Source organism: Xyrauchen texanus, chromosome 43 (assembly GCF_025860055.1).
Source record: "Xyrauchen texanus isolate HMW12.3.18 chromosome 43, RBS_HiC_50CHRs, whole genome shotgun sequence".
Taxonomy (NCBI): Eukaryota; Metazoa; Chordata; class Actinopteri; order Cypriniformes; family Catostomidae; genus Xyrauchen; species Xyrauchen texanus.
The window spans coordinates 5,338,101-5,390,865 of NC_068318.1; the positions used below are offsets into that span (position 1 = coordinate 5,338,101).

General features: G+C 38.7%; 2 protein-coding genes, 1 long non-coding RNA gene and 1 pseudogene across 3 annotated transcripts; 1 reads left to right on the plus strand and 3 right to left on the minus strand.

Annotated features, from left to right (window-relative positions):
- Positions 1-15,739: 15,739 nt before the first annotated feature.
- On the minus strand, positions 15,740-16,861 carry LOC127636155 (uncharacterized). Its single transcript, XR_007969556.1, has 4 exons — positions 16,722-16,861; positions 16,405-16,648; positions 16,122-16,250; positions 15,740-15,877 (listed from the first exon to the last, which is right to left on the minus strand). It is a non-coding gene; the product is annotated as an uncharacterized LOC127636155 (long non-coding RNA).
- Positions 16,862-21,679: 4,818 nt separating this feature from the next.
- Positions 21,680-23,026, minus strand: LOC127636150 (uncharacterized). The gene is made up of 2 exons (XM_052116569.1): positions 23,003-23,026; positions 21,680-22,562 (listed from the first exon to the last, which is right to left on the minus strand). The coding sequence occupies exon 2, from the start codon at positions 22,551-22,553 to the stop codon at positions 21,780-21,782; it is 774 nt and encodes a 257-aa protein (XP_051972529.1). The 5' UTR covers positions 22,554-22,562; positions 23,003-23,026; the 3' UTR covers positions 21,680-21,779.
- An 11,536-nt stretch (positions 23,027-34,562) lies between these two features.
- LOC127636149 (G-protein coupled receptor 4-like) lies at positions 34,563-38,285 on the plus strand. Its single transcript, XM_052116568.1, has 2 exons — positions 34,563-34,616; positions 36,843-38,285. The coding sequence occupies exon 2, from the start codon at positions 36,855-36,857 to the stop codon at positions 37,722-37,724; it is 870 nt and encodes a 289-aa protein (XP_051972528.1). The 5' UTR covers positions 34,563-34,616; positions 36,843-36,854; the 3' UTR covers positions 37,725-38,285.
- Positions 38,286-42,244: 3,959 nt separating this feature from the next.
- On the minus strand, positions 42,245-47,284 carry LOC127635499 (macrophage mannose receptor 1-like; annotated as a pseudogene).
- Positions 47,285-52,765: the final 5,481 nt, after the last annotated feature.

Genomic DNA, 52,765 nt, shown 5'->3' on the forward strand with positions numbered 1-52,765 from the left:
AATATATATATATATATATATATATATATATATATATATATATATTTTTATATATATATATATATATATATATATATATATTATATATATATATATATATATATATATATATATATATATATATTATTTTTTATATATATACTGTATATATTTTTATTTATTTTTTTTTTTTTGGGGGTTCTCCATGAGCGAAAAAGCTCTTCATGGAGGTTATCAAAGAAAGGGAAGGGACCCATGAGGCGTTCCCTTTCTTAGACTAGAAGATAAAATCTATCCCCTAATTTGGAGCGTTTGGGGTTCTCTTTTTCGCGTGGCCAGTCCAATCTGGCAACCGCACAAGTAACAACATCGAGCAATTCCTCCGTAGATTTTTTTATCGCGGACGGAAAGCTCGGAGGCGGGAAGAGAATCGCGATCCACCTCATGATCCGAAGAAGTGTCGGAACGCGCTTCGAGATCATGTGAAGGACCAGCTGAGTTTGGGGAGAGAGCGAGAGAAAGGGATCAACCCGTCTCTTGCTCCTCAGCCAAATCCATGCACGAGCCCCACGAACGATCTTTTCGTGAGTGCTGACTCCCGGAAGCAAGCGAGGCGAGCACGACGCACTCTGCCTGTTAAAGCAAATCGCAGTGCTCGCACCCGCCCTGCTGCAACGCGAGAGCAGCGTGCTCTTACCCCCAAACAAACAGCAAAAACTGATGTGTGCCGTCTTCAGCTATAGAGCGAGAAGAGGGGAACACGCACCGTTTGCTTTCAGTCATTCTCTCTTTTTTTAGAAATATATATATATATAATATTTTCCAAACAGAAGAGAAAAGAACAATGTTCACTGCACACTGTCTAACTGATTATATCTCCTAACAGAGGAAAGAAAGTTTTGACAGCGTGTGTGAAACACACAGAAACAGAATCGCTCTGAAAAAAAGAGTTTCTGACGACACCTGGTGACGTATCCATTTATAGCCTGGCCTCAGGTGCATCTAATCATTACATCAGCCGAGGCTATAAATTCCGGTCAATGTTCATTGACGTGTTTCACACATTATTTCAGCTTGGCTCACAGCAAGAGCTGTTCCCCTAGCGCTTAGCAGCGCAACATCAAAGTGAAGCCTTTTGTAAAGGGAACAACACGGAACAACCTCAACAATTGACAAAAATTACAACCGATAATATACAGACCAGAACTGACAAACACTTGGGGAATTAAATTCACCTGTGAAACTATTGTACCACTGGACTTTAACTTTCCAGTTGTGGGGGGTGAGGATGACTCGAGCACACATTCCTATCCTGGATCTGTGTTTGAAGTGTGGCCAAAGCCGCCTCGATGTGTCTCTGTGGAGCGATGAGGCACTGTTTGACCTCTACACGAGACAAAGTGGTTCTGGCCCACCTTCACCCCTGCATTTTGCGTAATGGGAAAGGCAAATTTCTCTCATCCAACTACACAACTCTGAAGGTACATGATGCACAACACATGAGCTACTTCTCTAGAGAAATCTGATGCACTAAACACTTATTCCCAAAAACGAATATGAAAACACACTTTGCCAGTATGATTTCACTAAATAAATGCCACATGCATTAAATGACAGATGCATTAAATGACACATGCAATAAACGCCACATGCATTAAATGCCACATGCAATAAATGACACATGCATTAAATGACACATGCATTAAATGAAACATGCATTAAATGCCACGTGCATTAAATGACAAATGCAATAAATGACACATGCATTAAATGACACATGCAATAAATGCCACATGCATTAAATGCCACATGCAATAAATGAAACATGCATTAAATGCCAAATGCAATAAATGACACATGCAATAAATGCCACATGCATTAAATGCCACATGCAATAAATGAAACATGCATTAAATGCCAAATGCAATAAATGACACATGCAATAAATGCCACATGCAATAAATGCCACATGCAATAAATGCCACATGCAATAAATGACACATGCATTAAATGCCACATGCAATAAATGACACATGCATTAAAAGCCACATGCAATAAATGACACATGCAATAAATGACACATGCATTAAATGCCAAATGCAATACATGAAACATGCATTAAATGACACATGCAATAAATGACACATGCATTAAAGGACACGTGCAATAAATGACACATGCATTAAATGCCAAATGCAATAAATGAAACATGCATTAAATGACACATGCATTAAATGAAACATGCATTAAATGACACATGCAATAAATGCCACATGCATTAAATGCCACATGCATTAAATGCCACATGCAATAAATGCCACGTGCAATAAATGACACGTGCAATAAATGACACATGCAATAAATGACACATGCATTAAATGACAGATGCAATAAATGACACATGCAATAAATGACACATGCATTAAATGACACATGCATTAAATGCCAAATGCAATAAATGGCACATGCATTAAATGCCACATGCAATAAATTACACATGCATTAAATGACACATGCAATAAATGACACATGCAATAAATGAAACATGCATTAAATGACACATGCAATAAATGACACATGCAATAAATGAAACATGCATTAAATGCCAAATGCAATAAATGCCACATGCAATAAATGCTACATGCAATAAACGAAACATGCATTAAATGCCAAATGCAATAAATGAAACATGCATTAAATGCCAAATGCATTAAATGACACATGCAATAAATGGCACATGCATTAAATGACAGATGCAATAAATGACACATGCATTAAATGCCAAATGCAATAAATGACACATGCATTAAATTACACATGCAATAAATGACACATGCAATAAATGAAACATGCATTAAATGACAGATGCAATAAATGACACATGCATTAAATGACACATGCAATAAATGACACATGCAATAAATGACACATGCAATAAATGACACATGCAATAAATGACACATGCATTAAATGACAGATGCAATAAATGACACATGCATTAAATGACACATGCAATAAATGAAACATGCATTAAATGACACATGCAATAAATGACACATGCATTAAATGACAGATGCAATAAATGACACATGCATTAAATGACACATGCAATAAATGACACATGCAATAAATGAAACATGCATTAAATGACAGATGCAATAAATGACACATGCAATAAATGACACATGCAATAAATGACACATGCATTAAATGCCAAATGCAATAAATGACACATGCATTAAATGACACATGCAATAAATGACACATGCAATAAATGAAATATGCATTAAATGCCACATGTAATAAATGCTACATGCAATAAACGAAACATGCATTAAATGCCAAATGCAATAAATGACACATGCAATAAATGACACAATCTTCTCCGCAGTGATTTGGATGTATACGCTGTACCAGAACACATCTACTGTGGTAGTGTTGATGGCCTGATACACAATCTGCTGTTGAAAAAATAAAGTTTGATTTGAATTCGTTTGACATCATATTTATTTGTGTATTTGTGTTAACTTATTTCTGTTTTTGTTCAAATGAAATTATATCATGAATTTGGTGTATGTTTAAAGCTTTAATGCTTTATGCAGTCAATATTTCTAAAGTGTAAAACTCATGAATGAAAATGTCCACGTTGTGATTTCAGATCGGATGTGCACGTCTGGAGCTTATCAGCGATTACAGAAATGATCTGTTTAAGACATTATTCAGAGAAAATTTTTAAATGCTCCATAAATGTTTAAATGTTTAATAGAGTATTCATCTATAGGGATTATTCCAGTTTATGTAAAACTAATAAACTAAAACATGATCCATCTTTAATTCGTTTTAAACTGTGCTACTTATAGTAAGACACTATATAAATATAACATTATTATTACTATCCGTCTGTCTGTCTATCTGTCTATCTATCTGTCTATCTATCATTTTGATAGACTGAATGGTCTTATAAACTTTAAACATTTAAAACTACTATTTAAATTTATAACAACTTCAATCTTAAAACCTTCAAGCTTTTACAACTACTTCAAACTTTCAGGCTTTCTCAAGCCAATATAAAGTTTGTCCTGCGGTTCCGTATTCAACCACTATTAAAATGAATGTTTGTGAAAGTTGCGACTGTCCTCTATTGAATGATGTTTGTTTCGTGTCTCTTTATCCTTCAACAAAAAAGCCATTACAAAAAGAAGGTTTCTACTGGACATGCAGTTCCCAGCAAACACATAACGTTTCTCTAACGTTCCCTGCTGGTTCCCGTTTGGTTATTTTTTGTTCTAGGAACGTTCCCTGTAGGTTACTTTTTTGTAACCAAAAAATAACCTTCCCAGAATGTTGCAGGGAGGTTTTTTTGAGACAACCTAAAGAGAACCTATATGGAACGTTCTCTCTTGGTTTTTTTAGGTTATATCTTTATAACCAAAAAACAACATTCCCAGAACATTGCAGGGAGGTTTTTTCTGAGAACATTTACAGAACATTCTTTTTTAAATACCATTAAGCAGGTCCTTTTACAGAAAGTCAGCATGAACAGTAAAATGTATGAGGTGGAAATGCATATGATGATGCGAAAATATGATTATATTCAGACAGTAGAGGACGCTTGCAATGTTTCCTTACCATCTTCCTGGAAGGCCTCCAACACTGTCTGCCTTATCTTGAAAACCCCTTTCTGAATTTGAAGCAAAAAGTCAACTGATGAGTTCAATCAGGTCTGATAGGGAATGTGTTGTGTTGAAACCACTTTCAATCTGAAAATAAATCTGGCAAAAGTTATGCACGGCCTCCACTTCCAACGAAACCCAAAGTTTTAGCCGTTTTTACGGAACCAATCTTATTTTTGTATGTGTGGCCTTTCTCGGTTAAAAAGAGTGTGCTTGAAATCTGACAAAAGCATTATATATATATATAATTTTTTTACAGATGAACTAACTTCGATCACTCGGGGCAAATCCAGGGGCAGCCGTGTGGGCAAGGTTGCATCAAATAAAGTTTTGAGTGTCTACAGTTTGCAGGGAAAAAAACAAACTTGAACATTTGCCACATAATTACAGGTAAGTTTTGTCCCAACTGGATATCTGTCATCTTAGTGTTATTATAAAGCAACAGTTTTGTATTTTACACTGTGGAATTGAAACTTTATTGTTCTGGATCCAAAATATAGTGATTTAAATAAAACATACTCAAATCTAACTCTTCATTTTCACATGAAATACTATATTATTTTATGTTTTTAACATACAGAGATTACTTTTATTTTATCAGAGATTATTTTATTCTGTTTCTAGGAGCAGCACAAAATACTTTGAAGGCACTAAAGGAAACTGATGTCAAAGACTTTATTTCACTGGTTTTTAAATTTGCTCCACACGGGCATGTAAAATGGAAACCACAATGTCAATTTAGTTCTGAGATTATCAGTACGATCAATGGACGCAAATCATGAAGTTTCTTGTGTTTTTTGTGAGAGGGGCCACAACAGATTTAATAAAGATTTGTCACATCTAGTGATGAGATGTTAAAGAGTTGATGTAAAACTCATTGCATTGTGATTTGTAGAATGATCGTTTTATTTAATAAGCTCAATGTGACTTTATATATTTTAAAACTAAACCTTTAACTCAGTACATATTAGTACTACCTGACAATGTTTCCTTTTCCATTAAAACATTTTTAAAACAAAATAGATTCATGTGAGAAGTCAAATAGTTTTCCATTTTTCCACTTTATGATAAAATACAGTTCAAGTCTTAATATCTTCTGCATTTGTGCTACTCAAGATATTTTAAGTATGTTTGAATATTCCTTCCAAAAACACTAAAAGAATAATATAGATTAAGAATAGTATTTTTGCAGTGCATTTAACATCTATATAAATAAGTCATTTTTATTTGTATATGGACTTTCACAACACACATCGTTTCAAATCAGCTTTACAGAAGATCTGCATTAACAGAAGATAAAACTGTAATGTCTATAATGTCCATGAATCATCATCGTGTAATTAGATCAAATACGATTGTGAGAAACCAGACTCACTGTGGGGGCCAGTTCCCCTCTGACTAACATCATGAATATAATGTAAATGAGTCATTCCACGAAACCGGTACGATTTGGACTTACACATTTTTAGATTTTTTACCAATATGTATTACTTTTCTGAACACCCCACAACATTAATGACATATTTAACTTCCAGAAAAATATATTTTCCCACCTCAGGCATCAAATCCCTATTATTATTGGTTATTATTTTAAGATATGGGCACTATTAGTCTTCAACCCCGTTATGGACAATATATGAGCTCTTTGAATATGATCATAAAATGTATTGTGGCCTGCTGGTGTGAAGCCCCAAAGTGGACTGCTTGGATCTGGGAGCTGTATTTGCAGCTGTAATTTTCTGAAAAGTCTATATGTATCAAGGCCTCTTCCCCTGACATGTTCCTCTTCAGTTCGCGGGAGAAGGCATACTGCTGCTTGATATTGAAGTGATGCTGTTTGAACCGCTGTATGTAGGTGTGGAACAGTTCAGTGAGGTTCTCCTGTGTCCCCTCCACAGATTTCTTGATGGTGACCTTGACAGTTGACCTCTCTTCTTCCTCTTTCTTTTTATCCATCTCTTTATCTTCTGTTACCCACTGGGTGAAAGACACTTTGTTCATACTGTTATATGTACTGGAAATTGGGACACTCTTGTCTTTGCAGTCCCCGTACATACAGCTCTTGTTGGAAGAGTTGCAGCACACCTTCTCTACCAAGTTTTCAAGATTGTTAGTCTCTATGGGCCGGTTTCCCGTACGGGGATTAAGCCTAGTCGTAGACTAAATGTCATTTTAAACCTTGATTTATTGAAGTAGCTTTCTCACACATGGATTACAATAGTCTCAGACTTGCACTAGTCTAGACTTAAACAATCAGATTTCTAGAAGTAGTATTAGACCTAATTCAGATCTAAATGAAGTCTTAAATTAAACCTGGTCAGAAGCAGGTTTAACCTCAGATTAAAAACTTCTTGCCTCAAGGCTCACGTTCACAGTAGCAGAAAATGGATTACCTCGACTATTTCAATGACAATCAGAGACCACCACCAAGACCAGAAAGAAGGTTGCTGAAAGACAGGAGCAACCCACTAAATGATTTTGATGACTGACATACAGAAACGGTCAAGAAAATGTCAAAGGAAAATGCAACAGAAATAATTGGTTTGCTGCAGCCCAAGCTTTCAGGTGACTTAGTCAGGGGCACCCCTATTTCTCCTTCCTTACAAATATTAATTACCTTTAGGTTTTTGGCATGTGGAACCTTCCATCGTGAAACTGGGGATTTGTGTGGTGTAGGTGAATCAACAGTGTGCAAAATAGTACACAAAGTCTGCAGTGCTATATGTGAACTGAAAAAGGATTTCATCAAATTCCCAAATGCTGCTGAACAGGCCACCTACAAGGTAGATTTCTATGAATATGGGAACTTCCCTGGAGTTAAGTGTCTTACTCAAGGGCACAATGGTGGTGGCTGTGGGGTTTGAACCAACGACCTTCCGATTAACAGCCCTGTGCTTTAGCCACTACGCCACCACCAGTCCATGCAATGGTGAGTTGGATGCATGGTACGGGAGATCCTCAGATGTCATCCTAATACAGGATATAAGATGATGCTGGGCCATCTGAATGCTCAAGGAATACAAATCCAAAGTAAGAAGGCTAGTATGTGTTGGTTATGACATTAATTAACACTGTAGGCATTATGTAATATCGATGTGTTTGTCACTGACTCAGCTTACAGCTGCTTGGTCATCATGACCACATTACAAATGATTGTTTATCACAAGTGCAGTACAGTATGTACAATATTTTTTTAAAGCACCAATAATCATCTTCACAATGTAGTCTCTTTTAATGAGTTGTTCTAACAAACATATTGTGATATTTGATGTGGCCCATTGCTTAACCCAGCATTTCCATTTGTGTACTATGGACAATCAAAGTAACAAATATGTAATCTGTAATCTCTATTTACCTGTTGTTCAAGGAAGTCGAGTGCAAGAATCAATGAGGCGTGTTGATCAGGAGGGGGTTTCTATGCGCACTGTCCATCTCCACACAACAAGACGCAGAAGATATTCTGTTCCAGCCCCTAACAGTTTGTGGCATATTGATGGCAACCATAAACTTATAAGGTCAGAATGAGCTATTGTAAATAATACATCATAAAACAATTCAAAATAATGCAATATTGGTTTCATGTACATTTTACCATCTGATTTTCTTTGAAGGCAGGCTCACCTGTTTCCACAATGCAATTAAAACTAGTTATTGCAATCCACATTAAATTTATTTAATATCATCACTCATGCTGTCACTTTCTCACTGTGAGATTGGATTTCACATTAATTTCCTTTTCCATTAATGGTGTTTCCTGAAGGTTACTATGAATTACTTTGCATTGTTCTTGAAATTACAATACACTTTGCCATTTTTTTTATATTGCAGATGGCGATTTGTGGTTCATGGAGGCATTGACGGCTTCAGCCATCTTATTGTGTACTTAAAAGCCGCCACCAATAACCGTGCATCAACGGTCTGCAACTGCTTTCTTGAAGCAGTCGGTGTATATGGAGTGCCATCACGTGTTCGCTCTGATAAAGGAGGAGAGAATGTCCAAGTGGCCCACTTCATGGTGTCCACCAGAGGCCCAAATAGGAATTCTCATCTAACAGGAAGAAGCACACACAACCAGAGGTGATTTCCTTTTGTAAAACTGTAGCAAGTTCCACTTTTATTATTTGTGGAATTACTTTTCATTATTGGCCTTTTTAAAACTTCTGCTTTGGGTTATCTTATTTTTTTCAGTTGTAGTTCTGTTACATTACTTTAGTAACATCGTTATTTACAATTATTGGTAGTAAGGGTTCTATACAGTAATTTATTAATTTTGTGGACATTAAATGGTGTATAAAAAGTGTTTGTCCTAAACTTTATTCTTCTATGTCCATTTTGCTGTAACCCGAACACACACACACACCAGATGAGACAGTCACAATGTCGGATGAAACTGCTTTTATTTATTAGCAGTGCAGGCAAAAGTACAAACAGGGTAAATCCAGTGAAGAATGGTCAGGGTGAGGGTGGGGTCAAAAGCCGGGGAATCAAGATAGAGCAAGGGGAAAATCCAAAGAGAGTGGTCGAGGGGAGCGAGGGTCAAAGCCGGGGTAAACAGAATCGAGATGCGGGTAAACTAACAATGGGAGTAGACAGGGGTACTAGGGGAACAAAGGAGCTGGCAAGCTAAGGGGTAATCAAGAGGAGTTCAAAACTAGACGAGACTAGCGGGAGGCAAAGACACGGGAAACTAAACACAATAACCAACAGGAGTGAGACGAAAGGGCAGTGATATATATAGGGGCGAGTGCAGGCGCAAACAATGACGTGGTGATTGAGACGAGTGCAGGTGGTCATAATGTTCTGGCGATGGGTGCGGGCATGTGAGCCCGAGGGGGGAGATAGTGTACGAGCATGTGAGCTCGTAGTAGCAAAACGAGCGTGCAAGCTCGAGCGAGCAAAACGAGCGTAGAAGCTCGAGGGGGCGGAGCGAGGGAGCGGGAAGCGAGCGAGTACGCTCGCGGAGTGCGTGTGTGTGCTCGGTGAAGCCGAGCGTGCGCGTGAGCTGGACGATGGGGAGCGCGTGTGCGTGCTCGAGGAAGCGGGGATGGGGCAGAGGAGCGGGGTTCGTGACATTTGCTCATCATGCGAGGATATTTATGTCATACATTTAATAATTATACATCCAAGTCATTCATGACTTTATTTCTTGTTTTTGTATTTTTTCTGTTTGTCCAGGATAGAGAGATTGTGGAGAGATGTCTTTGGAGGAGTTTTGGATCTGTTCTACACAACATTCTGCAACCTAGAGGCAGAAGGCCTACTCAACCCGGACAATGAGATCCAGCTGTATGCACTGCACTGGGCCTTTCTTCCACAACTTGACAGACATCTGCAGTTGTTCAAAGATGGCTGGAACCACCATCGGCTGCGCACGGAGAGGAATCAGTCACCACACCTGCTATGGTCTCAAAACCAGCGTGAGGGTGAAGATCCCTACCAGGTTTGTAGTAGAAACAAATCTCAAGGTTTGTGTCACAAGACTCAAAGGGCCTAATTGAAATGACGGTCAAAGTGCATGAACAAAAAGCTATCAGGGGGCGTGTGGGAGCATTGAGCTGACCCACCAACATTTGCCTTTATCTTGGTTATGGTATTAAATGTGCTTTAGTTATACTTTAGACTTGGAACACCCATTAACTTAGGGCCCATAACTGTATTTACAACACGCATAGATCTGTGCCGGTATTTAGCAAGCTTCTCAAAGTGCCATTTTAGTCTTAAGTGCTGAGAATTTATGAAATGTACTCCTACTTTCAAACGTAAGTATAACGGCAAGCTAAGAATCACTCTTACTCTCCCTTTTATTTAAGACCGCTCCAGAGGTCACTCAGATGGTTAGGAGCTGCCAGTTTTGGCTTGTGATGGACTGTGGAGACAGAGACGTGCAAATATTTCAGGAGAGGAAGAATGTTTCTAAATGATTTGAAGTAGCGTACTTAATTAGACGGGGTCAGACATGTATAATCTTTGTCAGCAAGTTAGTGAGGGATGTCATCTCACCACTGACTTTATGAAGCAATGCGTTTTCAGCTACATTGAAGGGACATCAATAGTCCAAATTGTCATGGAAACAATTATGCCACTTACAGCTTCACACACTGTCATGCGTTTGATCGACTTCCCAACAACACCCCTGTAATCCGATGCAAATAGCCTGCTTCGCAGAAGCAGTAGGTGCGATTGATGGCACTAATATAAAGATCAACTTTTTATCTTTCATTTCCAATGTAGCCTATGTACATAATGTATTCTCTTAAATATTCTTATTGTCAAATGTCTGTTGAATGTTAACTCCTATTAGAGTTAATTAATCATTGCAGCACTATTACAAAGCACAATGATTAATGTTTAAGTTTGTTTAAACCATTGGTTAAAATTAGTCCTTAAATTTCACTAGACTTGCACATTTTTGTTCTTGCAATTAGAATTAAGGGTTTATCAGTGATTGTTTGAAAAAGATCTACCTGAACAGGGCAAGCGTTAAAGTATTTTCCCCCACTGTCTGTCTATCCTTCTTTATCGACAACATGACCCTCAATTGACAGTTACATACTTCTTAAATTGATTGCAAATCTCTTTTAGGTTGACATGGACTATGGCATTGACTGGGAAAGTCCACATGGTCACCACCCTGAAGGAGTGCCAGTGCCCGAAGTTCAGGTTTCACAGCCCTTGACTGAAGTGGAATTGCAAAGACTGCCAGATCCACAAGGACCTTTTTCCAGTGTTCTGAATGTTTACAGTGAAGCAATTACCACACAGACAGACATATTTGGAGAGGTTTAAAAATCTAATGTTTGACTTGTAGTATGTTCAGACATTTAAATTGAAGTTAATTGCGGATTGTTAACATTTGGTGCTAATGACCATAACTAATGGCACATTTGATTTTGTATGTGTTCCAAAACCATAGCTGAATAGAAGGGTCTTTAAAGTATAAGGCAGTTCTCATATTTGCTTAATTTATGTTACTCACATTTGAAATTGTCTCACCAATTTATTGATGACTAAGTGTGTTGAGCTTCAAAAAAAGAACTTAAGTCAGTAATTCATTTGCCGAATGTTTTTATTAACAATTATGCCTTGTGAGCATGCATGCACAAGCAAGGTGCCTCAAACAGAGTGGTCTGGTATCCATCAAAACATTTAGTTAACAACGGCTGAATCAAAAACAATGCACATCAAATGTTGGGGGTTCTGGGATTAACAAGTTTCTGTCTTAACCTATGAATATTGTGACCCCATACAACTAAATGAAGAGAATGATTTGTCGCTGTCTCTATCAGTGCTTGTGAACAGATACAACTAAATGAGATCTGAACCTTTGTCTACATCGGTGCTCAAATCTGACAGACTGATGTGTCTGTATCAGTGCTCAAATCTGACCGAATCCAGAGTAGGAGGAGGATATGCTTGCCATCAGGTCATGAACAAAGTCTTCATAGTTTGTTGTATTCTTTGACAGCTTCAGAGTCAAAAAACAAGTTGATGACTGTGGTAGGGCACAATTGATGATTTCCACCTCCAAGTTTGAGGAAACAACACCCCAACCTGTCCAGAATGTGAGCAAAGTCTTCAGGACTTCCGGAGTACCTTACAAAAATACACACAGGGGAAAAAAATTCGATACACACACACACTGACACTCACACACTACATAGAGCGAGTCTTACTCCAGAACAAAGGCAACGTACCATCCTCTATAAATTTCCGGAGGAAGGTCATTACTCTGCAATGGTCCTCCAGGCTGACGATGTCCTCATCGATGTCCTCGTCCCTTGGCCAGTTGATATTGTCCAGAATCATCTACCAAACATTTAATAAATTAGTTACTTATATGAAATCAGGGCCGGATTCAGCCAGCCCCACTAGGGGGTGCAGGTAGAATATCAGGGGGGGCAAGTAATTTAACGGAACATTTAAATTTGACAAATATAGTGATTTGATTTATATTGTGATATATATCGATATGGCGTGAAATGAAAAAATCCTATATCGCCCAGCTCTAATCTATCAGCTCCTTTGATCCATTTGATTTGTCTTATAGGTTTTATGTTGGATGCCCTTCCTGACACTACCCTCTGCATTTACCCGGGCTTGGGACCGGCACAAATAGGACACTGGCTTGTGCCCTGTTGAGGCTGCATTTATCTTTTTTTTTTTCTTTTTTTTTTTTATCTGTCTGTCTGTCTGTCTGTTTGTCTTCCTGTCTGTCTGTCCTTTCGTTTTTTATTTCAATCTTTTTTATTTCTTTTTTGTTTTTTTTTTTGTTTTCATTTCTTTAGCTCTGTACACAGCATGGCTTATATCAGTCATTATAGCATCAGTCGTCTGCTTTTCTGTGCAAAAGTCCTAACAAATGCGTCCATATCTAGACCTGTTGTTATAGCCTTCTCGTGAGCCAGAATAACTAAATTTATTTTTCTCTCATGTAGCATAGTCCGGCGGAAGGGGGTAAGAACACGAGACAAAGTGGAGAAAGAGCTCTCGCATGATGCAGATGATATTCCAATCACAAGTGAGGTCACATACATGCGATGGAGCTGAGGAAAGGCATTCTTATACCTGTGTAGATATGTGCAAATGGTGGAGAGGTCTACAAACTCTACGTTCTCATCATCATTAGTCTTTTTGAATTCTTTTTCCAACATTATTTTTGCGACAAGAATCTCATTGGAAAGTTTGTCACTGTCACTTTTTGCCATTTTTTGCAGAGGACTTAACATGGCAACATCCAGAAAAGAGGGAGATTGTGGTTGAAGGCAATTAACTGCTTTCATGAGATCCAGATTGCTTTTGGAGAATCTTGTCTCCATCTCTACAATCGCGATGTCCAAAATGTTGAGAAGAGCTCTCTTCAGAGTCTGGCTAGGAGTCATGGAGTCTTCTGCATGGCCTACAGTGGACGTAACAACGCTACCTACGAGCAGTGAGCCCATTGTTCTTTTTCTTTTAGCAGCTGGTGCAGGCATGCTGGTTAATGTCTCACTCTCCTCATCTCTCATCTGCTTCAGAGCCTGCAGAGATGCACTGACTACTTCTGAAGCACAGCACAGGTCAACAGAATGAGCCTGCAGCATAGCATTTGCAGACTTCAAGGAACCCAGAACTTTGAGGATGAATTTTCCTATTTCAAAGAAATGATGCCTCCTTAACATCATCAACAGCCCTGATGCCTCTGTACAGATATCAACAGCAGTGGCTCTGTCCTCTGTAACCTCTGACAGGATACTCAGAATAGCATCCTGATTCTCCATAAGACACTTGGTCACATCATGGTGGCTTGTCCACCTGATCTCCAACAGTCATTTAAGGGAGGGAACATTATAGTTCTGTGACACATAATGACGGTGAAAAAAAGAGTGCAGTGATCCTGATAGATCAAAAAAGATTTTTGCACACGGCTCTCCTTGCATTGCATGGACCACGGCCAAGTGCAGCTGGTGGTTATAGCAGTGGATATAAGGAATATCCTTCCCTACCTTCTTTTGCAATAAGGCCTGAACCCCACCCCTGACCCCACTCATGACAGAAGCTCCATCATAGCACTGACTGATAATTTCAGCTGCACTATAGCCTGAGTCAGAAAGATGCTCAAGAATTTGTGTGGTAATAAATTCAGCATTTAACTGACTGAGGTCAAGCAGGCCAATCAGGTGTTCCTCTGGAATGCCTTTACAGACAAATCTAACCATGATTGACAGATTCTCCACATTACATCTGTCCCTCGTTCCGTCACTTTTGATGCAAAACCCAGCATAATCTGCTTTGTCATAATTACCTTTTATCTGATTTAATACCATTTTGGCCAGTGTTTCAATAATTTCATTTTGTATGTTGTGAGAGGTGTATTTTGCATTTGGTGGGATGTGTTTGTTAATTTCATTAAATTTGGGGTCCTTTGCCAGTGTGTAGTCAACCATTTTTAAGAACAGTCCTGCAGAGAAATCATCATCATTTGAACTTTCCACACTGCCACGAAGTGGAAGTTCATTTACTGCTAGGAACTGAACTACTTCTCCAATTGTTTTAATATAATACCTATTTTTTTCCATTTGTGTGGGCCCTATTAAATTACAAATGGTCTCCCCTGTGGCCTCTCTTTGGGACATTTCAGACCAGGCTTTTGCATTTTTTATGTGGCATTGACTTGATGCGTGCTTTGAGAATCCCTTGTCCTCTTCCAATGCAGTTTTCCAATTAGTAAATCCTTGTTTTGTGAAAACCAAATCCCTATCATTGTTCCCCCCAAATTTCTGACACGGGAAACAAAAGCACGCATCAAGCTTTGCTGAATATTCGAGCCATGGTCTCCCACGATACCAACCTGGGCAGAATGAGCGGGAGCTCTTGCCAAAATTACATTTGGGGAAAACCAGAGCTATGGGTTGTGACGGTGCTTCAGTGTTTAAGCCTATGTTGTATTCATCCGCAACAGCCAGGGATGGGCTGGGAACGACGGGGGATTCGGTCTCTGCTGCAGCTAATGCCCTAGCAGCCTCGTTGCTGCTGCCAGTGCTAGCTTTAGCAACCAGAAATCGGCGATACTCGACTAGTCACTCGGTGCAAATTACAAGAGATAGCGATAGAGAGATATGGAGGAATGAGAACACGCTTACAGAAAGAGTAACCAAATAATTTCAGTGACTGACGCGAAGGAAACTCAAAACAGGGGCTGAGCTCAGCTGACGACAGTGTGTCTGCCTGCTCCGCTCTGCAGTGACTGACTGAGACGTGAAGCTCAGCAGGTTCACCACAAGCCGGTGAAGCGGCCATGCCCTCCCTATGCATCTACCAATCAGTAGCTACTTTGAATGAGGGATAGAGAGCAGAGAGCGCTCACTCTGACCATTTTTCTTGAAATATTTTTTAAATTTGGGATCTTTGCATGCCATCACGTTTGGGGGGGCAGTCACGGCATTTGGGGGGGCATTGCCCCTCCTTGCCCATGCCTATATCCGGCCCCGTATGAAATTATGTTTCTATACCCTGATAGATTTTGACAGATACCTTATAAACTAAGATGCAACATGCACATAAATGGAAAAAAAGTAATTAAATATAACAAATGTATTTGCATTACTTGTGGCGTGATCTCTGCATTGCAGGCCCTTGGGAATAGGACTTGCACAGCATCTGGCCTGGAGCTAAAAAAACTCCCAGACACCCGTGTCTTTCAGGCCTTGTCGGATTTGTTTAACCTGCTGGGTCGTCCGTCCAAGAACCTGTAAAATTAAACAAAATCAGTGGGGTCTACTAGAATACATTTACATGCTTTATATTCCAAAACTCATTCATCTCTATTCATCCATAGTCTGAAACAATGTTAGGGCTCCTTTTGAATCCCCTACTGACTAGCTCAGTGCTACTCCCTCTGGTTTGTACTTTGGGCTTTAACTGAAAAAAAGCATGCTATTGTCTCTTTAAGAACAGGCCAAATTACAAGGACCATAATCATAGATAGCTTACAGCATGGAGCAGTATTTTCTCCCTCATTCACCACTTGTTGTTCAGTGTGACACCATGCAGGTCCCAGGGCAGTGTCACAGAGAAAATCTGGGATTTGTCTTCTTCTGACAGGTCCTTGGTTCCTTTCAACTGATCAGTGACATCAGCACAGAAGAGCCAAATACAATATTTGTAATATAGGCAATCAAAAAAGTAGGTGCTTGGCAATACATTTTTACAACAATTTGATAATAGTGCGGTTAGGAAACACTACATTATATAAATAAAACATGTTAATCCAGACCAGTGCCAAGACATCCCGGACATCCTGATCCACACAGTCTGACAGGGATATGGTTGCCATCTCTGGACTGTCGCCAAAATTACATGGATGATTGCTGTGCTTAGGCCAGTGTGACATGGGCCCCCATTCAAGAATGAATGACCAACCATCCTTCCTGCAGTCACAAATAAATCACCCTCCAGGAGCTCCTGACTTGTTGAGGGAATAAGGTGGTCACTCTCTCCCTCGAAGAGAAGCACTCTCCCTTTAGAGGAGAAACTGTCAAATAACAGACACAGACATTCTTCTGTATGCAAGCCAAATATATTGTGACATACCTTTTTTTTCATCCAGAAGGAAACCACTCTGGACGGCTCCCATCACAGTGGACAGCACATGCCGTTTTACGCCTTCACCAATAGCAGAGTCACCTAAGTCAAAAATGTGCTTTTATCATAAGTTACACCACAGGTTTTTGGAAAAACTACACCATCTAAGTCACAGCTGCACAGACCTAACATAATAAATTCACATATCTATGTATTTGCAGGAATAGTAAAAAAATTTCACCAATCAATCTGCAAGTTAGGGGCCTTGCCCACTCTACCCTGGGCCTCTTGTATAATGAGATGATCGCTCTGTGTCTCTCTTCTTCAGAGTCCATGAGACTCAGGGTGAATGTGAGGGGCTCCATATGTTGTTTGTAACTAAAACAAGCAGGACCAATGATTTTAATGATTAGCTCTACCATGCCTTATAGCAATGTACTTACCATCAATGGTGGCCTCTGTAGGTGGGTTTCCAGTGGCACTTGCTGCTCCTGCTGAGTTGGAATGACAGAAATTAGCAGACCAACTACAGTGGTAGCATTCAAAATATTTCAAGAACAAAATAGTTTTTGCATTTTCGCATGAAATACTTCCAAAACAAATAAAGAACATAAAACTTCACTACTCTTTAAAAGTACAGAAACTCTACCCTCATCCACATCTAGCCCTGGGTCATGTGAGGCTGATGCTGAGGCCGAGGCACTGGCTGTCCCTGTCCCACTTTCCCTCTCCCTGTTTTGGGTCCTGTCACCCTGTAACTCACTTGAGGGGAATCATTATATCATCAGTTAGTCAGTAATGGTCATAACACACATGGCAATATAGCCATGCACAACTGCCATGCCTTTGGTTACCTAAAAAGCCATATATGCAATTACCATATCTGTTCTGGAATTTGGTCACAATTCTGTTTTACCAGCACTAGTATCTGGATAAAATACCACATCTCCGTTAGTATGGAGGATCAACTCTACCATATTTAAAAATAACTCTACCCCAAACTGGCATGTTGGTCCTGCATGTTTTAGTTACAAACAACATATGAAACCACTCACATTCACCCTGAGTCTTCATATCTTATCACAAAATATGCATTAACATTAGGATTTAATCAGGCTTTCATGTTTTTTCCGACTGTCCTGTAAATTCCACACACAGCAAAACAAACATTGACCTAATTTGTCTTCTTATCACGAAAATATTAATAAAAACTATCAAATAACAGGGTTGAACTCAGCATAACAGGGTTGAAAATGATAACAGGGTTGAAGTGATGATCATTATTTCAATATTGTATGGATTTCTTACCTGTAAAATGAATGATATCACATTCAATAACATTTTATTTTATTAAAGTTGGCAAAAACAAACAAACATTTGAGTAAGTATTTAACATTAAATCAAAAGCATTAAGCATTAATTAATCACAAACATCAATCGATCTTTCCATTTGGTCCAAAACATCCCTTATAAAAACAGCATAGGCTATGGAAAACTACCTTGCTGGGATCTCATTTTGATTAAAACTTGTTTTTAGTGCTTAACATTGAACTGTGAAAACAGGACTGTAAGATGTCCATTAATTCATTCTTTATTCAGAAAGCCTGGCCCAAACATCTTTTTGAATTTCCATGTGCCGTGATGTCACTGGCTTAGGAGGTGGGATGAGCTCAAGCACATCATCAAAAACATACCAAAGCACATCCAGGCCAAAAGAACCTGTTTGGCCCGACACGGTGCATGCATTTTACTTGCACATGCGTTTCATCCATCGCAAGTATGATTCCTGGGAACAAATCTTTATCATATGTGAGCACACACCACTGCCCTAGCACCTCTGGGTCTTCCCAATGGATTCGTGTCTGCCTCTGTGACACAGCATCTGGCACCTTCTTAACAAAGCTGAAATGATTTGTGTTCCAACACTCGCATTGTAACTGCTTCTGGGTCGAGCACATACAGCTGACATCACGAGACAGTATCTCTCCTGGAGCAAGAGTTACCACCTGATGTATCCTCAGGGTTGCTGGGACTGCTGGTAGGTTTGATGGCATCCTCTCAAGTGCCTGCTCAACAGTATCACAATTGACAAAGAACAACTTGATTGATGTGTTGGTCTTCTTTTCTTTAAATTTCCTCTCCTTTTTGAGTGCATGTTGGAGTTGTGCTATCTCTTTGTGCAGTTTGTATCTTGCTCTTCGGGATTGTTTCTTTCCCTCCAAATGTTGCCTGAAACAAAACAAAAATATTATTTATTATAATAAATAATTACCAAAACTGGAGCCAACATTTAAAATCTCACATGGACAAACCCCTATATACACTTACAGTATACTTACTCTCTCTAACACACACTAACTTACACTTCATCTAATCTAAATTAACTCCTTACAACTGACCTCGAGGACCCAAATCTAGGTTGCTCTGCATTTTGATTATCAGGACTTTGTGGAGGGGTGTCGATATTCCTCAAAGCTTCCCTCTTCTTCTGTCTTTTATTAGCATCCCTCCACATCTTTCGCTTATGTCGTTTAGCTCTGTCACCCAGATTGCTTATTTTTTTCTTTTTCCCTGCCTCTGTGTCCCTTTTCCACCTTTCACGCTCACTCCTGAGATATTTTTCCCTTCTCTCTGCGTCTGCATCCCTTCTTGCTCTGTACTGTCTTTGCCTGTCTGCTGCTGTTTTTGCCATTGGGATGTCTGAAAATATTGAACCTAAAATAGCAAAATTGATTATTTCTGATAGTTCACATCACAATACAACAAGTCTACAATTGAGTAATCTGCTAAGAAGTGTCAAACATTAAACCCTGTCACAACGATTCAACCCTGTTATAATAAAAAATGTGACGGGGTTGAAGTTTTTGGCTAACAGTAGCTGTAACTCCATACTCAGCTAAGACAGTAGCACCACATGGCATTTAGGACATCATAAAATTTTTATGTTTTGCAAAACTATTATTTAATTCTTCTTAAACCGTTGTTTACTATCATTTAGTCATACAACAGAGTTGAAATGTTGAGCCTGACAATCTTAATCTGACAGTGAAAAACATGAAATATAGGTAAGAAATGATACTGACACTTGCCTTTCTTTGCAGCATGTTCTTCAAGAGACTTGTGTGATGTCACTTCCTGGATGGGATGCCACAGGGATTGATCCATTATTTTTATAGGGGGGTAAATAGTTTGGCGTGACGGGGTTGAAAACAAACTGGAGGACTCGTATAAATATTGCAATTTCATATATAATGAATGCATTTTTATATATATATGTATATTTTAGTTAAAGTAGATCAACATATTATTATATTAGCAGCAACATTTTGGTATTAATTGCACTTTTTATTTGTTTGATATTCAATGAAAATGTAATGATGGTCAGTGAGGACATGCAAACATGCTTGTTGTCTACTAATTAGGAAACCCATTATCTTTAAATTAAATTTTTTAAAAAGCAATTGTATTGCATTATAATGCAAAGGCACCTGGTTCTATTAATTGACAGTGTTAAAATGCATTTTGTGATTTCCTTCAATTGAAAATCTTTGAAGAAAGTTTGGGGGGCTTGAAGGGCACCCAATTCAGAGAATCACCCGAAAACACACGACGAGGCAACGATTAGTTCAAATCCACAGTGAACATCAGCTGCTGGAAAAACCGCCTGTGAATCAGATGTGATCTTCATGTATAAATGTTGATAACAGATTGTGTAATGAACACACACTTTGACAATGACTGTAATGAAATGAGCATCACTGAGGGACTTGTGGACTGTTTCTTACAGGAGTTGTTTTGGGCAGCATGAAGCACAAGCTCCAATCGGAGGATCCGTGTCTGTCTGTGTGTGATCATCTGCTAAAATTATTACTAAAACAAAAACAAGAACATAATAATTGTATGCTATAGTTGTACCTCTGGTGCCTGGATAAAACATTGAGTTACAATTAAAATAAATGTTTTTATATTTGTGGTCAAAATTGTGACTATTTCGCAGACAAACAATGATGCTGTTAAACACTTTTATCAAATCAATCATTTTGCATTAATAATTTTACACCCCTAATGTTTATAAATGGAAGGATGGTGAATAATTGTTAGGATTGTTAAATTTGTTGATGTTTCTAATGAACTCATTGTAGATTAATGTGAGTCAAATTACTGATGACAACATTTTTAATTCTCCTTATACAATAACTTCTTTAAACACCAAAAATAGTCACTGACATAATGTTTTTTTGTGTGTTTGGTTGGTTTCTCCTGATTTTGAAGGCTCATGGTGAGACGCTAGATGTGGCCATGAAGGGAATGCGAGTCAGCATCCTGACACTAGAGGACGCCCTTCCAGAGGAGGTTTTCAATGTGGCAGTTGTGATGGAGGAGACCTCAATGATGTACCAGGCCTTATGGGCAGCATCTATTGTGTAAACCTTGAGTACCCAGCAGCTATGAAGTACTCTTGAGTTTTTACAGAGAGTGGTGATGAAGATCAAAGCAGACCAAGATTCTGCACGGGTACAGATTTTAAGAGACAAACTCTTGACGTACAACTTCTAGAACAAGCATGTACTGGAGAAGTCAATATGTCTTGATATTGGGAATATACTGTGTTTCGAGCTTTAACCCTTTAAGGTACGCACCATGAAAAAAAGCAAAGGAAAAATTATTTCGTTGCATTTTTTATTCAATTATGATAACAATAACAACAATCAATATTTTTTTTTAAATTAGACCCTTCAGTATTTTAGATACAGTCCCCTACCAAACGGTTGAGACGTCTGTTCATAATAAAAGAACAACATTCAGAACAAGTAATATTAAGTGCAATTTCTTGCAGTAAGGTCTTTTTTGTCGAGTTTTAAAGACTATTTAAACAAATACAACAAATATTTTTGGTAGTCATGCAACAGCACAAATTGGTTTTGGTAGTCATGCAACAGCACAAATTGGTTTTGGTGGTCGTGCAACAGCACAAATGGGTTTTGACCTGTTGTGCAACTGCACTAATGGTTTTGGTCAGGGGTGCAACAGCAGCGGTGCAACAGCACTTATTTTGCCTTTGGCCATTCATTTCTGATGGTATGCTGCAAAGCATTCCTGCTTTGCATTCATACACAGGAAAACATGACATTTCTGGCATTTCCATCTCGACACTCCCTTTGGACAGAGGTTGCATCGCCCCCGCTTGTTAGAGTGTAGTGGCAAATGTCCGAAGTTGTCATATTGTACATCTGGTTGTGGGTGGGAGGGTCTTGGGGTATTGGACTTTTTGTTTGATGACATCTGTGGCGGAGAGGATGATGAAGGTCGGCCAACTTTGGATGCTGGCTTGTTGACTTTAGCCAAAGTGTGTGCGACTGCCAGACGGAACTTTTTGAGAGGCAGCAGTGCTTCATTCAGGAGGCTGCAGTCCCGCTTGTAGACAAGCCAGGCATTTGAGATGCAGAGGTCTAGGACTAGGAGGTTAAAACTTGAGTCTGGAACCTGGAATGTCTCAATGTCTTCATGCCTCCACAATCTTCTTCTGCCTTCCTTTCCATCTGGGGGTGATGGTTCAGGTGTGTCCTGTAGCTCTGCCAAAGAAACAGTTTTCAGGGAGTTTTTCCCCATTCTCATCTTCTTTTTGGACGGTGGTTTAGAGGATGAACTTGTTGAGGCAACCTCCTCCTCATCCAATGAATCAAAAGAAGTGTCCCCACTCTCTTCTGCTGGTGTGGGCAGATAATCTGGATCATCTACGGGGTCATCATCACTCAGATCCGCATCTGAGTCCTCAGGATTTTCTGGCACAAGGGCCAGAAAAGTGCGTGGTCTTGAACCGTAAAATGATTTAACGTCCATCTATTATGTCTAAAACATAAAGAAAACAATTTTTATTACAAACCATGTACTCTTACAATGCTAGTCATATAGTAATACACAAACAGAGTCAATTTTAAATAATGAAATTAATAGTAACACCACAATTGGTATTAATTCTTCAAATTTATTCTTGATATTTACCATATACAGTACAGAAATGGTGAAAAAATTATATTGATCAAATATTTTTCAACAAATATGTAATTGAATAATATTAAATTAATCATTTTAACAACACTAACCCTTTTGTTCATTGTAAATAGCTCATTTTACCAACATTAGCTAGCTTCTCTACCATAAAATGACAACTCAACCGTTTGGTTGAGCATGTTTTGAAAAAATTATTTGACCCTTACAAGACTTATTTTTGTTTAATTAAGTTACATAATTCTGTTTAACAACTCTCCGAAACGATAATATAGTCTTACCTTTAAAAGTCCCGCCGATATGCGTCATCAAAGGATGAGTAAATTTTCGCCGCGTCATGTGCTGTTTGAAGGAACACTGAAAAGGCATGCTGCTCATAGACACAGTATCATCTAGTGGATTTTTTTTAGCATTGCACAACTACACCAAACGGTAGAGATGGCTCATTCAGGTTGAGTTAAGCTTGATGCATTTTTCAATAAAATATCGTGACTTAAAGTGTGGTCTACCAAATGGTTGAGTAGTACCTTTTAATTTTCAAATGTTATCAGACTTATGTTGACCTAAATTTGTATTGTCAAACACTCACATACACACTAACTAACTTATTATTGTTGTTGTTGTTCTTATTAATATTATTCAGTTTCCCATCTTGGAATATTTCCTGCTGTGTAAAAGGTTTTTAGATTTTCTCTATGCACTCAACACATGTATGTAAAACACACTTATTGCATTTACTCAAACACATACACTCACAATACGTACATACACAACATATGCCTGTTTGTTATGAAAGTTGCTACTGTTGTGCTCTTGTTATCAACAATTTATAAGCAAATACAGATATAATTGTAACGTTTGAGCAACGAGGCAGACGAGGAGGTGCGGATCCAAACGCAGTTTAAACTTTATTTGATAAAGTACAAAGGAAAAACACAAAGTAACAGCCCACGATGGGGAAATGAAACATAAACTCGAGAAAGCTGATCAGGGTTGACACGGAACTCGGGAGGGAAAGATACACCGGGTTAACATCAAACAACGATTGACAAAGACTGAACAAAGACACGGGGTATAAATACACAGACAGGGAAAAAGGGACCAATGAAAGAACAGAACTCAAACAAGATAACAATGTGATTAACAGAAACCAAAGGCAAATTAACAAGGGCAGGTGAAAACAATGAACAGAGGAAAACACGAACGCTAACAAAGAGACTATGGAATTACATAAGGGACTAAAGTGAAAACTGAGAAATGCAAAAGTGACAACAAATGGTAAACAAAAGGGCAACAGAGAAACAAGACAGGGTAATCGTTACAATAATAATACACTCACATGCACATATACTCACTTAAAGGAAAATAAAATCTAGACGTTTCATCAAAAAGTTGTTATTGATTTTCTAACTATGATCTTTACTTTAAAACACAAAAAATGTGTTATAACTAGAAAAGTAATGTTAAGACTTACTTTTAACTGAAATAGATAAGTTGAAACCACTTATCAGGACAAGTTAACAGAATGCACATTAGAAATGTATCTATTTTTGCTAAGTTGAAACAGCTAACACTGTTTAGTCATTTCCACTTACAATGAGATATTAAAATAAACTTAAAATAATGAGTTGAAATGACTTGAACAAATCATTTGATTTGACTTAAATTTGTAAGCTGAAGTAGGTGACATTGTTTTACAGTGAGGGGTTCACAACTTTTTTTCTTGATGCCTCCCAATTTAAATATAAGAAAATCTGAGGAGAAAAGAAACGTCATGGTTACTGTTGTAATGTTTCGGGTTACTTAACTGTGACTCCTGTTCCCAGATAAAGTGGAACGAGTTGCTGCACTGATTTAGCGCTTTGGGAACATCTTTTAGGCGTGACCAGCTGTGAATATGTGTGCAATTGCCTCTGCTGGTGACATCGATCACAGGTGCATTGTCAGGAATTTTTGTCTGAAGAGCAGTCCTGGGGCATCCTCAATGCTGCAATGAAGTGCAGCATCTTGTTCTGCTTTTTCAGGGAACAGTGGTTACAGTTAAGTAACCTGAAACGTTCCCTTATGAAAACCTACACTTTGATGATGCGCTGATTTAACGCTTTGGGAACGAGAATACCCACGCTACTGCACAGCGGATGTCTGGACCCCTCACGGTTGTATAGTTGTGCTCACAAGAATGCGAGAGGTCTCAGACATGAGCTTGTGATGTTGACTCAAGGACGTAAGAGTGACATGAACATCCAAACTGTAGAATGTATGCGGAGAGGATCAGCCTTGTAATGGTGGCGGTCCCAAATAAATTCCCAAAAAAAAAGAAAAAAATGAATAACTGCCTTGAGTCAAAGTGTTCGGGCGCCAGACAAGTTTTTACTTGTCAAAGAATAAATCAGTACATATATATATATATAATATAATCCACCGATACACAAAATGAATGCTGTCCAATACCCACAATAGCGCATAGAATATGGATTTCACGTACACTCATATGTTGAAGGTTTTAAGGGAACAAACAAACAAAAAAAAACTACAGATAAAGCATGTTATTTAAGAAAATATAGAAGAAAAAAAAAACAGTAACTCAATGTTCACTTTTCAAACAGCATGTTTTTTTCTCTCTTTTTTCTCACAATGACAAAACAAATGAATACAGAAACAGAAACAAGCAGATTGTGGCTCAAATTCAGTTCTGACTTTACAATTTGTCACAGTGCATCAGTGCATGCATACGTGCGTAGTGAGCGTATGTGTGTGTGTGTTGACTGCAGGCAGCAGGCTACGTAGCGGACTCACCACTAAATATTCAGAGCCTGGAAAAAAGCTTTGAGTCTTAGCGCGGGGTTAAAAGATGATGGACAATGCTAATACCTGTGGCAGGTGAGACAGGCTGGAGTTATGTTGCACCAGGCAGGTGAAAGGTGCAGAGCTCAATTTCTCCGTCACTTGGTGTCAGCACACACAGAATAATCCAGAAACAACTGGCAGCGCCCGGCCTTCAGGTAGCATGTTATCCTCTTAGTTAACCTATGAGTTTTAAGTTTATTTATTATTTTATTTTTTCACTTCCGCTTCTCTCTCTCTCTTTTATGGTTTCCGCCCATTTTGAAAAGTGAAAGAGACAGTATGGATTTTTTTTCCGTATCGCCACACTCTCCCCCCCTGGAGAAGACAACCCACGGTTGTAAAAGAGTGAATTAAAATTAAAATCCAATGAACTCCTCTTCATCAGAAGATTCATTGAATATTTGGTGGAGCTTTTTTCTCTCCTGGCATTCTAGCTCTGCGGCAGTGGGAAAGCACGGTTTCAGGTTGTACACATGCACTGTGCGAACATCCTCACCAGTGGACTCTAACGCTACTCGATAATTCAATGGACCCAATTATTTTACAACACGGTAAGGGCCTTTCCATTTTTGAGCCAGTTTTGCAGTAAAGTGGTGTTGTGCACTAGACTGGGGAAAGGTTCTCATCCACAAACGATCCTTTTCTTTGTATGTGACATCTCGTCTGTGTTTATTATAATTCCGCAACTGTCTCTTTTGAGCTTTTTTACAGCATTCCATGGCTTTGGTCTGGAGCTCAGTTAAATGGTAAACAATACTGTAAGATGTGCAGTCTGGAGTTAGATTCCATGCCATGTAACAATTTGTCCATGGGACTTTGCAGTTTCCTCCCCATATGAAGCTCTGCAGGGGACATCCCTATAGTTTTCTGGACAGCTGAATTAATAGCGAAACAAAGTCCCATTTTCGGTGATTGTTGTCCACATAAGCAGAAATCATGCACTTGAGCGTATCGATTAACCCTCTCAGTCATATTTGTTTGAGGATGGTATGATGTTGTCAGTTTAGGCTTGATATTCCACTTTTGACACAATTCTCTAAACAGTGATGACACAAATTGTGTACCTCTAAATGGTCTGCACTTATATAGCGCTTTTTTCTAACCTCAGGTTACCAAAGCGCTTTACACTGTGTCCCAATCACCCATTCACACACACATTCATACACCAATGGAGGCAGAGCTGCCATGCAAGGCGCTAGCCTACCATTGGGAGCAACTTGGGGTTCAGTGTCTTGCCCAAGGACACTTCGGCATGTGGAGTTGTGTGGGCCGGGAATCGAACCACCAACCCTGCGATTAGCAGCCGACCCGCTCTACCACCTGAGCCACAGCCACCCCAATCCCTTCTACCTCTATCCCTTCGAAGGAGTAGTTCTACAGCATCGCATATTTCCGTATCGCCACAGCTTGCCACATTACAAACATGTTGCAGAGGGACCCCTCTAGCCAAGGGTTTAGAGGAGGCGACCCCTCTGGTAGAGTGAGCCCTGATGCCTACTGGGGAAGATTGACCGCACGCTTCATAGGCCAGGGCAATAGCATCCTTCACGAAAAGTGACATTGTCTGCTTGGTGGCCTTGTTTCGGCCCCCATGGCAAATGGATAGTTGCCCTGACTAACGGCACTGGCTAGTGTGGTGGACATGAGTCTAAATGACACGTACTGGATACAGTTTGTGAAGTATTGCCTGCTCCGGCGTTGTAAAGCAGAAGACTTTCAAAGTGACCGGATGTACGGTCGAGAAGGAACCTTAGGCAGGTAGTCAGGATGAGGGTGCAATATTTCTTTGGCCATTGGGCAAAATCTAAGCAGGCTGGCAAAACAGACAGAGCCTGCAGATCCCCAATTCTTTAGAGAGTAATTGCCAAGAAAAACCATCTTGAGAGTCAGAAGTCTGTCAGACGCTGACTCTAGAGTTTCAAAGGTGGTCTCGACCAGACCCTCAAGGACTATTGCTAAGTCCCATGATGGGGTCCTGGTCCAAGCAGGAGGTCTCAATCGCATGGTTCCACAAATGAAGCGAGCGAGTAGGGGATGTCTCCCCAATGGCATCCCATCAGTCAAGGTGTGGCAAGCCGATAGGGCGGACACATAAACCCTAAGATTGGCGGGGCATGTGCCTGCTGAATGTTTTTCCTGCAGAAGGTCCAGCACTGAAGCAATCTGGCATTGGATCTGCATTATGTGCAATAAACTATCTTTCAAAGACACCTCATTTATTGGTATAACTTCTTATAGTTGAGGTAGCCCTAGCAATCAGAATGGTCTCGATGACTCCAGGTGAAAGCCCATTGTCCCTCAGTTGGTACCCTTCAGGGGCCAAACATGAAGGTTCCACAGGTCGGGCTGGGGATGAAGTATCGTCCCTCCTGTTCGAAATCACCCAAGGCGAGCCTTCGAGGAGAAACACTATCTCCGTGAACCACACCCTTTTCAGCCAGCACGGCACGCTATCAATAAGAGGCAGGACCCTTGCTGGCGAACTCTGGCCAGGACTCCTGGGAGCAGAGAATCCGGAGGAAAGCCATACAGGCGCATTCTGGGCCACATATGCGCCATCGTGTCCAAACTCAGTGGGGCTGGTTGAATCAGAGAGAAGTAGAGGTGGACATTGTGCTGTCTGTTGAGAGGCGAAGAGGTCCACTTCCGCTCTGTAAAATTTCAGCCAGATTTGTTCTACTACTTCGGGGTGGAGTTTCCACTCCCCCGTCAGTATTTTCTGTCTGGACAGCAAGTCTGCTCTCACGTTCAGTCATCAAGGGATGTAAACTGCTCTGATTGACAGGAGCTTGCCCTGGGCCCAAAGGAGAATCTGCAATGCCAGTCTGTTCAGCTGGCGTGACCGTAGACCTCCTAAATGGTTTATGTAAGAGACTACTGCTGTGTTGTCCACCTGCACCAAGACATGGCAGCCTCTCAGATACTGGAGAAAGTACTTCAGGGCCAGAAATACAGCCATCAACTCGAGGCAGTTGATGTGCCAATCAAGCTGACAACCCTCCCATTCCCCTTGAGATGGACGACCACTTAAGACCGTTACCCAGCCCGTCAGGGAGGTGTCTGTCATTAGCAATTTGCGATGGCAAGATGCCCCTAGAGTGGGACCCAAGGTGTACCGCGTAACCATTATTTGGCACAGGGGATTGGCCCTTGGATGAAATCCCTTGGCTTGGAGCCACAACTGAAATGGTCTCATGTGCAAAAGGCCCAAAGGGATCACCGAGGATGCAAATGCCATGAGACCTAGTATTCATTGAAACTGATGAACATTACAACCTTGGCCTAGCCTGACTTTGCTCAGGGTGTACTGAATGGACTCAACACGAGCGGGAGACAATTGTGCCCACATCATGATCGAATTCCATATGATCCCAGATACATAGTTCTCTGAGCATGAGAGAGAATGAGCTAGGACAATATCTCTGTGCTGAATAGCCAGTTCTTTTGACTGTGCTAGTATCAGCCAGTCGTCTATGTTATTCAGAATGCAGATACCCCAGAGTCACAGAGGAGCCAGTGCTGCATCCATGCATTTCGTGAATGTGCGGGGTGATAAGGCTAGGCCGAATGGAAGAACCCGATATTGGAAAGCTTCGCCCCCGAAAGCGAAATCCAGGAACTTCCTGTGTTGTGGCAGACTTTCTATATGAAAGTATGCATCCATGAGATCGATCGTGACCAACCAATCATGATGTTGGATTTGAGACACGACCGTCTTGACGGTTAGCATATTAAACTTGAACGCCCTCTGAGCAATTCAAGCCTAGAAGGTCTAAAGTCGGAAGCAGTAACATGACTCTATGGAAGCGGAACATGTTCTATGGCCCCTTTAACCAAGAGATTTGCAGTTCTTTCCACAGTAGAGATGCTTGCCCCAGTTTCATGGTAGTGGGAACCACGGCGTTGAAACATGGAGGATGGCGAACGAAACCCCCATGCCTCGGCACCCATGATAGTCGAATATGTCGACGTCGAGTGCACAAAGACGCGGGAAGTACAGGGTTTCCTCCATGAACGAGAACGATCGTCATGGATGTCATCAAAGCAGGGAAGGGACTGATTTAATGTTCCCTTCCCCTGGCCAACAGAGAGAAATCTATCCTCAAGCTTTGAGCGTTTGGGGGTCTCTTGTTCGCGTGGCCAGTCTAAATGTAGCCTGGCTACCGCACGAGTAACCACTTCGAGAAGTTCTTCAGCCACTTTATTTTCGTGCGAGAAACGTTCGTAGGTGGGTAACTCGAGGTCCGCAGACCCAAAAGATTCCGCGTCCCCTTCATGAACCGACGAAGTGCCGGAGCTCGCTTCGAGATCACGAGAGGGACCGGCTGGATCTGGGGAGAGAGCAAGCGATAGGGACGGACCCGTCTCTCACTCCTTAGCCAGATCCATACGAGAGCCCCACGATGGAAGAGTGGGTGCTGACTCTCGGAAGTAAGCGAGACGAGTGCAAAGCCTTTTGACTGAGAACAGTTCACAATGCTTGCACCAGCTGCGCCCCAACGCAAGAGCAGCGTGCTCTTCCCCCAAACATACAAAACAAAATTGGTGTGTGTCCGTTTCAGCCATGAGGCGTAAACACAGAGACACACACCGTTTGCTCTGCTTATTGCTCATGCTATTAAGAGAGGAAAGATGAAAACATTTTCTGTGCACTGCCTAACCAATTCTAACTCCTAACAGAGAAAACATTTACAATTACATTACATTTATGCATTTGGCAGACGCTTTTATCCAAAGCGACTTACAGTGCACTTATTACAGGGACAATTGCCCTGGAGCAACCTGGAGTTAAGTGCCTTGCTCAAGGACACAATGGTGGTGGCAGTGTGGATAGAACCAGCGATCTTCTGATTAACAGATATGTGCTTTAGCCCACTACAGTATCAGCCATATTGTCCTAGAAAAGAAAGTTTTCCCTACTTGGCACCTGCCCACGGTGCCAGAACGACAAGTAACTGGTTTGCTGACCATGATATTACTGTGCTTGATTGGCAAGCCAACTCGGCTGACCTGAACCCCATAGAGAATCTGTGGTATTGTCAAGAGGAAAATGAGAGACACCAGACCCAACAATACAGATGAGCTGAAGGCCGCCCTGAGCATTGATTTTGAGTTGGGCAGCATACTTTACTATTATTAACTACAGAAAAACAGCAAAAGTGAATTAACTACAAATGTATCTAGGACTACATTAAATTTGTTACATATTAATTTAATCCAAAACAATCAATTGTTTTCATTTTGCCAGACTCTTAATTATTTAAAGCTGCACTCAGTAATTTAATCCCATTTAAAAAAGTTTTACTCCTGAAAAAATGTATTATAATTTTGAAATAAATGTATAAAATCACGAGCACTCACATGAGACTGTACTCATATCAGTGACCTTATAAAAGTTGTTTTATTCTACATGGGGCAGGGGTGCCCTCATGGGGGCTGCCATTTTAGAATCACAAGGACATCTGATTAATACTCGCTTAATCTCAGTAACCATCTTGTTATTAGACACTTTCACTCCTGGATTAAATGAATCATGGTTGATTGTGAATAGTGAATTTCTGCAATGGCATCTGTAACTGAAAACTGCTGATTTTGAATGATTTTACATTTATGCATTTGACAGACGCTTTTATCCAAAGTGACTTACAGAGCCCTTATTACAGGGACAATCCCCCCGGAGCAACCTGGAGTTAAGTGCCTTGCGCAAGGACACAATGGTGGTGGCTGTGGGGATCGAACCAGCAATCTTCTGATTAACAGTTATGTACTTTAGCCCACCCTGCCACCATTTTGCATCCACACCACTAGATGTCACCGTCAGTTCAAGATGACATGAACAAAGAGTTACCTACCTTTAATTCACCGTTTTAATTAAAGTTCATTAGAACTAAACATGTTTACAAAGGATAAAAAGTCATAACTTCATTTAAAAGCTTTTTTTTTTGTTAAATTCTGTAAATTCTGCAGTTGTCTTTATAACAATTTACCTTTGTTCGTGCATAGTATCCAGAGAGTTTAATATGGTAATAGTAAGATCAGGTTAATCACAGGTCAAATAAAAAAATAAACGATCCATGGTTATATGTATTTATTGTATGTAATTTATTTGTAAAAAAAATTATATATATATATGTATATATATATATATATATAAATTTTTTTACAAATAAATTCTATAGATTATATATATATATATATATATATATATATATATATATATATATATATATATATATATATATATATATATATAATAATAATCTATAGAATTTGTAATGAAAAGCAACATCCTAAACACAGAAATAATAAAAACAACCTCCATTAAAGTGATTTTTATTGCCCTAATATACAATATTTTATATTTTTATAGGCTAATAATATTAACATTTATTACAAATATATACACTATTTCTGATAAAATAGCATAGTTACTACTACAGTTAATGTTACTTCAGTATATTTCTATAAAGGTGCTGATTTGTGATTACCGTTGTGAATGGAACAATGTTTTCCTGTTTACCTCGTAGTTTAACATGACGGATGTTTAATCTTGTTTCAACTAACTTTAAAGGGCACCTATTATGGAATTTTGAAAATTACATTTCATGTAGTGTGTAACATAGATTTAAGTGAACAAAAACATCCTGCAAAGTTTTATATATGAAAGTTCACCGTAAAAAAAGTTATTGTCTCTCAAAAGTAGGAGTCGACTCTGAGTCAATTTAATGAATCGTTTTTCCAATGAGTCATTTTCCTTTTCGTTGTGACGTCAAGACGAAAAATTATCAAATTGGCCGCTCCACTCATTGCACGCGCGAGACACCAGGGAAAACTTGAAAACATCATGTCAACAACAAGACGCTGTGTTCTGAAGTGCATATCAAAAGCTGACCTTTTTTCACGGCCCAGGGACGAGCATGTGAAGAATCAGTGGCTAGAGTTTATATTTACAACTATACCACACAAGTATAGCCCGAACCTTGTGCTGTGTTCAGCGTCATTTTAATGACGATTGCTTTATGAACATGAATGCTTTCAAGTGTGGATTCATGAGCGGTTGATACTGAAGGAAGGTTCAGTACCAAGTTTATTTGGATCAGCTTCCTCCTCCGAATCACAACCTGTAAGTATTATTAATAATTGTTGCTTTTATGTGTTTTTTAGCATGCTTAATAAGTATTTGTGTGTGTTGTGTAAGTTACACTCAGCGCAGCTTCTAGGTCTCCAATGTCATTTTTTTTTAAATATGTGAAATGTTTGTCGATGTTATTGGAGTTGTCATAAAGAATAGAGCAATAACTTGTAGTAATGCAGTGCTTTATCAATATGTTTATGTGTTGGGCTAACGCAAACAATAACTGATTGGGTGTTTACCACCGAACTTTGGGCTATGATCGCTAACATAAATCAACTCAAATTCCTTCTCTGATTTTGATTTTTTACTACAAAGCGGTGATGGGCGCTCCGCTTCCGACAATCTCTGCACAGAGTATACCAATCACAACTGACTGGGTCATCTGATCAATCACCGCAGATTAGCGTCACGCAAAGGAGGGGTTTGGAAAAATGAGTCGTTGAAAGAATCATTTGGGAGTCGGTGAGCAAGTCAGGTAAACATAAATGCATATTATAAGACAACAAAAGTATTTTTTGTCATTGCATGCATGTAAAACTGTTGTTGGGGACTCCCAAAACAATATTAGGAACATTTTAAATGCCATAATAGGTGCCCTTTAAAAATGTATTGCTAAAACACATTACAAAGACTGTGAACTGTGAAGTTCCGCTGTCACCAGAAGTCGTCATATCTGTTTCTGGTTTACTTGCGCGTGGCCCAAAATGTCTGTTTTTATTCGATGTCTCCAGGATCTTCCGAAAATACGCGTCAGCGATGTTCATCGCATTGTTGATGCCTGGTCCCCTGCTCCGACCAGCAAGAGGGACAAGGGCTTTAAACTCTACATATTGAGTTATCTGCACAACTACAAGGGTAAGTATTTGAATCTAATGTGGTGTGCCGGCAGATAGCGGCTAAGCTAGTTCGCCACGTGTTCATTTTTAATGTAACGTTAGTATAGAAGCTTGTTTTTTCTTAGTTTTAAAGCAGACTGTTTGTTAATTTTTGTGATAATTGTAATATCAATTATATTAACTTGCTCTCCTCTCAGTTTCTAATAAAGATCAGGGCACAGGTGAAGTCACTGTCAGGGCATTGTGCTACAGGTCCATGAGAAAAACAGAGAAACCTCACAGTTTGAGTGTATGGTGAAGCTAGAATTGATAAGACAGCAGTTATAGGCTTGTTACTTTAATAGCCCGGTGTTCCTGGGGATTTAGCAAAGGTAATTCATGTTTATAATAACTCTTAAATGAGTAGGTAATCAAGAGTGGCTAAAATTGGCAGGTGAGTTTACCTTGAATAAGTGAATGTACACATGAACAAAGTGCTCAAGATGTGACTGAAAATGCTTCTACCACACGAAGATGGACAAAATGTAAGAAAACATTCATTTATGTTAAGAAACCAAATCACCCAAATGATGCCCGTCTCGACTCTTCCATCAGACCTCATTCATGTAATAAATTACACTTTTTTCACACTGAGTTTCAGAAGAACACTAATTTATGGTTGCATCCGTTGTCTACTGCCAAATTTCCGTCAGGAGTCAATGCGAATTGCATCATTGCCAATCAATGTTAATGATGAGGACTTGCCACTACACATCCTCTAAACCACTCTCACCAGCTGAACTCAACTCACCATCCACCAACTAGTTCTTTGCAAATAAATATGTTAATATGTTATATGATCCATAAACTCAATGATATGCAAACAGTTGTTTGTGAGAGAGCTGTTCAACGGACATATTTCCATATTGGCCTTTAGTGAACAATGTTTTGCTTTCATTGGTTCCTGAAGCTCCCGGTGGTGTTGAATCATGATGCTGGAGGTGTTGTGTGTCTTCACTTTAAAATAAACTGTCAGTCCCACAACAAACTTCATATGAGCCTCTACTCCTGTCAAGACCATATTCAACACCATCACAGGTAAGAGATTTTTTTGTGTTCAGCTTTACTGAAGGCGCCCGGACTGGCTGTCATGGAGTCAAAAGTCCAATTTAATAAATGCTTGTTTTCACTTACAGAGGTTTTGCATGTTTTTGTACATTTTATACAACAAGATCAAAACTAAATAGGACATTTATACTGATTCTATCCTCAAAGGATAATTCCAATACCACCAGATTTTTTGAACACAATAAAACTACACTGGCATAAATACAAAACAATTATGACATAATGAAGGTAGATTGTAACTTTCTTCTTAGGATAACAGTATTTTGTCAAGTCAAGTCAAGTCAAGTGGTTTTTATTGTCGTTTCAACCATATACAGTTAGTACAGTACACAGCGAAACGACACAACGTTCCTCCAGGATCATGTGCTACATAAAACAACAAACACAGGACCACATGAGACTACACAACTAATTAAAATACCTATATAAAGTGCACGTGCAAACATGTGCAACAAGTACGTGACAGTATAATAATTTTTGACAATGAACAGGACAATAGGCACAGTGAGAGACAGTGCAGCACAGGTGTGTGTGTGTGTGTATGTGTGTGTGTCAGTCCAGTCTCTGAGTATTGAGGAGTCTGATGGCTTGGGGAAGAAGCTGTTACACAGTCTGGCCGTGAGGGCCCAAATGCTTCGGTACCTCTTGCCAGACAGCAGGAGGATAAAGAGTTTGTGTGAGGGGTGTGTGGGGTCGTCCACAATGCTGGTTGCTTTGCGGATACAGTGTTTTTTGTAAATGTCTTTGATGGAGGGAAGAGAGACCCCGATGATCTTCTCAGCTGTCCTCACTATCCTCTGCAGGGTTTTGTGGTCCGAAACGGTGCAAGTCCCAAACCAGGCAGTGATGCAGCTGCTCAGGATGCTCTCAATAGTCCCTCTATAGAATGTAGTGAGGATGGGGGTTGGGAGATGTGCTTTCCTCAGACTTCGAAGAAAGTAGAGACGCTGCTGGGCTTTCTTGGTGATAGAGCTGGTGTTGAGGGACCAGGTGAGGTTCTCCACCAGGTGAACACCAAGGAATTTGGTGCTCTTGATGATCTCCACAGAGGAGCCGTCGATGTACAGAGGAGAGCTGAACAAGTTGTCAAATTAGTTTTATATGTTGTAATTATGTATAATTAATTAATTAATTATAATATCTGTTAGCATAAACAATGGTTTCCATTCTGGCTGTTTTACAAATTGTTTTATGTTTCAGAATTTTTTTAGTGTTTAAAGCCTTTAAATGGCCTATAATGCACTTGAAATACAGACTTGCATTGTATGGCTTATTGTTCTTTAGATATGATTTTACATTTCAAACTAAACAGCTGGTTCCCACTGTGACAACTCACTGCTTATAGTGTGACAACATGCCCCACTATTGGGTTTGTTTTTTCCTGAGCAATAACACTGTAAATATCCAATGGTTATTTTTATTTTTTTCAACTTCTATTTGACTGGGGAAATAGACATGAGCTCATTCTGCATCAGACCAGGTTGCATGTCATTGCATGTATATTTTATTGAAACGTGTATGCACAGATTTGAGTTTAGTTAGGAACACTTCACAATAAGGTTGTATTTGTTAACATTAGTTAATGCATTAGTTATCAAACAATTAACAATATTTTTACAGCATTTTATTCTTTGTTAATGTTAATTACTAAAGATTCAATTGTTGATTGTTAGTTCATAGTGCATTAACTCATGTTTACAAATACAACTTTTGATTTTGAAAATGGATTAGAAGATGTTGAAATGAACATAAACTAAGATGAATAAATGCTAACTTAATGATAACCTTACAACCTTTTTGTAAACTTGGTTATGGTTTAGTTATGATGTTTGCATGTGTCACATTAAACATTTTACAATGTTTTTATCATAGCAGGTGACTGAAGATGCTTGACTCATTTGTCTGGTGATCTTAAAAACCTTTTATCTAAAGTCTTAAATGTCATTCATTAGTTTTGTAGACTAATATGAATTGTGCCTGCAAATGAATTTCTTTACGAAACGTTGAAAGATACGATGTTGAGGCAGACAGTGCAGGTGCAGCAGTGATGAAGAGTCCAGAACTCCTTCAATAGAGTTGAAATGCATCTCAGGATGAAGTTTCTTGAGAACTGGAGTGACTAAACATGTTCAAATATTACTGACTGTGATTCATTTGAAGATATTGCAATTAATCGTTGTTTGTATTTCTGGGTAGAAGAACAGCACGATGTCAATATTCCGCTTCATCAATTCTTCCCTCCTCATCATCAGTCACCGGCAGCTGAATGCCTCACTGGCGGAGGAGACCGTGTATGCCACCTGTGCCCACATGCCCGCTATCATACTCTTCTACCTGGTGCTGCAGTTCATCAACATGTTCCTCGGGATCCCGGCGAACATCATGGTTCTGTGGCTCATTCACAAGAATAAAGGCGACTCGTCCACGTCCGACATATTCATTGTGCAACTGGCCGTGCTGGACACGTTCTTCTGCCTCATTCCTCCTCTGGAACTCGCCAACATCATCTTTCTGACCACCGACAGCACCTGGTATGTGCTGCGCTTCTTCTACGGGGTCAAAGACTCGTCGCCGCTGTTCCTGTCATGCATCTGTCTGGACCGGTATGTGGCCGTCCTGCACCCGATCACATTCACGGAGCTCAAAGACAAACGGCATCGCTCAGTTTGCGCCAGTGTCGTGTGGCTGGTTACTTTGGGTTATGCCGCAGCGAAGTGTGCCGGAAACATCCCGAACTTTAAGGAAGTGTTCACCGGCATGATTCTGGCCACGTTTGCCTTCATGGTGTTCTGTAATATCTCCATTCTGTGGGCACTCCGGCAGTCCGCTCCAGGACATGATGAAAGACATCCTGTGATGAAAAAGGCCTTTAAAATGGTCATCATCACTCTGGCCATCATCGTCTTGAACTATTTCCCACCGGTGGCTCTCTTTCCGTTCCAGGACTATTTCTCTCCGGATGTGTTTCGCTGTTATATTCACTATATCGCCTTCGGCTTCATGGATGTGAGCAGCAGCATCCAGCCGGTTCTGTATCTGTCCCGGGAACAGCTGCCCAAACCGCCGGTGTGCTGCTGATGCAGAACATTCTACAAACACGTGATCAATTATAAATGATGTCATTATTCATGGCGTAGCTGATTAGATGAACTGAACTACTGAATCTATACGAAAATCTTGTTTTTTGTAGGCTAACATAAATAACATTTATATTTTTAAGAAGTGAGTGATATTTTACAAAAATGAATTAACCAAACTTAGATTTATTCAAGTTTTATTCATTTAATTTGGTTACAATTTCCGCAATTCAATTTAGATTGATTTTAGTTTTGAAACTGAATAGAGTAAATCTTAAAAATGGCCTAAAATATTGAGTGTTCACGGGTGTTAACTTGAGTGATCGTCTTCGCATCTTGTTAATTCTGAAGAAATCTCAAATGTCTGCAGCTGTTTTATACTTATTTGAGATGTTGCCTTTTAAATCTACAAATCAATGTGTAATTGTGTACCGCTCTCTCTTGTCAAAACATGTCATATTTCAATCCTAAATTAAGACTCTTTTTTTTTTTGCATTATGAAAATTAAAACTGTTTTAGGAGTTTTTGCATTCTGCCATTATTTTTGTGACAATTAAGCATGTTTCCCTCAGTTCTCATGATGTTTTACATTTTTTTATTATTCTTTATGGTGTTTTGAATTAGATTGGCTAAAGTACAACAAAAACTACATGATATTCTTTCAAAAGTATACCATTTGGATTACATTAATGAGAATGAGATATTTTTACTTTAAGGTAAATAGATGGGGTATATTGTTATACAGTAACAATATACTGTATAAAACCCCAATTCCAAAAAAGTTGGGACCGTATGGAAAATGCTTAACAAAAAGGTTTGATCTGTAAGTTTTATTCACCCTGTGCTATAAAAAAAAAAGCACTACAACAACTCATTATTTGATGTTGGTTCTTTGTGAATCAATAAAAAATGGTTCTTTTCCTCTTTGGCTGGAAAGCATGACATCTGTTCTTGTTTGAAATGTGGACTCAGAGCACAAAACACGATTCCATTGTTCAAGTCAATATCATTTCATTTCTATAGTTCTTTTAACATTACAAATAGTTTCAACTGAGCTTTACAGAAAAGTTTATTAAATTGCTTAAAATTCCAAAATTTTTCATTTAACATTTTTTTGAAAAGCATAATTGAAAATCATGCCTCAAGGAACTCAAAGCTCCATAAGATTTTAGTTAAGGCAGCTCTTCTGGACAGTGTTGATGTATGGCTTTTCCTTTGTATAGTAAAGCCTTAGCATACATTTGTGGACGTAGGGGCGAGTGGTGTTAAATGGCAAAGGTTCTTCGAGTATTCCCGAGCCCATGTTCATGATATCCATTACAGAAAAATGACAATTTTTAAAAGAGTGGCATCAGAGGGATTGGAGATCACACGCATTCAGAAGTGGTTTAGTCTTGCCGTTTACGCACCGAGATTTGACTAGACCACTTGAATCTTTTCTTATATTGTACAATGAAGAGTAGGGTCGCACAGTATACCAGGCTATGGTAGTATTGTAATGCTAAAGCTATAAAAAATGTCCATTACCACAGTATTTTTTAAACAGTAAAACCGGCAATATGGTAGAACTACAAGCAATGTTGTATGTGCGGTTGTAAATATAATTTTTGCTAAAACGTTCAATTGAATCAGACTTATGTCTGCAATAACATTTAAAAATAACATTTTTATCTTTTCAATTAGTGTCCCTTTCCCGCAGTGCCCTTTTAAGGGTGCTAAATGATGTTTAGAATTTGTCCCTTAAAGGGGACCTATTATGCAAAATACACTTTTACATGGTGTTTGAACATAAATGTGTGTTGGCAGTGTGTGTACACAACCACCCTATAATGATAAAAATCCACCCAGTAGGGTGGGGACTGTGAAGAGAAATTATCCCAGGATTTTACATAGCAACTGGCCCAAATGTTGAGTGGGGGGTGTTCGCTGTCCTTTTCTGCATAACGCGGCAGCTCATTTTAGCTTATCGCACACCATACGGCCCGTTTCGCGGCCTACCCATCAGCCGTTCGGTTCTCCCGATGGCCAATCTGCCCCATATCTGCCCCAAAGTGCGTCGGCCCACCGGGAAAATGCCCGGTATGCCAGATTACCAGTCCAGCCCTGCTCCTAAGCGATTGATTTGTTTTGTTGGATGTAAGAATGAACATAGCTGTCTTCATTTACTCCCAACATCTGAGCCGCTGAAGACGCAGTGGATTAGTTTTGTTTTTGAAGGGAATGCGCCCTCCAATCTACATAAATGTGTTTTATTTTTGCACAAATAATTTTACACCAGACTGCGTGTTAACAGTATTTGTGTGTGTTGCTTATCCATCGTCGCGAAACTGCTGAAAAACCACTACAACAAATAAATAAATGTATCAAATAACCATTTGGAAACTTCATGGTTCATTCTCAAAGTTGTTACTTCTGACAGAGTCGCTCCCTCATCAGTGTCAGACTCCGGTTCAAACATATAGGGCTGAATATCTCTATTTTAGCTGAATTCCACTATGTTTGAAATGTTTTGCTTATGTCTGCTGTAGTTATCCAAAGCAGAGATGTCAAAACTCCACCCTATTATGGAGATGTTGCAGAGAACACCAGCTCATTTGCATTTAAAGACAAACACACAAAAACAGCTAATTTTATTCCCACCCCAAAAATGGGCATTTTCAACATGGTATAATAAATTATCTGTACGGTATTTTGAGCAGAAACTTCACAGACACATTCTGGGGACACCAACTATTTAAATTACATCTTGTGAAAAGGGGCATAATAGGTGCCTGTGGCAGGGCGGAGGGTGGAGCCGGGTCAAGATTATACACACCCGGTCCCTTATCAGGCTAATTAAGCCTCCGAGAGGGATAAGGGCCGATTGCAGACGGTGGTGTGATGAGAGATTGTTTACGGACATGTCCGTCATGTGTGTGTTTGTATCTTTTGTTTAAGTTTCTCATTAAACTATTATTTATATCGTCAATCCGGTTCTCGCCTCCTCCTTTCCCTTAAATCATTTACACTGGTGCCGAAACCCGGGAAGGAGGAGGGATACGCTGTAGTAGAGTTCTCGCCACTACCGTCCACCTCAACGGAGCAGCCGCGGCCATCTGGAAGTGGAGGACCGCGTGGAGCAGTCAGGGCCGCTGCCAGGGGCAGAGGAGTCCCCTACCAGCCGCTGAAACGAGACCGCGAGCGGGGAGGGGCTCACTGCTGACCGCATGGAGCAGGAGAACCGCTGCCAGGGGCGGGGGAGACCCCTTCTGTTCACCGAGAATGCGGGCCGATTGTAGACAGTGGTGCGGCGAGAGAGGGATCGTTTACGAACATGTCTTTCATGTGTGTGTTTTGTCTTTTGTTTTAGTTTATCATTAAAATATTATTTATATCCTCCTTCTTGCCCATCTAAATCCTTTACAGTGCCCTTTAATTTAACTGTTTATTTTTAAATGTGTGGTTTTCCCACGCTTCAAAACCCATTTGAATCGGAGTTAATGAATAATACAGATTTAAACAAAACTTTGAAGAGTGAGAAGCTTTTCATGTAATGAAATTTTTAGTTATCTTGGGTGTTGCCCGATGAGACCGGGAAACCCCAACTGCCATGAATGTCTACAAAGATTTCAAGCTAAAGGGGGAAACATCAGTAACCTTATTAAACACATTTGGAGACATACCACTGCTTCTGCAGAATACACAACCTTTACATATTTATAGTTTCACAGAAAAATCGAATGTTACACTGATTAAATTGCACAGTGGCTGTAACTTCGCATTTATGATTAGATCATTTTGATCATATCCCTGAGGACTAGACACACCCAAACCTGATTACTGGCAGCCCTGTTCAGTCAAATCAAAACCTAAATAGAACTTTTTCAGCAGCATGAAGTTGCCTAAAATGGCTCACCCAGTAGCACACTATGCCAAGGTTGAAAGAAATTCCAGAAATTATGAGGAAAAAGATGATTAAAATTAATCAGTCTGGGAAGAGTTACAAAGCTATTTCATACTTGGCACAGTACTGAACCTTCCCAGAAGTGGCCGACCTTCCAAAATTCCTCCAAGAGCACAGCGACGACACATAGATGTCACAAAAAAGCCAAGGACAACATACAAAGCACTGCAGGCCTCTCATGCATCAATAAAGGTCACTGTTCATGACACCACTATCAGAAAGACACCAGACAAAAATGCCATCCATTGAAGAGTTGCGATGTGAAAACCACTGCTAACCCAGATGCATATTACATTTACATTTATGCATTTGGCAGACGCTTTTATCCAAAGCGACTTACAGTGCAATTATTACAGGGCAATCCCCCCGGAACAACCTGGAGTTAAGTGTCTTACTCAAGGACACAATAGTGGTGGCCATGGGGACCTTCTGATTAACAGCCCTGTGCTTTAGCCACTACGCCACCACCACTCCAAGTGGTAACAAATAACTCCAATATTAAGGCTCATCTGAATTTTTCCAAAACACACCTTGATGATCCTCAAACCTTTTGGAAGAATGTTCTGTGGACTGATGAATCAGAAGTGGAACTGTTTGGAAGACTGGGGCCCCATTACATCTGGGGTAAATCAAACACAGAATTCAACTAAAAGAACATCATTACTACGGTCAAGCTGGTGGTGGTAGTGTGATGGTGTGGGGATGCTTTGAGGGCCAGGGCAGTTTTCAATAATTGAGGGAAACATGAATTCTGCTCTCTACCAGAAAATCCTAAAGGAGAACGTCCGGTCATCAGTCTGTGAGTTGAAGCTCAAGCACAGCTGAATTAAGCAACAAGACATAATATTCAGTGGGGGGGATGATCCAAAGTATAGGAATAAGTCCACCTCTTAATGGCTCAAAATTAAAGTTTTGGAGTGGCTAGTCAAAGTCCTGACTTGAACCCGATTGAGATGCTGTGGCAGTTCATGCTCGAAAACCCTCCAGTGTGGCTGAATTAAAGTATTTTTGTAAAGAAGAGTTAGCCAAAATTCCCCCACAGCGTTGTGAAAGACTGATCTCCAGTTATCGGATGTGTTTGGTTGCAGTTGTTGCTGCTAAATGTGGCACATCCAGCTACAAATCTTAAGGGGGCAGTTAGTTTTTCTCATGGGTGATATAAGTGTTATATATATTGAAGCAAAAAAGTTATCTATTTATTTCTCAGATTGCATTTGTTTTATGTTATATCTTGTTTTAAGAACTAAAAGAATTTATTATGAAAAATACACAAAAAATACAATCATGAAGGGACAAATACTTTTTCACAGAACTTTATAACATTCATTATTCGTTAAGTTTATGGTATCGTCTCATGGTATTATACCATCACTGCACAATGGTACCACCGCAGGGTTATTCACAAGACACATTTTAGAATGACCGTGTCTTTTTATTTAATGGCCTGTGATTTTCAAAACAGTTGAGCAAATGCAAGTATTTTACATGAGGGATGTTATTTAAAAACATTTGCTGTTCTCATTCTACCAAAAAATATAAAAATCAGAACAATAAAGGACAGTACTGTGTAATGAACACTTCTCGTGTGTGCGCTCCGTTATTATGAGTTTTGCAGCATCATGATTGTCTTCAAGATGTCCCTCGTCCAACGTGAACTTACAGGGTTTTTTATTTTTTATTGATTCACACAATTGACAAAGAAAAGAAAAACATATTCACAGAATTAACATTTAACCTCTATCATTCGCAATCCCCAACCTCACCCTGACCCTCAACAAATATCCCTGTGGTCACACTTGAGTATACACACAAAAAAAGAGAAGAAATAAAAAATAAGTCTTGGGCACTTAAGATGTTTCACAAAAGCATTAGTCTGAAGATGGTTATTTATATCTTCAGCTTTACTGTGTTAATAGGAAATCTAAATGTTAGACTCACAAACGTTACTTTTACAAATAGAAATGTTAGAATAGAAGAACAGGGATCCCTGCAACAGATGTCATGGCCCTCACAAAGCCCCCCACTGAACATTGTGTCAGTCTGAGATCACATAAATAGACAGAAGAACTGTGGCAAATTCTCCAAGAAACTTGAAAGATCCGATCTGCCAACAACCAAGAAAAACTCCAGATGTACCCAGGAGATGTAGTGCTGTTTTAAAGACAAAGGTTGTCACACTGAATATTGATTTAGCTTTTTTGTGTTTACTGGAGTTTGTATGACATTAAGTGATAAATGAAAACTATTCATGTCATTATTTTTGAAGACATTCTCACTATGCAACAGTTTTACAAGTGCCTAAAATTTTGCACAGTACTGTATATATATATATATATATATATATATATATATATATATATATATATATCACACACATTTAAACACACTTCTCTCTCCACAGCCCTCCAAAAAGGCGAAATAGCTGAATAGAGTGAATCTAAATTGCCTAGCCTTCCTCATGATATTTCTTCCAATGCTGCCACCCACCCCATCTCTGTGCACCACTCCAGCCAACTTCCATCCCCTTTCAAAAACTAAAGAAACATTAAGATATAGAAAATTAAAAACTACAAAAAACACACATAGTCTCATACCTTGAGAGTTGGTGCAGATGAAGTTGAGTTTGTGAGTTTGAGGAAGACTGATCCATCGCTGATCTCCTCCAAACTGAACTGCTCCAACTCTCGGTCCATCACTGCAATATTTCTGTCCTGTCCCGTGACCTGCAGCCCAGTTCTGATAACACACAACCTCCCCTCTCAACCAAATCCACATGTTCATGGCACAGTAGTGATGTAGACCCATCCACACCGCTGCAGTCGAGGCGTCTTTAACCACTTCCATCACCTGATGCTGAATCTCCTCTGAGTGAACCGACACCAGATCCACATGATTCTCTCTGCAGTATCTCACAGCTTCATTCCAACTCACATTCAATCTAATCAAAACCAGTTCATCTGGACACACAACAGACCACAATCTAGAGGTGAGATGGTTTAAAACCATGATGCAAATATATTACACTTGCAGATGTTTAAAGCTATTGCAGTGAAATTCATTCTCTGAATGTGAGTGGATCTACAAACCTTCATGACAAACAAACTGAGTTTTTATATCACAGTTCCTGTCATCCCATCGTCCACGTTCTGTCTTGACCCAAAGCACTGCACAGTTTTCATTTCCCCCAACATTATCAGGAACACTTGTTCTCCAGTTTCTGAATGAAGATTCACTCTGATCGGACCACTCCCATGAGTCTCTGAACAGACCGATTCAGACTCCAGACATTGTTCCATATGAACCGAATGTATCATTCCTGATCTTCTCAATTTGTTGATTCTCAGTCTGGTTCCTCACACTGACCAGATCTGTCTGATGATCTCTACAGAAACTCTGAGCGTCTCTCCAAATCACTGACTGATGAACAGGGATGTGTCCTTTACTGCGGTCTTTTTAACACAAGAAACAGGTCTCACTGATTTTCATTTACAATTATTAAAAGACTAATTAAATAATAAAGTCATATTTTAAATTGTAGTATTTCTCACTACTAGAATTTTCCAAAAATAAAAGCAAATAAAGCACTTATTGTATGTTTGATCAACAACATGTACTCTTATTAAATGATACAATGTTGACTGTTTTAAGAGATAAAGCACATAATTCACTCACCATTGTAACATAGTGTTGTGTTGGATGGTGCATTTAAGCTTGATAAACAGATATCCGCCACTGTTAGATCGTGTTTTTTCCAGTTGAGAACTATATCCAAGGTAAAGGATTATCTCCCTCCTAAAGATTTGGAGAGGGTGATAAATGCCCTTATAACTTCCCGCCTTGACTATTGTAACTCCTTATATGTGGGCTTAGACAAGTTATCGATTCAGCGTCTGCAGTTAGTCCTGAATGCTGCTGCCCGCTTCCTGACAGGAAAGAGGAAGAGGGACCACATCACACCTGTGTAGCGCTACCTCCACTGGCTCCCTGTTCATTACAGGATTGATTTAAAAATTTTACTTTTAACTTTTAAATGCCTAAATGGATTGGCTCCATTATACTTAACGGAGCTTCTTCATGTTCATACTCCAGCTAGAGCGCTGAGATCCGCCAATCTCCTCCTCCTGGATGTACCTAGAAGCAGACTAAAAACCAGAGGTGATCGAGCCTTTAGTGTAGCTGCCCCTAACCTGTGGAACAACCTGCCAGTCCATATCAGAACCTGCCCAACTCTCGAATGTTTTAAATCATTGTTAAAAACACATCTATTTTCTTTGGCATTTCCTTCGTGTTAAGTCTGTTATTTTCCTGGTAACTTTAATTTTAATATCACTACATATCGTATACTGTATATTACAAATGTAATATTGATTTACTTTTATTGTGTGAGTAGTGTCATGTTGTTGTATTTAACCTGTGAAGCACCTTAGTCAACTTTGGTTGTTTTAAGTGTGCTATATATAAATAAAATTGATTGATTGATTGATATGAATTTCAAGGGTTGAGTACAATTATAATCATTCCATCCTCCAGAATTCATATTACTACAGTCTTCATCTTCATTTGGTTGTCCCTGTGCCCAGTTACGATACTGTGAATCACTTCCTGTGTAGAACGCTGGGTCACCCAGAGACCACTTCCACGTCTTATTGTTTGTCTTGTGCAGTCCGATCCAGACAAACTGAACCTGATCATCATTCACACTCTTCAGCAGCTCTTCAATGTCGTTCTTGTTGTTGATGGTGACCAGATCTGTGTAATTCTCTCTACAGTATCTCTGAGCTTCAGACCAGCTCATCTTCTGATTCACAAAGTGATACTGACGTGGAACACATTCACTGAAAACAGCTGAGAAGAGCAAAATATCAGGACAAACACACAATTCACAGGATGAGACTGATTCCCATAGAAAAGAAAAACACACACTCACCTGAGAGAATAAGAGCGATGAATGTATTTAATTGTGTATATTTCTGAGATTCTGGATCTGTTCTTCAATCAAGTGTGCGTGTGACTTTATTGTGTTTCATCCTCTCTAATCACATGACTCTTTGTTCTGATGATGACCTGTAGGCATGAATCTAATGTTACTTGATTTGAATATGAAAGATAAAGAGTGTGAATGTGTTGTTTTTACTGGGAACAAAATTCAAAATACCTACAGATATTCATCAGGTAACCATAGTAACCATAGTAACCATAGGATCAAATACTTATATGTGAAATAATAAATAAAATTCCTCCTAAAATGTCCGTTTGTGTGGACAGTCCTCATAGGAAAAACAACTTCACAAATGTATAAAATAATGTCTTCATGAACATGTAAAGTGTGTTGGGTTTGTGTGAGGGTTAAAGGTTAAAGGTTAAGGGGTCGTGTTAGTCCTCAACATGCAGCCTGCAACATAAACACTTTTATTAATAACTGTTTTTCATCCAGTTAAACAAATGAAAAGATTGTGATGAAAATTAGTGATGCAATAATTGAGTGTTCTTGTCACATAAAACCATTTTATAAAGATCAGATATATTTTCAGACATGTGCAGCATATACGATGTTGTGTATCGAGTGAGACTGAATATATATTCAGAATGATATATGCATGCATACAACAGATACCCATGTGTTTTTGTAAAGATATTGCATTATTCTGCATTATTTTCAATCCAAGCTCAAATTCTTCTTTTAAGTTGAATGTGTAAGCGTTTGCTTTGATTCTGAAATAAAACCCTCCATCATGTGTTTGTTTAGGATTTATCCTTCCAATAACTACTGGAAACCTTTTTGGGGGTGACTCAGCTAGCCAAACTGTGTGACTGTTACGTAACTATAATGTAACGTGATGAACAAACTTTCGTCTTGGCAACATAATGGTCACGTCATGACAGTCCTGATTCATCGACACAATGTAACATTGTGATGCTGCTAGTCTGTCATTGTGGCAATGTTGTGTATCAATAGATGGTAATTTTTGCTTTTAAATGCAGTAGATTAAACTAATTTTTGTCCTCATTTGAACAGAACTAATTTAAAGGTGATTTAACAGTTGTGCATGTGAATGAACAGACTAAAGATTAATGTACTCATTTATTTTGACAGAGAAAAGAGAAAACACAAAAATAAATGAAGAATTACTGGCCACAGAACTGATACAAAATTATGAACCTAAATGACCTTTGTTCTCACAATTAATAATAATTTTAATATTAATATTAAAGAGTAAGATGAGCTTGTAATGCTTAGAAATACATTTGTTCATTTAATTGAACCCATTCATGCTCAGACACACAAATTCTTTTTAAACATGACATTTTTTTTGTCATGAACATATTACAAACCATAAAAATCATCTCTTCATTGAAGGACCAGTAGTCTCAATACAACAGTTTTTTAACACCCTACCCAGGCCTTTTGAACACAGACATTAAGTGTTAAGATGCTCCATTTCAGAAGTATAGCCATAAGACATAAACAATCTTCATACTAACATGATTTTAGTGTGATACAATCTCTAACTAATACAATTCTAAGCTTCACATGTCTGCCTTTGACCCCTTGTTTGTTGGAAAAAGATGGATGAGTGGAAATTAGTTTTTGGGTAATTAACATTATGCCACAAATGCGTCAGTTGAGCTCAACTTGAATTGAACCTGGACTATTCATTTAATTGCTGTAATATTTTTCTGTTTCTAGGGATTGAGTGTTTCAGACATAGACTGGTAAAGTAGTGGCCTGAATGGCGATACACGCTCCAGCATTATTGAGTCTACGACTGAATGACCCCTGAGTGATGGGCAAAACTATAGACCCCAAAAAACCTTCACAGACATTTGGATGGGACATCTACTTAGCTGCACTTCGGTTTTGCCAGACAGTTCTTGAATATTTATTTTCTGCTGTAATTTCAGACCTTTCTCATTATAAATATGTTCAAATATGTAAATAAAGGACATGTTAGTATAAATTGTATGTTGTGTTTACGTGCCATTTATACTTTCCTAAAAAAAATGTTTACACTGCCTTATGCTTATGCTAAGGTTTTATTTAAGACAATAAGACTATTTGCTCAACTTTAATAGGACATAGAGACAGGTAGAGGATCTTGGGAGATCACTCTTTACCACTTCCACAGCCATATCTTATCTAGAAAGCTCCCATCCGACCCAGGACTTGGTGAAATAACAGAAATGTATTTGTAAAATATTATCAGTTAGAGTATAAAGAGAGAGTAATATTTGAAGTTAAAGGAATATATTACCCATAAATTCTCTCATCAATATTAGGTATACTGTATTTGTATCAATATGAAAATGGAGAACAAATAGAATTTAAAGGTAATCCATTCTCTCCAGTGGACTGCAGTGGTTTAATAGTGAATAGAGTTATATTTGACTCTATTTCTCATCCTTTACCAATCACATAGATTTAGAGGACATAGATAAATCCACTGGAGTCGTATGAATTACCATAATGCTGCTTTTGTTCTTTTTCAAGTTTAAATGTTTTGGACCCCATTGGCTTGCATTGTATGGATATAAACATCACCATAAAAAAAACATTTGTTTGTGTTCCGCAGAAGAACAAAGTAACACGAGGTTGCTGTTAAGCTTCCTATGATCATATAATGTAATGTTAACCTGGTTTACATTATTTAACATGTAGAACATTCCGCTCCGCTCACTCATCACAGAATACAGCAAAAGAAGCAATAAGCATAAGGTTGCAGAGTTCAAACATTGTTTTAATGAAGTTGCGAACATTAATGCAAAGTCAAAGATCAAAAATCAAACCTATCGATAATAAATGAATAGAGAAGTACACAGTAATGTATCTTTTTCTCAGATACAGGAAGTTGTACACAATGGCCCGAGCAACTGCGCCTTTGCCCACATGGGTGGTGCCAATATATTTGGGTGAAATATAAATATATACATTCATTCATTTATCAAACCCTTTACACACTTAGTAACATTCACATCTGAAATTATTTTATATGGTTGTATTGTGTGTTTTAATATAAAAAATGTCTCCAGACCTTCATAATAATTTGTAATCAGTCAAATATTTCTCTATTAGTGCAAATACCATTGAACATCCTCCAATTAATGACATTTATTTGCTTTAAACAAAGCATCAGACATGTCTTTGAGAAAACAGTACACGTGGCGATGTGGAAACGGGTTCTGAGTGACACCACCGACCCGGAATAACACAATTCATTTACACTTTACAGTCATTTGGCTACAGTTTTATATGTAGGCACTGATGCAATCTAAAGGACTGTGGTTAATCATTTAATCGTTTTATTAGTAAAAATATTGTGCTCTCTTTGTTTTTCATTGATATTTTTGAAAGCAGCATAAATTGAGTTGTGCATGCACTATTTATACAGCAATGTTTAATCATGCATTTAACAAATCTAATATATAATATATATAATTATATATTTAATTGATAATTAATATATAATTGATATAATTAACCTCAGACCTTTAGATTGCCTAAATAAAAATATTTATGGAATATTAATCAAGCAAAAATAGAGATTAAGAGAAAAACTCACTGCTGATAAATTGATAAATGTAATTTACTGACCTAAGGTCTGAGCGCATTAAATCAGTATTAATGTATCAAATCTACAGTAATGAACTTCAGTTATGAATTTCACTTCTACAGGTTAACTCACAGATATTTCAATGTTGATTGAATGAATATCACAGTCCACACAATTTTCAGCTATTCTTTTAAAGAAAATCATATCCAATCATTTCTTTATAATGGTGTATTGTCTTGAAATCTTGAGTTGGCATTGTTTCTTGTGCTGAGACCTGACAAAACAGACAGACACACACATCATTGACCTTCTGAAGACCTGTGAAAACAGAAAGAGTCTGATCACTTTATGAGACTGACTCGGATTGAGAGAGAAAGTGAGGATGCAAGCTCATCACAGGCCCCAAAAAAGAAAGCAAAACTTGATGAAGACATTGTGCTTGCATTAAAAGGTGTTTTATTTCTAGAGTGTGTTTGATAGCTGACTGAGAAACAACAAATAATGAGACTATAGTGAATATTCATCCTGTGTGTATTACTGGAGATGAATTCATCCTGTGTGAAACACTGAAGGATATAGTGACATTCATGAAGATGTCTGTGTCATGTGGTGATGATCAACATATAGATGTTCACAGATGAATCCAGATGAATTCATCAAAACATAAATGTGCTGGACATTACATGGGTGATTTATTTCATTGTCACTTATAATGTTTTGTAAAGGTGTTGACTCCAGAAATCATTATTGTGGTCAAACGTTTGGTCAGTGTGATCTCATTGGCATTTTCTCATGTATTGTATTTGTATATATAGAGGAAAATCACATTTGTAAAATAAATAAATACATGTTTGAAGTACAGTATATTCATTTAAAGGATAACACACATTACAGCATAATATATATATATATATATATATGATTTAGCTGATTTAATAAATATAAAATTCACTATGATCAGTGTCAGCTATTTTCCCAAAGCACACATATTTTTACACATATTAATTATTAAGTACTTGAGTTCTTCGTTAACAGAGCTGCATGGCCAGTAAAACAAATGCTGAAATATCCAAAACCTCACAGTGCTTTACATTTCAACAATTTTATGTCATCAAAAACAGTGTGAAGTGGCTTTTCAATTATCAAAATATATTGGTATAATTTAGAAAATGTCACTTTATCTGTTATAATCTAAAACATGCAAAGAAATAATTGATGGGATACATGGATAACTCTTAATGGATTTATAAATGAATGGATATGTATGTTGTTTGAGTCTGCGCTTCATCTACAGGTAAACGGGGCTCAGCTGAGCTATAAGAGTCATGTGATACACCGTAAGGATTGACTGGGGCGAGCGGAAACAGTCATTGACCGTGATTGTGCACGTTTAACAGGACTCAAACTAACGGACTCTGATTATTCTGTATTCTGTATTTCATGTTTAACAAGTTCTTAGGAGAGCAACATTGTTCAGTCGTCTCAAATGATGTTTGAGCACAAGTCAGACAAACACCAGCAATTTTCATTTTAGATTAAATGTGAAAGTTTCCACTTGTTATTTTTAATTGAGCTTATAGTACAGTTTCATCATTCTGCACCATTTAAATAATCATCCAGACTTGGGTAACTACCAAACTTTGTCAGTTTAATTGTAAGTTTAAATGTATAGGGTTAGTTAGGGTTAATGTAAGCGTTGTGGTTACAGTCTGAAATATAGTTGTGTTGGTCAGTTTTTATACACAATTCTCTTCTGACAGTATGTAAGATTTTCTGTTCTGATCCTTTGCAATATCCCTTAAATAGATCGATCAAGTATTAATATGACAATTTAATTTAAAATGCATTTAATAGTGATGAAATTATATTTTATCAAATATGTTTGTACCATGAAAATTAAGTTGAAAATAAGTGTTTAATTATATGCCTTAAATTGCATGTTATTACTACTGAAGTACACTTCATAATAGCTGTAATATCATAATATCTAAGCACTATATTCAATATGTATTTGACTGGTAATTCATTTATTTGCTGCTAGATCCAAAAAGTACATTTATAATTGTGGTGTAAAGTACATTGCTATATTAAATTTAATATAAATTAAATGTACTGAAGGACAATCTTCACTTGTACAAAGTGTAATTAACATGTAATTGTGTGTCTGAAAAATCATACATTCTTTTAAAGTACATTATTTCCATAATAAGTACACTTTTTAGAAGTATGCTTAAGTGTACTTCTTTTTAGAAAGGGTATTTGTAAGGATTCCAACAGGAAGGAAGTGGGTTGGAAGTCCAGGTAAATCAGCTTTTATTCATGCGTTCAGCTTCACAGAGTATAGACTTTTCAGCATCACAAACACTAAACAGGCTTTCCAGATACAGAAGTGGCTTTTCAGCTTCACGCACCTCTCTCTCCCCCTCACTGGTCGGCCTTTTCAAGCCCATCTCCATCGTGACTTTAACAAGAAACGTCTAGGTTACGTATGTAACCTCCATTCCCCGATGGAGGGAACGAGACGTTGTGTCAGAGAAGTGACACTAGGGG

Coding starts and splice junctions, on each gene's coding strand:
- LOC127636150 (XM_052116569.1), bottom strand. CDS start 22,553: ATGGACGTTAAATCATTTTACGGTTCAAGACCACGCACTTTTCTGGCC.
- LOC127636149 (XM_052116568.1), top strand. CDS start 36,855: ATGTCAATATTCCGCTTCATCAATTCTTCCCTCCTCATCATCAGTCAC.